Source organism: Rhipicephalus microplus, chromosome 2, assembly GCF_043290135.1.
Source record: "Rhipicephalus microplus isolate Deutch F79 chromosome 2, USDA_Rmic, whole genome shotgun sequence".
NCBI lineage: Eukaryota > Metazoa > Arthropoda > Arachnida > Ixodida > Ixodidae > Rhipicephalus > Rhipicephalus microplus.
The window spans coordinates 266582794-266643741 of NC_134701.1; the positions used below are offsets into that span (position 1 = coordinate 266582794).

The 60948-nt window shown below is 47.6% G+C and overlaps 2 protein-coding genes across 2 annotated transcripts; both read right to left on the reverse strand.

The window, feature by feature from the left end:
- Positions 1–5715: 5715 nt before the first annotated feature.
- On the reverse strand, positions 5716–18670 carry sty (sprouty signaling antagonist). The gene has a single exon (XM_037421037.2). The coding sequence runs from the start codon at positions 18255–18257 to the stop codon at positions 17643–17645; it is 615 nt and encodes a 204-aa protein (XP_037276934.1). The 5' UTR covers positions 18258–18670; the 3' UTR covers positions 5716–17642.
- A 19632-nt stretch (positions 18671–38302) lies between these two features.
- On the reverse strand, positions 38303–58658 carry LOC119170020 (uncharacterized). Its single transcript, XM_037421036.2, has 10 exons — positions 58341–58658; positions 53242–53333; positions 52132–52213; positions 51253–51432; positions 49761–49901; positions 48364–48463; positions 46611–46730; positions 45348–45530; positions 44705–44822; positions 38303–38853 (listed from the first exon to the last, which is right to left on the reverse strand). Exons 2-10 carry the CDS (start codon positions 53330–53332, stop codon positions 38711–38713), a joined length of 1158 nt encoding a protein of 385 aa, XP_037276933.2. The 5' UTR covers position 53333; positions 58341–58658; the 3' UTR covers positions 38303–38710.
- Between the last annotated feature and the right edge of the window lie 2290 nt (positions 58659–60948).

Consider the following 60948-nt stretch of genomic DNA (forward strand, 5'->3'; position numbering starts at 1 on the left):
AAACTCTGCACAACTCTATTTAGAACGCGGTGTTAGAATAGGTTAGGTGCGATTCAGAAGTAACACAACTTCAGACACATAGAATGCAACTCGACACGGGGGTGCAGTTTCATTTTTTTCAACTACTTTGAATACACTAAATTTGAGACATTTGTCGTAGAACGGATAGTTTAACACAACACCCAGGGTATTTTAGACCACTGCCTGTCTGCATAAACCCTTTCGCGGCGTCAGACAAAGGAGCCGCAACGGGCAAGTTTGAAACTTAACGGTGACCTAGAAGTGTGGCAGCTTGGGCTAGTTGGTATGACATGACGATAGTTATAGCACGAGAACAGAACGACGACAACTATAACCATCGCGCTATAACTATCTTCACGGTGACATCACGCGTCGTCTTGTAACGTGCATACACATGAGAGCATATACAAGGCCACCCCCTTGCGGCATCTGTGCGAAACATTGCGAAAGTCGTATTTTCAACGCCGTTTTAAGGGTGTAAAATGATTTGCAGTGTACTATCCGCGTCTAATGAAAGACGAACAGCGGCAAGCCTTCGCGCTGCGGTCGCTGAAGTCTCCTTGCACGCAGGACCAACTCGTCCGGACATCAAACGCTTATGCAAGAAAGCCTGCGATGAATCCACTGCATTGTTCTTAAGTGGATACCTGCCCACAGCGGAATACAAGGAAACGTCCGAGCTGATGACGCTGCCAAAGCTGGACACGGCACTTCAGCAGAAATCGTCGAGATCCCTTTCTCGAGGCAAGACGCTGCAACACAAGTGGCGGCACACGCTTGGCGCTTCCAGCGACCCCTCTGGAGAGACTTCAGCCACTGTTATGGGCCTCTGTAGAAGATCTATCCGTCGTGTCGCTTCAGGATGCCGCGAGAGCTCAACAGGCAAGACGAAACATGCTTACACCGCATCCGATTAAACGCCGCATATACGAATAACTTCAGGAACAAATTCGAACTGTCAGACTCATCATTGCGTGTCCAATGTAACTGCGTAGAAGACATCAATCACGTCTTCTGTGAGACTATACGCATCAGAGAGACAGTCTTTGAAGATGGCCTTAAAACTACAATGGAACTCAGACTTGGGGTCGACAGATATTCCAGGCCCGTGGCAGAAGAGCTCCAGTGCGTTACCCGCCACAAAAGCGCTATTGACATTCTTGCGGGCCACAAGGCTGAACGAAACGTTGCAAATAGTGTAGTGCGCGTGTGTGACTGTGTGTGTTGCGTGCTTATCACTGTATATATCATAGTCATCACCCGCTACCTGAAGCAGCATGTCAGGTGAAAAGCCAGGCAAACTTCTCCAGCTCTCCGTTAAAATAATCATCTCCCTCTCTATTCGCGATGGTATAGTGCACAGCGTCCAGTTATCACCATTGACAGGGGCGCACATGATGTTCCGCAGCTCTGCGCTTATGTGCGTGCCTGTCCATGGTGATGAGTGGACGGCGCACACTGTATTGTCGCGAAGGCTTGCCGCTGTTCGTGTTTCATTGGACGCGCAGTTTGGCATAATAGATCACTCTCGGCACGCTTCAGATGATCAATAGCGAAGTTCGTTTGCGAAACATGTGATTGATTTTTACAGGCTGCAGATTTGTCGGGCTTTTTTACTTCCCTATTCTGATAACATGACAACTGACTATGCTCAGTATGCCGATAAAGCACATGAGAGACTCTTAGATGTGACAATGAACCCACGGAAACTTTCATGGAATAATAAAAGGAATAGAAAACAGCAACCTGAATTAGAAGCTTAACAAAACTGCCTCGAAACAATTATTCGTGATCTCAGCGCGACATTTTGTTTTTAGGTTCACGACTTCCCACTGGGCTCTACCCTCTCCACCTTAAACCCCCCCCCCCAAAAAAAAAAAAACTGTGAACATTCGCACAAAGCACGCACACGTTTTCCACGTCCACTTTTGGCTATTAAGTGTGACCAATCTCTGAGTTCATGTAGTTTCTTTAGGACAGCCCCGCCGCGGTGGTCTAGTGGCTAAGGTACTCGGCTGCTGACCCGCAGGTCACGGGTTCGATTCCCGGCTGCGGCGGCTGCATTTCCGATGGAGGCGGAAATGTTGTAGGCCCGTGTACTCAGATTTGGGTGCACGTTGAGGAACCCCAGGTGGTCAAAATTTCCGGAGTCCTCCACTACGGCGTCTCTCATAATCAAATGGTGGTTTTGGGACGTTAAACCCCACAAATCAATCAGTTTCTTTAGGACAGTACATTCACGTATTTTCCCTACAACGAAAAATGTCAACTGACACCAAAGGTGACGCAAATTACGCTCCTGCAATGCAAATTAAGCGATAAGATGTACAGCGGGGACAGCTCTGGTAAGGCCTGAAAAGACGCCCCAACAGGAGACGAGTGGCGACACTACCGTAAGGATTCCGCATCATGTGGCCGTGACAGCACGTCTATCTAATCTCGTCGTTTATCAGAACATCGCACTGGATAGAAACAAAGCGTTCAACATGTGGAGTTGCGAGAACTATTTCGTTAAGCATAGAGAACATTTCTGTACGAGAATATACAATGCGTGAACCTGGCGTCACACTGAAGCCGTCGTAAGCAGGCTTTGGTATATGCAATTCAAGACTGCGTTTTGTTTGCTTTCCATGCTTGCCCCACAAGATATACTTTTCCACCCAGTGGATGAAGATGCAAGCGTTGGCATGGAATAATTTAGCAGCCCAGAGAGAGAGGGTGTATTTACCAGAGAACAGAGGTGACGGTCTGAGCTTGTGCCCAGCTACTCAGCAGAGCGAAAAATGTGAAAGGGGGAAAAAGAGTGATAAAGATGATGAAAGAAATACCACTATTGATGTGAAGTAATGAATTTGCTGCAGTGCAGACTACTTTGTTTCGATAAAAATAAGACGTTATTGTAGGGCAAAGATATATATTATTCAAATACTCGAAAAGGTACTGTGTTCGCCATAGTCTATCATGTGGCGTTTTTACCTTGCTTCCATTTTACATAGCAAGCTACAGTTATTGTATGTCTAATATTTTAGTGCAGACGTGAGGTCAGTCCTATGCGAATGAATAATGTCAAGTTATTACCTTAGCGCGGCTTTAGTTTGGCACAATGTCCTCGTAAATCATTTTAAAAAATTAAAATGTATCTATTCTACATTGTCGCCACGCGCAACAAATGATACGGGTCGGCATCATCGCACCTATAGAACACGACTATCATATCTTACGTAGCGAAACTATCATAAGCTTTTCGTAATCAGCGTAATAACACGCGTTATTTATTTCCGATGCCCCACCGGATGACAGGAAATGCTTATAAGAAGGATAAAGAAGCATCGGGCTACCCTTACAAGAGCAGCATCCTTTATCGCTTGCACAATTCCTATAAATGTGTAATTAATCGATTTGACGAATTCGTTGCTGGGCTAGCTGCTTCATAGCAGTAAACAGCAGAGCGCAATTTACGTACGGGACATGGAAGAACAGACACACGACAAACGCTAAGTGAATACACACCAAGCAGGACAAGAACTAAACTGCGCTTCTCCTGTGCTGAGTGTCCCGTACCTAACTAGCGCTCTGTAGTTTAGCAATTAAGTAAACTGCAGAGCGTGAGATGGGTACAGGACAGGAAAACACTCACAGAACAGGACAAGCGCGCTTTAACGCTTGTCCTGTGCTGTGAGTATTCCTCTATTGCCTAATTTGCCATCTGCACTTTACTAATAGAAAAGTGCATTAATTGAGAATCACTACAGCAGTATTTTCCCAGCATCAGTCCTGCGAGTGGCACGTACTTTGCCACGATCCTCGCGAGATGACGCCACCAGTGTTTCTCCACCCTCCTCTCTCTCTCTTTGAGCAGCAGAGGCAGCAGCAGCAGGCGCGCGCCCTCCAAGAAACAAGCGTCGGTTGCTGCACGTGGCCGCCGAGCAGCCGTCGCTGGCAGTTGAGCAAGAGAAGCGAGGATGAGGGGGGGGGGAGCACGGCGCTATGGTATACGGCCCCTGGCGCAGGAAGTGGGCGCCCATTGAAGAAGAGCGGCCCGTTTCCTGCTCCCCGCCGCAGGAAGTCCCTCTCCTTCCGCTGTCTCGCCCGAAGGACGTTCGCGGATGAAGGGGGGAGAGGAAGGCAGCAGGCACCACCGCCCAGGCTCGGCCATCGAGGCACTAGCCCAGAAAAGGAGCGCCCCAAGAGAAACACACACACACACATTCGCTGCTGCTGGTAGGGGTGTGCGCGTGCGCCCGCCGAATGGTCTTCTCTCTACGCGCGCTCCTCGCTCGATAATGGATGCGCCACACCAGCGTTGTATGCAGCCGAGCGCAGTTTTGGGCTTCGGTCCTCTCGGTGTCTCGCGTACGAGGTTTCGCAATTGGCCGAAAGAAACAAAAATTACAGTCCTTTTAGGTGCCCACTAGGTTCATCAACATTGCGGCAGAATAGCGCAAAGGGCAGGACAGAGAACATACCCGACACAGCGCTGAGTTAATGCTGTGTGTTCACTGATCCGCTCTTTCCGTCATTCAGTCACAAAATTGTAAGAGCCGTGTGTTTCTGATACCTGAAAACAAACGCCTGCGGTATGGATGCATCAGACGGAGCGATTACCCAGGTGCTGGTCCTGCCATGTAGCGTCTGAACTTCTAAAGTGTAGAAGCGTCAGATTCGCAGCTGGTCTCTCTCAAGTTTTCAATGAAGTTAGGCAAGAAAATATATGAAAAATCAAGATGCCGCTTTGAGCTTGCGCTCCGTTCGCGGAGGGGTTATGCTAACAACAAACCGGCGATAACAGATTAATGCTGCTGCTTCTTACTTCGATTTCTTTTTTTTTTTCCTCCGAGCAACATTGCAAGCATGCGATGGAGGTGGTGCACCCGAGACACCAGATAAGCCCCAAGCGCTGGCCACAGTTCCTCCACTTGTCACACACGGTATTGAACTACCATAATGAAATGAAAACACAATCATGACATGAAAACAATTTGAAGCCATCACTTATTCAGGAAGTTAGAACAAGGCAGATCATTCGACAGTCCTGTCAGCTTGCACTGAAGTTAGGTTGCAGTGACCACAGCTTCGGGGTCGATCAGGAGTTTTCCTTAGCGGGCTATCCTGGTATTGTTAAATTGACAGGTCCCGTTCCACCAAATACAACGTTTGCTTTTCCGTCACTAAAGCTACGATAATGGTTACCTCTACAGAGAGAACCCTTATTTTGCGAATGCCAAAAGTGGCATACGTAACACAAGTTACGCAAACGACAAAATTCGACTTTGACAGGTAGAGTGACTGTGAAGTTGTACTAGTAGATGAGCTCACGGAACGGATACTCATCACCAGAAGATTTATGACTGCGAAAGGTCCAAGCTAACACAGCAAATAATAACAAAATGACACAATCGTGGTTCATTTGTCGCGACAGATCGGTTTGTAACGGCAATCGCGGCACCCTACCGGCATTTACAAGGACGTATGGGACCAGTGCCCTGGTCGACCTCCGCTCATTTGTTACAACCATGTACAGAATATACGTCGCGTGCATATGTGGCGAAACGTCTACGTCATTTTGTAAACGATTGTTGCGTAAAGTCAGAGTAATGCTTTTTTTTTAACGATTACAAGTTCACCCGGCTCTTGGAACATCATTGCAGCGCAAAATTCAGACACACGTAGACGACAAGATCCATGGGCAGCGTCTCGTCTTGAAATTCGCCTTTATTATTCACAGGCCAACAACAGTGACCGTCTTGTATGGTACACAAGCTCGTGTAACTGCGGCAGTCACGACAATAACAGCGGGGCCTGCGGTGTTCGCACTTGAGGCACTGCTGGGCCTCCTCGATTATTCGTTCCTGACATCCGCAGGACTGCTTAGGGGCGGTTCGTTCGTTCGGTGAGCGTTCCGTATATGCAGTGTCACCGACAATTCAAGGCTGTCAGGAAAGAACAATCGAAGATGCCCGTTTTAGACTGGTCACTGCTCACTAGCCACTGCTGCTCAAGGTAAAAAAAAAAAATCGCAGCACCATTGTCGGAGCAGCCGTAAAACGTTCAACAGTTTATGGAAATCGCCTCAACTGCGAACACACCCGAGCGCCATTGCCTCCGCGGCGACCGAAACAGCTACTCTATTATTTTCTTTCGGTCCCGTATCGTTTCACATAATTGCCTCCGAGACCAGGTGGCACACACCACCAAATCTCGTGCGCCACGTATAAACATAACGTGTTTCGTACTAGGAACGCTAGTAAAAAAAAAAATCTGGCGCAGTGGTCAACAACCTTCCTGCAGCTTGCTGTGTTGTGGAAATTTGCTACGGTGATACGTACGCTCCAATTCATGTAATGTGATAGCTTTTCACTTTATAAAACCTTGTTCAAATTTTCGGATATAACCAGGTGTGATTGCCACTTATATTCGGTGGCAAGCCCATTCGAAAACTATTGTGGCTTGCTTCCGCTCTAATGAGGATGCAGTGACATCATTTCCTTGGCGACCTGAATTTCTCCACTGCACTCAAGACAGCAGGTTACGAGACCATCACACAAGGCCAACTTAACCGCAACTAAAAACCAAATGAAAGCAAATACATGTACACATTAGTGATGACCGTAATACGCCCACTATTCACACGGTAGCAGGTCTCCGTCAGCGCCAGATTTTTCCCCTAGCGGTCTTAGCACGTAACACTATTCATTCACAGGCTGCACTCGGGTTCTGCAACACAGTGACATACGAAAAAAAAAATTGTTGCGGAACCTTCGCACGGGGCATCAATATACATAAATATCTTTGTAATATGTCTCTTGCTCGATCGCCTGCCTTTTCCGTTGAGGCAGGCGTTACACTATAGCAGCAGTAAACGCTGTCGACAACGAGGGGGATAATAAATACACCACTTGCGAAGAAAGGGAAGACACGTTCTGTGCGGAACATCTACGTGATAAAGAAGAAGCGCAGCGTCACCTCCGACGAAAGTTTTTAATGAGCCGCTGCGGCTTGTGCCATGTAACATGCGGTATAAGTTGTGGTAACGTTTTTTTTTTTCTTTTGAGGACGAAGTGACCCTGTGCACACTCCGGCCGTTTGCCCTTTACACATTGTATGGCGTCGCGAATAACGTCCGATCGAATTCAACCACCATATGCACTCGAGTGCTACCAGCATTGGATATTGCTCGCTAAGGTCGCTTATACACTGTTATAACAACATTTTAATCTCGATTCAATTCTTTGTCACCCATTTAACATCTCTCAATGTAATTGAACGTGCGAAAATGGCGCATCTTAAATTAGGCAAACGGATGCATTTATGTTTGAATGCCGGGTAGCGATTTGTACTAGGTTACACGCATAGTCAAATTTATAGCTCACAGCCAAGCAAGTCCTGTAAGCTCCATCTGCCTCGGTGCATATCGACATTACTTTCAGGCGAGAACTTTTAAACGGAAGTGTCTCCTTATTCGTTTGGTTCTCGTCTAAAGATTTGAAGTAATGATTCTCGGTCGAGTGGCCTCTTTAGATGCGGGTAAAGAGTCAATGCCCGCATTCACAGGACGCCTCAAGTTTGAATTTTTTCGCAAGACGGAACTACAGCTAATCGTGACGCCAGGCAATATCATTAGGCGAAGTTTGTTGGCCAACGTGAATGAACAATTATGAACATCGAGTTTCGTGAATTGTGCGCCTCAAGTGTTACCCCGGCGCTCAGCTCGAGCACGCTCGAAGGTGCCCTATAACAGAGGTGTGACATAGAATGTTTTACAAAAGTGTCCAATCGTGAACTTGTGCGATAGTTATAGTTGGTTGAACAGCTCTGAATCGGGGAAACAGCGCTGCCTGCTTCCCCTGCGTTTTCACCGCCCCGTTTTCGCGGTTGCGAGATGCCGAATCGTGTCTTTTGAAGAAACGCAACCGAAGCTACAGGCACTAGACACATGAGTGGGCGTTTCTTACTAAAAATAATAATAATAAAGAAAGCTTTGGTCGGAGACGATGTGCGCTTTCGTAACATCGTGCTTACAGTCAGTCTGCTCGTACACACGCAACATTTCTATTTTAGCTTTTTTTTTCTTCTTCTCGTCGCTGGAAACAGGAAGCAGATCGGGATGCGGACAACACACCCACAACCTCCGCCTGGCGCCGCGCTTCCGCCGGCATCTGCCACGCCAGTCGCCGCGTTGCCCTTCTGCACCACCGCTAACGCCTACATCACGTGACGGGAAGCAGAATAAAATTACCACTGCAAATCACGAGGGGCTTGCTCGCACCAGGACGGCAAGACGTGTTGTTTTTGTTTTTTTTATGGTTTCTCCGTTGTGCTCGCTAAGAAGAAAAAAAAAACACTCCCTCAAACCAGCTAATCAGGATGGGAAATTGACACTATAAAGGAAGTACACGAAACGTCGACAAGTCAATCGTCTGTCCAGTTTCGAACTTTGAAGAGCCCTTCAAAACTGCCAACTGCTTTTTTTTTTGTGTGTGGCTAAATTACGGCATCCCTTAACAACACGAAACAACGCTTGATGCCATGCCAAACCATAGTAGAGAGCTAGTGATTTAGTTTTGACAACCCATACAGGGCTATACCCGCCGTTGTGCCAGCAGGTAGCGCGTCGCATATCGATGGGGGGGGGGGGGGGGGCGAAATGACAGAACGCCCATGTACTTAAATGCAGGTGCAAGTTAAATAATCAATCCACAGCGTTCAAAATCAGTCCGGAATTCCCCGCTAAGACATGCCTCAGGATCGTTTCAGGGTTGTGGCACACGATTGCCCAGCAATTAACACCTGTCCGGTGCCAGCTAAAGTGCGCACATGTACTTTAACGCCTGGGAGGCACCCACGAAAACGGAATGGACCACAACCCCATAGTGGCCGGCTGCCGAAAGAGCTTCGGAAGTTGGTTTGCGCCGAATAACGTGCGACCGTGCCAATTCTTCGTTACACTTTTAGTTTCGATCGTTCTTACTATTATTATTTCTTTCTTCTTACACTGCCAAAAAGAATGTGATAGCGATTTCGAGTTAGGAAAGACGATTATATGCCTCCTGCGACCTACACGAAAGCAGGGCGCAACGTCGTCCAGTGTTGGCGAGCGATTGACTCGCTTACTCTCTACGTCCTGTCAATCATTTCAGTCATAAAAAAAAGCACAAATAACCTTCACCTGCGTCTCTCAAGTCACTGGCACGGCGATTACTGGAGACGAGATCTAATGGTGACATCCTTTTGACCCAAGCGAAAGCGATTCACAGTTTTCTTGCTTCTACTTTTCGCCTTTTCTTTTTTCTTGTTATCGCCTGTTAACTTCAACTTATATTGCAAACCGCGTCATATTTTCATTGTGCTGATACGCTTTGTAACGCGTGAATTAATTTTGTGTGATCTGTAAATCTTCACCAATTAACCCCCTTACTCAATGCCCTGTAAAGGGCCTGTAAGGAATTTTAAATAAATAAATAAATGCGGCTGCCGTTGCCCAGAAGCCGAAGCATTTTTTTAAGTCTGTGAAACTCCGGCAATAAAGTTGCAACGCATTTTTCGTGACATCAGTACCGGAGTCTTTTAGTATGCTCTTAGCAACGTGGTGTGAAGTGAACGAGCCCGCTACGTAACGGTGGGAAAATACGGGAGCCTCCTAAAAGTGATAGACGAGAAAGCTTTTCAGTGCGCTCAGTACAGCCCGTAACGTGAAGCTGCAGGGCCGAAAACGCCGATAGCCAGGCGCAGGCGTCAGCCACTTTTCGCGGCATTTGGAAGGGCTCAGTGCTCGTGAACCGACAGGCAACATCGTCCCCTAAGACACCCAAGATTAAGCACGCCTTGCCCAACCGCTACTTCGAAAGAAACAGTGTAACAGCGTCCTCGAGTCCTCCAAATTAATTACCCCTTCTGTCAAGGCGAAAATGCAAAGACGTCACTGTAGCCGTCATATCTTTTTTTTTTAACAGCCAGTGAAGAAGGGCTGTGCCTTATCTCAAACCGCTTATCTACAACCGCCTTGTGGAAGCTGAGGGATGAACAGCAATATAACTGCGTCACCACGACACGTGAATGCTACGCGTGTAGTCTAGAGTTACGTAATCTCATTTGCTGATACGTTCAACAAAGGCTGAATTAATCTCATCCTTTCATTATCATTGTCTCCTCACACTCATGGGCCTTCAGCGCTGCAAAAGAAACACCATTTCTCTTGCCAGACGCGTAAGAAATCGGCCATAGGCCGAAACCTTTCGCAAATCTGAACAAACACAACCCTTGCTAGCCTGCTTGTTGCCTCAGTGGGTAGAACGATAGGTGCTGCGCAAAGGCGTTGGTTGGTGCAGGGTTCGATCGCCGGACCAGGACAAATTTTTCGTCGACTATACAAAGCTTTAACTTTTGAGAAATCCGCATGGATTTCCTTGTGGATTTCGTTGTGCCATTGCGCTAAGAACAGATGGCTGCCAATTTTTTCCTTTCGCATTTCTAAAGAGATCTAAGTAAAAGGACGTTATGAAGTTTCCTTCCTGTGTCCTTCAAGCGTCAAAAAAAAAAAAAAAACCCAACCGACGAGATATTTGACTACAATACTTGGCCTACAAACCATTTAACATTACAACACTCATAACGTGCCCCCTTTAAAATGCACCAGCTAGTCTGAGCGATCATCGCGGCTGTCATACGCAAGATATCCGATCGGCAGCTTCGTTTTTTGCGCGCCAGTTTAATTACCGACACCTCAAAGCCTTAGTCTACTGGTACTGGACGTCTCGAAATTTTGTTCTGTGCACCGACGTCACAACTCTGACGACACCAAAAGTAACGTATCTTGGGACCAAGCTTGGTATTAAGGTTGGGATACGAATTTTTTTCCCGTTTTCGCAACTGCTCAGGGATGTCACTTTACGTGCAACTTTGCACAATATGCGTCAATGTTCCTTCTATGACCGCGTTGCCCAGAGGCATGCTTTGGGGATGTCTTAAGGTGAACTAGCAGGGTACAAGGATCCCGTGCATTTATTCCTGTGCTAATGTGCTGTCCAAGATATGAACGGTAAGAATTTTAGCGCAGCTTGGCTGTAAAGATCTACGAAGCGACTCTCCATTCTCTTTTCCTCATTTCCGCTATGTCTGAGAGAGAGAGAGAGAGAGAGAGAGAGAGAGAGAGAGAAGGCGCTTTCGCGTGCAGAATGCCAGAGAAAGCACGACGGTCCCGCACGTTCGCTTCATCCTCGACGGCGCGCTAATGTCCTGGTCCTTCCACACTGCGAACTAGGAAAAACGTAAAAGATTTCCGCAACTGTCGTGAAGCCCGTGCGACCTGCTCTCGCCTATATACATACTTTCATTCCTTTCTGCACTTCATAGCTCGCACTGCTCCATTTTCTCTTCACACGGTTGTGAAAGGTGGACGATTCGGAACACTGCTTCGAAATGATTTCGTGTCCCTCGCTGCTGCTACATGAATAACGCTACTTAGATATAGCTTCGACATCTCGCTGTCCCGAATACGATGGCGGGAACCAGTCGACACTATTCAACGCAGTAGCACACCCGTCTGATTGGTTCTATTAGTGGAGTTTAAGCGCCTAAAGATGCCGTCTCGCTGGCTATTAATGAAATCGAAAGGCCGTGTATTAGCAATTTGAACATCGGACTTGAGTCACCGCATACACATAAGTAGAGCAGCATTCTAGAGTGTCGCTTCTCAACGCTGACGCGTGGTGCGGGAATCCAACCCGTGACCTCTTTGGTCCTAAATAGACCTCGGCAGCCACTCAACTTTGTGATCTCAGTGACATAGTGATCCTAGTGACAACGAGTTAACGAGAAGTCGTAACTGAGCCTACACCACACCACGGTATCTTCGGGGTTTTTTGGCGTGTTTCTGCCCGATAGCAGGTGCTAGCAGCTCACATCAAGCGTAGCTGAAAACTGTGCACTTATAAAGTGCTATAACTGCGAAAATCTGATGCTGAACATCGCTTCCGTCCCCATGTTTGTCCGTTCGTTCCCCAAAACCAGGTTAAAAAACGGTGCCAGACATGAAACACTAAGTGCATCGAAGGACTGACGTTTTGATCTCGACTTTCGACTAATCTATTCCTAATCGCCGTCCTCACACCATTTTACAAATGACTTGAAAAACGTGAAGCCGTTAACTAATGCGGTCATGGCGAGACGAAAGAGGACGGGACACGAACGCCCTCTACTAATGCACTAAAGCGACTTGAACGCGTCGATTTCGTGACACGAAGCCGTGGTAATAGTTCGCCCAACGATCGATCCTCTTGCGGTAACTATTAGCAGATTTTTTTGCTTGTTTCGCTTGTTCCGAGACACGGCTACGGCCGAATGCTGGCTTTCGTTTGGGTCACAGCGCAGAATGCCAAACAACTCAGAATCTCTTAGAGACAACCGGCTGGTTGGTGCGGATTTTTGTATATCCGGTGCTACAACATCGATGTTTATGATAGAGATAATTATTAACAACTGTAAAATACACACAGTGCTGCCATCAATTACCTGCACAAACCTTTCAACGCAAATTATAGAAACATTTTAGTCTACACACTTTTCGCTCTACGAAACAAATCCGCTGCAGCTTTAATGGACAGATATACGATCTATGTGTTATCTTTTGTATTTGTTAGTGCTGCCAAAAATACACGGTACTGCTTCTACATCACACTAGGAAGCTCGAACATTTGTCGACTCATTCCGAAAAACAAGGGCTTTAGTTGCCGGGACCTCCAGGTGGCTTGCGTACCCATACCCTCGCGCGAGTACATCGGTTGCGTACCCATCGGTTGGCGAGAGTACAAAAGAACGCAACAGCCTGGACACGCAACGGCTGGGGTTCCCCGGCACTAAACATTCTCTGATGGTTAGAAAACCACTTCAGCTACTGGGCAGCTCAGAAGAGCTTATTGATATGAAAGTAAGATCGAGTCATCCGGTCTGTCGTTCTCTTTCTCAGCAAATAATGTAAAGTAATTTTCTAGATGTAAGCAAGGCAGCGCAGTAACTTGGGCAGCTTCCTGGTCACTTTGAACAAAACGTATCAATGAAGAGGAAGTGCTATCAGGGGTTTAAGTTCACCGTTAATTTCGTTCACTTGCATAATAATTGTTATTTTATGGGGCGACGAGTTACAAAACTTCCGCAAATCTTACAAACCGTTGCAGTACGGATCGCAGGAGACGTTAGAAGAAACAATAACTAAACAAACGTGCTCACAATACCTACAAGTATCGGCAGTGTAATGCGATCTAGGGTCGCAGGTTCCTCGCGCTATTTGATTTTTGGCAACTGCCCAAAGAGGCATTTCTGGGTTCGCTCATTTGTATTTGGTATTAATTTGAAAAGCGTGAATAAAGCTTACGGTGATTGTGCGTAACACCCGTTTTCTTTTCTGGAGGGGGAGCAGGCGAAACGGCAACGGAGAAGCAACATAAATGAAAGATCACGAGAAAATACGAAAGTAATCAGTTCGTATTCTTCGCGTTACGCAGCCTGGGGCGTGGCAAGCCTCTCTTCCTCGCGTTGCTAAGAGACGCAGGAGCAGTAAGATAACTTACTGCCATCAACAAGCCTAAAGTACTTTATTTTGCTATCAAAGGGACACACTGAAAAGGAATACCGCAGCAAGACTAGACCGGTAGTTTTCTCAGTGAAGGTTTAGATACATTTCTGTGTTAGACGGGTCCAAGTACTCGAAATCACCGAGACGTCAGTAACATGAACAAAAAGATCTAAACCATGCGCTCAATCGTCTCTAATGTCCGTTCTTTTCTTATGCCCTTGAATAAACGCTTCTCTTAAAGCTCCAAATTTAACTAGCCGAGCAAGATTGGCCGTAACCGCAAGGCTCACTCTCCTGTTTTCCTTCAGCAGAAGCGCCAGTGATCGGTTTCTCATATAAGACATTGGAAGCCTGGCCTCACCACTCACCGTCTCGGGAAGTTACACAGGCGCGATTATGCAGTATTTTATGGCAATGGACTCGAGTTCATGATCATGGATTCGCTACACTGTCTGGTGAACATAGTGGGGCTGAAACCCCTTGCCCCTGACCTTCCCGTGGTGCGAACGAGTAGAAGCTGTGGCAAATGAAGGACTCTATAGTTACACGGGCACGCTATAGCCGCGGTTGAGACAAAGCTCAGTTAAGGAGTAAAATGTGGTTACCACCACCAGTAGTTGGCAACTGTTACATGGGAAAGGCTTTCATTGGTGACGTGCGTATCGCCCCAAGCCTGTTTCGCGAATAAAAAATGTAAACATGTAGCGGCATACTACGAGTACACTAGCACACAGACTTTTCAGCCTCCATCGAAACCACGTTCCTTCGACCACGAAAATCAGCTCCGCCAATTGTCAAGCTCTTTTTTTTTTTACATATATAACCGATGCGATCATCCTCAGTTTGGAACAACCAAAGCTAGTGGGACGACTGCAGTTCGGCTGTGCGTCTAACTGCAACAAACAACGGTTACAACAACGGTTCGACGGAACCGAGATTCGTCGTGCATGAGGTTTAGCGTGCCCGTGTAACTACGGTATTGACTTTCGCTCCCTGTCTCCACTTTTAATTTGCAGGAGAAAGAAGACGTTCTACCAGGCAAGACTGACTCGGGTGTTTGTCTAGTTCCTGGAAGGGCTCGCGGCAACTCTGAGCGACGGTCGGCGCGACGCGGCGCGTCAGCAGCCCACGCTCCTTTGCGCCGGTCGTCGGGACTAGCCTCGGCATGGAAGCTCGTCGACTCCCACCCCGGCTGATACCCAACCCCATTCGGCAGCGAGGGCTCGAAGCGTGCGCGGACAGTGAACTTTTCGCTTTCCAGCGACGAGCGGGTCCACAACGATACGCCAGGGCTGTGCAAAGACAATGGAGACTCTTCGAACGTGCAACCGAATACGGCCGAGCAAGGACAGGACCAGCGAACCAGCAGGGCGGCAATGTGCGTGGTGGTTTTAGTTGCCTCGTTCGCGGGGGCGGTACCCACAAGTTGCCGGCCCCCTATCGGTTGACTTTCAAATGACATATTCATCGCGATGAACACGGACGAGCAGAGAGAGGTGGTGGTCACGAAAAAGCTGATTTTTACAGCCCGTAAGGGAGTAACTACGGTAAGCAAAAGGCCTACGAGGGAAGTTTTGATCTGAATAGCTCATTTAAAAGCATTTAACATAGCGATTAAATCGGATGGGCCCTCAAACACCAAAAGCTGGCGACCAGAATCATAGAATGTTTGAAATGCCATATGACACACCCATCGTGATGAACACGGACGGGTAGTCGTTCAGAGACGCTCATTTCAGCAACCCACAAGTTCAGCGCCGAGGGAATTTAAAGAGTGTGCATATGAGGTTTGATCTGAATGGTCCGTTTCAAAGATTGCGATGAAAACGAATGGGCTGATCGCATGCGATGCGAGTTTGGCTAGAGTTTTGATCGGTACGGGGCCCGTTTTGAAGGCTATCGGACAGACAGAACGTTAGCGAACAATGACATTGCAAAAAAAAAAAGCAGCACAGTTTGGCGCACATCTTGGGTTACAGGAGGTCTTCAACTATAGCCGGGTGCTACTGCGTGGTGTCTAAAGGACAGTCACATGATTACAGCAGCTACTGCTACATGAATAACCACGAAATGGTTTTGCAATGCGGCAGGACGAGACGGCAAATGCGCTCGCTAATGGGGAGCGACTGGGACGTCTTGCGGCGGAGTTAATGCACAAGCGCTGTTTTTGTCACCCCAAGATGGCTGCCGGCGCTGGTTTATCGACCGGGAGACAACAAAGGGGGCACATCGCGCCTGTTCGAAAAATAGAACATCGCCTGGTTCAGGAGAAGCTGCAATCTAGAACACGTAGCCATTCGACCAGAAGAGGCTGCTTGGCTCGCCATGATGTCTCAAGAACACGAATGCATGCAAGAACTTTTGAATTTAATCAGCATCATCGTTTCACCGCCTTTTTGTGCGACCAACCAACATGCAACGAAGGCGACGCAATCCCCTTCTGCCTTTGGATTGAAACGCTCGCTGGACTCTCCAGTTTTGGTTCGGAGGACCAGAGTGAATTGCACAGCCCTGGCTCCTACATACACAGTTTGACACGTTTGAAAAATGCAGGCCCGACGCCAATGCGTCACCTAAGGGGCGTGCCAAACGGGAATCATCTATTTCGAACAACACACACACAGTCGTAACAACATCGTACGTACACCTGAGAAAAAAAAAGAAAAAAAAAACAACGGGGACTCGTTGACTGCTGCCGTCTACTGTGTAAATTAGACAAAACGTAACTGCAAAAATAAAAATGTAAAACAAGCTTTGTTAAATACATTTGTACAAGGGAACAGGTTTCCGTCATTATCGCTCACAATAAAGAAAAAAAGGGGAAGGAAACAGTGTGGGTGGGGGGAGGGGGAAGGAAAGGAGCGCGGCGACGGCGAGCAATAAAAACTGTCAGCGCGGAGTTGTGGTGCGCTCGCGACAACGAACGAACGGGGGCCGCCTACTCCGTGACCCGCCACGTCACAGCCCAACCCCTGTGTGCGTAGGGGGGATAGACGAGAAAATGCCATCAAAAGGGCACGCCAGTTTCATTTCGGGGGTCAGAGCTGGTGACTTGACTGTGATCTCCTGTCGGCACTCGCGACAGTGCGACGAGTTTTTTTTTTCTTTCTTTCTTTTTGGTAAAAGGGAAGCCCGAAAAGTGTGCGCAGGCCGCGAATTTTACAGGAAGCACAACTCGGTTAAGAGTTGACGTCCACGACGAAGCTCATCGCGTACGGATAGGAAGACGAGGTTTAGGATCACACTCGCCCGCGGTTCTCTCACAGGTGGTGGCACCACGACGGCTGCTAGGGCGGGAAAAAGGCGGCCGTGGCCGCGCTAACCGATCTGGAAACATGGCGGCCGTCAGGCGCCCGGTGTGTGGGTCGAACGGAGCTGAATTCCGCGCCCCGCCTCGCTTAAATGCATCGTTTTACCGGCTCACGAAACGACAGTTATGCCCGACGTGGAGCCCTGTGAGTGGGTTTAAATGCATTGGGTCGACGGGCGGAGGGGGCGAACTGTAAACCGCACTCGGACGCCTTTCTGGTCGTAAAAAACAAAAAAAAACCTTATATAGTAAAGCTGCCTGATGCATTTAGGAAGATAAACGGAGGTGCTCCGAAATTTTACCCGTAACAGACACACACAGAGTTAAAAGAGACACAGATCGTCTCGCTTTGCCGCGCGCGAGGGATGAACATGGGGGGTAGAAAAAAAAATAATCGAAAGAACTAGATGATGAGAGGCGAAATTGGCGAAACTCTTGCACGCATAAACTTTTCTACGAAGGGAAGGGAGTTCCTACTGTACAAAATGGACACAAGGTTTGAGGGTTCCTCGGCACGCAGCAGACGAGAGCAGCAGCATCGTCGTCTGCTCGCTCTGCCTGCAGGCAGTAGATGCGGTGGCGCCGACAGGGTATTTTCTGTTAGCACTGGCGGGGGACTGATTGGGCGCCTTATCTGGGCGAGATTTTGCCAACACTCACGCTCGTTCCAGCGGGGCACGACGTCGACGCAACGACAGCCAGCAGCACACACACACACGCACAACGCCGCCTCGCCCGCGAGGCCTAACGGCGTAATAATTCCTGCGGCTGAAGCAGCGTCCGGGAACCAGCGGCCTCCTCGGCGTGTTGTCGCTCGCAGCGGCAGCCCGAGCGCGCGCAGGCCGCGTAGCCCAGTTCGCAGAGCTTGACGCACCCGCGCAGAGGCCAGTACAGGCAGAGGCAGGGCAGCAGCAGACTGAGGAGGCCGAGACAGGCCCATCGCGCGCAGCGCCGGTGCGGGGCGCACGAGCAGGGCTGGTCGGCACACGACACGTCCGTGTCCAGGTCGTAGTCCTTGGCCCAGTGGTAGAAGAGGCCCTTGGCGCAACACACGCACGAGCAGTAGTCGACCAGCGCCCCGGCCGAGCAGTGCACCTTATCGCCGCACACCCAGCGAGAGGGCAGTGGCCGCGGGCCCTGGCACGCGTCGCAGCGGCATCGTCCGCAGCGGCCGCAGATGATGGAGTCCTCGTGGCCGGCAGCAGCCACCTTTTTGGCGGCCGGCTGCTGCGCCACCACCGCCGCCGCCGCCGCATCCTTGCTCCTCAGCGGGGTCTCGATGTACTCGTTCTGGCGCCGGGCGACGCCCGGCCGCGGCTGTCCCAGCGAGATGAGCTCGCGCGATCCCGAGCGGGCCATGGCCGAGCGCTGGCGGCCCGGCCCGGGCTGCGCATGGGTTCCCGTTGAAGCCTAGGCCCAGCCCCGGCGGCGGAATCGTCGTCGAGGCCGCATCGCCGCCGGCCTACACACAAACGCTGCTGCGCTAGGCCTAACGCACCCACCACGGTCCGACGGGGCATCCGAGAATGGTCTCGCCTCTCCCCCATACACGCACACGCGCTCGCCCCCGGCTTCCTTCTCCTGCTAGCGCCGCCGTCGCGCCGAGCCGGAGCCAATCGGCGGCCGCGACCCGCGTGACGTGTCTGTGACGCGCTATTTTTTCAATGGGACTGCTTTCCGAGCGTCAGGAGAAGTGGCAGCGGCCGCTTTTTCTTCAATGAAACCCTCTCGATGCGAGCAAAAACGAGCCACGCACGCGCGCGCACGCCGCCGCGACTTTACCTGCGTTTCTCTGATGGGAGGCTCTTCCGCCCGACGCGCACACCACGCCTCTCCGCACGCTCTGCTGCTGAAGGGCGTGCGCTAGCCTTGCATGCGGCCGGCAGTGCCGATCGAGCACAAATGGTCATTCTAGGATGGAGACAAACCCCCTCTGCAATCCGTTTGTGCGGCTAACTGAAAATAGAGCCCGCAGTTTGACGAATACAGTCAGTCAGATGAGCTCTCGGGAGCCGCGAGTGTGCGCCACACGTCTGGTCGGATGGATTGGGAAGAGCAATTAGCGTGCGCACAGCGCAGCAAATTCTGGAGCAGCTGGAGTCCGGTCAAGCTGTGACAGAGTAGTCGGGCGTCGCATCGGTGCAGCTAACTGCGGACGACGTGTACCTGGGCGTGTGCGCCGGCGAACGACAACACAGGACATGCGCTGATGATTGCTGCCTGGATGCGGAGGCCAAATCGATCAGCTCTCCGCCGCCGTCCGGCCTCCGCCTGGCGTCGTCCTCTGCCGACGCGGGCCCACTGCCGGCTTTCACGACCACGTGCAGTGAGGAGTGAATGTATACCATAAACTTACTATACCCTAAAAACCAAACTGCACGGCTTTTAATTGCCACATAGGTAAAACGATCAGAAGACACAATAAGTCCCTGATCTCTAACATTGTGAGAAATAACGACATTTTGGGAACTTTATATCAAACACTTGGTCCGTAGGATTGCAAACGCTTTTCCGCTAGGGAGGCCAGAGAGGGTGAAGTTCCACAGCACACCTCCCTCTCCCCCCCCCCCCCCCCATCTGCCCTGCCCCCCTCCTAAGGCCTCTGCGATCAGAACGCAGTGCGATCTCGAAAAAATTGGGGATCCAGAAAGGGGGGGGGATTCCTCCCCTCTATGCACAGGCTTATGCTTTGGCCCGTGTTCGCAGCAGCGTCTCACGTTTGTCAGCCAACCGTAATTCTAGATATGCCGGTAGCGAGTCGGTGAATAAAGTAAGGCGCTACCACTTGTTCTGACACGATCATATTGTGCGCACTCATTGGCTAGATGTGGAGAGGCGGGCCTCAAAGGTCGCTTCAAACATTGGACATTCGATATTCCCGTCAAGGCAAATCGATATTCTCTTTGAATGTGATCGCCCAGAATGCGTGATATACGCAAAACAGCAGCCAACCAATATGGCCTCGATTCATCCTGTTTCTTGACCAACGGACCACACAAAACGTCGAATATATAGCGGTGGTCGGGTTGCATATTGGATGCGAACCGGATACCATTCCTCTCACCGACATTCACTTTACGACTGATTATTTACGAACCAAAACACGAAAGCCGAATGCGCGGCTTTTCGTCTGGAAAACACTGCTTGTCATCGGCCCCTGTCCTTCGCGGTTGATAACCCGTCCTACCTTAGTAAAGGCTACCTTTTCGTACAAATTTTAGCGCAAGAGCGTTTGAAAATAGTCTTGCTTCCTAGCGCGTCCGCACATACATCCTGTAACGGGGTAAGGCTATGCCCGATGTCTGACGAAGAACATGGGCCTGTGCCAACGGCAGTTCAGCCCAACACAGCGCTTCATTATGGGACGCCATTTCGAGTGCCGTATTTACTTGCACTTCACAAGCGCTCTTTAACACATGCTAATGTTGGTAGGTGTTTGCTAAATCGTCACTGTTGCTGGCTAAATATGGCATATTGTTTGCAGCTTGCCTATTGGCTCTATTCATAACACCACCTTCATTCAATGCTTCTCCAATGACTGAGCTGTCCTCAATATGTTTCTTCTAAATTCGGGCCCTACTGACAACGTTTACTAATATTTTCGTATGTAAGTGCATGCTTGCATTGGCAAAAAATTTCTGTTAAGAACAATTCTTCATCATACGACATTTTTGTGAACGCGGGTCTTTATGCCGAACAAGGTTATAGCTTGCATCTCCTTTGTAGCTTAATTGCGGTATTCGCCTGGCAAAGCGGTGTTTGTTGATTCAAACCTGTTACGCCTAAGTCTGATGTTAGAGCGAGAGTGGGAGCAAATATATGACCACCTGACGCCCCAGCGTGAAGGCTGGAATAACCAGACGAAATCTTTTTATAAGTAAGCACCAATATGACCTAAACAATACATCTATACTTCACGGGTTAGATGTGTCGTATGTTATGATACCTGACATATAGACGCCAGTACATTGAATAATAATTTGCCGAATTCTTTGTTAAATATTAGCTGCAATAGGCCGCTTGATATTCCGATGAAGTGTTCCCCTGCATGAATGCGGCTGACAAGTGTACCTCGAGCCGCTGTTGAGGCTTTGCTTTCCGCAGTGACTGTGGCCGCTGCGACAGGCATAATAGAATTCGCGATGTCCATGTGTTCAGCAGCATAAGATGCCATTGTGGAAGATCTTCCGGTTCTACACCAAGTCTTCATAGCCAGGCTGGTTCCTAAATATATGTCCAGGGTCAAGTATATTAATTCAGCTTCCACTGTTCTGTCATTGATCAACTGTGCTGTACACCTTAATGTTATGTCTATTATTTTTCTTTCCATTGCACACTGCAGGCTCCATATAGTTTCTGTCTCATATGTTCATACCGGCGCAATGCAATGATTGCATTTTTCTCTTTTAAGGAGAACGCTAAGCCGCCTGTCACGAAATTGGAAATGCCCTCCGTATACGCTCTCCAGCCCATGCTTACCCTTCGATGACCCTCCTTCTCATGAGCGGCCTCCATTGTTGCTGAATGGCGCATGTGATTGAATTTTATCACTGGTATTGGTTGCCTATCCTGAATTATTGCTCACTCGCCAGGCCATTGGGTTTTACGTCTGTATTCTACATATTTGTTCACCTACAGTCGTACTTTAACACTTTAGCAACGCTGCTGCTTCGCATCCCATTAGGGTTCCCTTCAAGGAGGTGGTGTGAATTTTTGACTGCGACGAGGAACTGCTGAGGGAATGGTCTTCACGCGTTACGTACAGGACTTGCTTTGAAGTTTCAAACTCTTGTTGCGAATGTTTCTGTTTGATAGACGTGTTTTCGAGGCTGTTATAGTATATACGCTCCGAAACGCTAGTCCCATTCCCATAGGGTCGAGTGTATTCGCTTTCAGTTCCTTGCGTTTACCATCCCAACAATCGCAGGGAATGGTCAATGAAAGCCGAACGCAAGTCCTGTCCCGCAAACAAAGTGGTGCGATCGAAAATGATCACAGCCGATGCGGTGCCACAATTATTTACTAGGCATATTCCCCCTTATTTGTCATGCAATCATATTGTTGCCATCGTGGTAATAAAGCATATCAGCGCGCTGTCGCTTCCAAAGTAATTGTTGAATATTGTCACTTTTTTGCGGATAAGGCATTCTTTCCCCGATTTTTACCTATAGATAACTGTTCGCAGCGTTTTTTTTGCCCCCCCCCTTCTAAGCTTATGCTAAAATTTATGCCCCCCCCCCTTATGCTAATTTATAGGGGGGGGGGGTGTTAGAAAAAGTGGGTAACGATTTAGAGTACAGAGTACTCTACTATGGGAGAGCTTAAAGCCGTCCCGGAGCGCTTATGCTAAAATTTATAAAACAATGACATGTGACATCGAATCGTGAAATGTCTCGCAATATTATTCAGATGCAGTCGATGATCGTTCGCTACTTTGTCATTTCATTGCGAGCTCTATAGCGAGGCAATCTTCAAATGAAGATTGATTGAATACCAACGAAAAATACCACTTCCCCCCTCCCACTTGCCACTTGTTTATTTCCTCTTTTTTATTCTTTGTTGACGCAAATAAAAATAACCGCTTTGCAGAGATTACGCTACTCGGCCGTCCCTTCAAGTGGATCACCTGACGAGGTTTAACAACAATGTCAAATCGTCTCGACTACTCCTTTCAGTTGGAAGCGTTACTCTACTGCTTTTACTCCCTTATACGCCAGACATGTATGCAACATGGTTCTTGAAAATTAACTAAAATAGTTATTCACTTCAGAGCAAATTTTGCGACTGCAGTATCGACGCCAAGAAGCGATGAAGTAGCGCTTGTACCGGTCCAGTCATTGCACGTCTAACCTCGTATATATAGACGGGTCTCGTTTTGCAATAAATACCAACATGTGCAATACACAGACCGCGTTCGACAGGGCGCCTCTAAACTGGCTACCTCATCAGTCTCTTTTCTTTAAATAATATCATTAAATAATATCTATAAAAGTCACATCACGAAAAATCGATCCGACGCGGCAGCTGCTCGGATACGAACGAAATATCGCGTCGTTCAATCCTCATCGAACAGTCCGGTAGGGTAATCTTATCTAAAACGGATGAGCTGCGACTGAGAACTCCGAAGGCTTCGTTCGAATGAAGCGATAATTCGGACATCTTGATTTCGTTGCATACTGAGTGGCGACTATTCGCCTTTAACGAAAAACAAGTACCCATTCAACCCCATCCCACACTTATCGCTTCGCAATACAATTCAGTTCACCAAATTTTATTTCTCTCTCTTCCTTCTATTCGGTATATACCGAATGAAATAGGCTGTAATATATAGGAGAAAAAGAATATAAATAAATAGAACCTCGTTAATTTTGCAACGGGTGATTACATTCGGCGGATGGGCGTGGCGCGGCTGCAAGTGTGCCATCGCCCGACGACATCCGCTGAGATTCTCTCCCACCTTAATTTTTATGTGTTACACCTGAACTACGAGAAAGAAGAAGAGGTTGTTGACTCCAGCGACGCCACTGCTTTCAATAGCATACCGCGGCGACTAAGGTGTTGCGATGCTGAGCGCGAAGTGACGCGTTTGACACCTGTTTACCGGTGGAAGTATTTCGATGGAGACGAAAAGCAAGAAAAGTACTCGCGTGCTTATATGTGGGTGTGTGGTTAGCTAAACCAAGTGGTCGGATTTAAACAAGGTCCCGCAGTAGACCACTGAGAAGCAATAATTTATCCTCCCTCCTCTCTCATAAAACCAACCACATCCTCCACCCCCATATCGAAATTTTGGGTAAGCCCATGCTCAGAATCAGTGCGAGGCGCCACAAAAACGGGCGCTGAAACTGTAGGCAGATCGATCATTCACACCATGCAGGCATGTCACGTTACTGGCCAATGCATGAGATGTAGAGAAATGAAACACAGAGAATACATATAGGCACTCTACAAGGAACATTGAATGAAAGTTTCACATTCAATGCAATGCGATATTTACAAAAGAAAAAACGAAAAAAAAAACGAACATACTAGAGTGAAAGATACTGCAGTGGGACTTTAATTGAACGCACTTCAAGGGACCCCAGGAATAAAGTTCGCCAAAGTGAAAGTTCGCTGAACTGTAGCTATGACGCAATCTGTTCTCCGGAACTAAATCTGTTGTCCGAAGTTCTTAATATGAAATTTGAACACTTTTATTTCCAATGCTGCGTATTTGAGTGTGAATTTTTGCTTATTTATCATGTTTAAAAAATGCATTCTCGTAAAACTATTGCACTTCGGACTGCAGTGGTCACAAAATGAGTCACTGTGTCCAAAATCTCATAGACCCTCCCCGGCACAACACTCCGATGGGCAGCGAAAGACTTGACTTTTTCCAAAAACATCGCCGCTTCTTTTGCTGAAATTCTTGGTGTTTCCTCTACCAGGGTTACTTCTGCCTCCTCCTCATCTACTTGCTAGTGTATAGAACGCTCGCTATACGACCTATTCTGTAGACATAGTGCTACATGTCTCAACGCGAGAGTCACAGTTGACATGGTCCTTAGAAAACAAAACGCCTTCTGTACAGTCGTTCAGACAAGTTTCTGATCAATGCGACGTGAGAAGCTTTGGATGGTGTCACAAAATATCTTCGTAGAACCGATATGCGCTCTGCACTAATTTAGTTATACCGAAATGCTTTAGCAGTGGCTCCAATGGAAATTCGGTGAGGGATTAAAATAAAAATGTGCGTACAACTGAATAGTTCGCTTCATTGACGTTCCTTCAAATGGTATTTTACTGCATTGATTAATTGATTGATTTGATTGATTTGTGGGATTTAACGTCCCAAAACCACCATATGATAATGAGAGACGCCGTAGTGGAGGGCTCCGGAAAGTTTGACCACCTGTGGTTCTTTAACGTGTACCCAAATCTGAGTACACGGGCCTACAACATTTCTGCCTCCATCAGAAATGCAGCCGCCACAGCCGGGATTTCATCCCGCGACGAGTGGGGTATTTTACTGCATACCTAACTCGAAATATGAATGCAGTTAACTGTACGCATATTTTCATTTGTCGACATCTAGAGCTAAACAATGTGAAGGAGGTATGAATGTTCTACTGTAACAGATATCGTTAATGTAACTGCGACCTCTCAATTCGAAGGTCGCAGGTTCGCTCTTTACGGGTGGCAGGTTATCTTTTCCGCCACTTTTCTTCATTCACATTTACACTACAATGACTTCTAATCACTCTCAAATTATGACAGGTATCCCTCATGAGGAATGTATATAACAGCTGTATATTGCCGGTACTTAGCTACGGAGCAGAAACCTGGAGACTTACAAAGAGGGTTCAGCTTAAATTGAGGACGACACAGTGAGCAATGGAAAGAAAAATGGTAGGTGCAATCTTAAAAGACAAGAAGAGAGCAGAGTGGATTAGGGAACAAACGGGGGTTAAGGATGTCATAGTTGAAATCAAGAAAAGAAAATGGACATGGGCCGGACATGTAGCGCGTAGACAGGATAACCGCTTGTCATTAAGGGTAACTAACTGGATTCACAGAGAAGGCAAGCGAGTTAGGGGGAGACAGAAGGTTAGGTGGGCAGATGATATTAAGAAGTTTGCGGGTATAAATTGGCAGCAGCAAGCACAGGACCGAGTTAACTGGCGGAGCATGGGAGAGGCCTTTGTCCTGCAGGGGCGTAGCCAGGCTGATGATGATGTGATGATGATGACTTCTAATCACGTCCCATATAGTTTCCTTGGGATCACTGTCAGCTACTTCTCATTATTAATGCGTCAAATAAAGAAAACAAGCCCTTGACTTTACTCCTACTGACGTGAGAATATATACATACATACACAGTATATAGTGAGGCGGACTGTCTCCACATATAATTTAAACAAACACTTGCGAATGCTATACAAGCATGCCGATCTAACCAAGCCAAATTGGCATTTGGAAAGGCTTTCTTAAAGATAAATCGGGATTGTGAGAGTTAGAGATGTGTGAGGTCGAAGGAAATAACCAATCTTCAACGCGGACAATTAATTTACTAGCTGCACCGAGAACTTGGAGAACGACTACGCTATGCTTTATTTTCACGCCTGCTTACCTAAAAAAAGAGGCAAAATGCATGTGTCCTTGTTGTTACACCGGACTCGTAATTCACTGTAGAACGAATGAAAGTGGACTGGAAACGTGGACAGACTAAAGCGAACCTTCACTAATTCACGAGCATGTAGGTGAATGCCCAGAAGCCATGGGCATTGGTCTAGTATTTTGAATGGTTGATATGCGGGTTTTAACGTCCCCAAACCACCATATGATTATAAGAGACGCCGTAGTGGAGGGCTCCGGAAATTTCGACCACCTGGGGTTTTTCAACGCACCAAAGTCTGAGCACACGGGTCTACTACATTTCCGCCTCCATCGAAAATGCAGCCACCGCAGCAGGAACTCGATCCCGCGACCTGCGTGTCAGCAGCCGAGTACCTTAGCCACTAGACCACCACGGTGGGGCGACCTTCTAATTTCATCACTGTAATAGGAGGCCTTTCACAGTGAAGAAAATACTATAGGTGCATGGCCAACTGCAGGTCTTCAGAAAAGAGCGCTAGTCACCTTCAAGAAGTTTCTTGAAGATTCAAACATTTTATGATATATTGACCTACTCTATAGATGTCACTTTTCCCTTCATACTAAAAGAAACGTGTAAAATTGAGATATTGTGTTTGATTTGATGAGTAATCATTTGTCTCAGCATGAACTGGCTTTGTGTGTGAAACTTGTGATGCAACACTTGTGTACATATGAACCTATTAGGCGTATCTGAACTGTTATGTGATGTTCCGCATGTACTGTACTTCCACATCGCACGTTGTACTGTATTGCATTTTGTGCCCGTATTGTTTTTCTTACAACATATTCAGTCTGATAAGTGATGAGTAGGCGGTGCCACCACAATCACACCAATCTCTGCTATTTCACCATTTCCATGATAATAAAAAAAAAAGGAGCTTTGTCGAACAGATCCGCGACCCATTATGCGCAGCGTCTCTCGGGAATGTATTCAGCAATGTGAATGTACCTGCTTTGGTCGTGCCACATTGTCACCATACAAGGTACTACTGCAAAAACAGCCAACTCCAGCGTTCGTAGAATAAAGAGCGCACCCCCACCCCCCTCCAGCGGGCACTTGGAACCCTGGTGTGTACGCCCTTCCCCGCTACCTCCGCCCCTCCCATCCCGGCTTCCTTCAAAGAATAGATAGTAACGTTACCTAATGGTATATTCGCCAAAAACATAGAAAATTAAGTATGTTTTCAGGAGGAAATGAAGAAACTGAAAACGCTGATCCCGAATATATTGGCGAGAAAGATCGAAACTCGCGCGACATTCCAGTTTCTTGTGTAGTCTTAAAGTCTACTCACAGATGGCGCAGCATGTCCATTTTGCAACACGTGCGCGTTATTTGACCGTCAAATGAAAACGCAGCATTTCGCTCGTATTGTAACATACCGCAGTCGTAAATTAATATCGAAGTTCTGATGAACGAAATCGAGATTTTAAATATAAAAATGGAGAAAAAAAGTTTGAACTTCCGACAAGTCGTTGAACGAGGAATGCCGCCAACTTTCTGACAGGACGGCTCAGGGCAGTCTTCATCGGACATTCATTATACTTAACATTAAACCTTGCGGGTGGCTCGAAATATATTTTTTTTTCATCAAAAATGTCTAAATTGTGGTCTTACAATTCAGTGAAGGAAATTAAGGCTGAACTGCTATCCAGCGCACGTGCCTGGTGTACTTCCACATCGCACGTCATACTGTATTGCATTTTGTGCCCGTATTGTTTTTCTTACAACATATTTTTCTTACAAGACAAAGCGGGGACCTTTTATGTGAAATCAAGAAATTACATTGTGCGAAACGTTTTAGCATGTATTGACATGGACACTAATTCTATACTATTTTTTTTCGTATGAGGCAGCAGGCTACAGCGAATACTACTAAAGGATTTACCATAGCCTCCATTCAACTTGAGACTCATGATTGAGTTGCCCAGAAAAAAAGAAAGAGGAAAGAAATGAGCACTGCGTGCACTAAGTAGAGATGGGCTTGGTCACAGCGGAGCCCGTGGTCATCTATCCGGTCCAAACTGGGCTAGGCTTTATATCATCTCTTTTTTTTTCCAACACCTTGCTATACTGTAATACATATCGTTCTGCTTGCATTTTGATTTTTTTCTACGTATATTAATCCGTTTTTTTATTTCTATATATATATATCTCCTTTTCTCTGCCTTTCTTTCTATCTATTTCTCATTCATTCCTTTCTATTCTCTTTTCTCTCTGTCTTCGTTCGCCCCCTCTTCTTTTCCTTCTCGTCAACACCCGCTCTATTTTTCTACCCACAAGGCTAAGCTCTGCCAGCGTAGCTTGATCGATGACCCAGTGGTTACGACGCTCCACTGCGGATCATATATAGGGACGCGATTGATTGCTTGCCGATTCACGATCACGACAATTTTCGATCTACGACCCACGGTAAACCACGACCATAGCAGCGGCACTGTTTTCTTTTTTTCTTTTTGCTTTTTTAAATGGCGTGTGGTTTCTAGTTGCCGCTGGTGATCTGCACCTCTTATTTATTTATTTTTTATTTATTTTATTTAGACATACTGCAGCCCCCAATTTGGGGCTATGGCAGAAGTGAGCATTTACAGAATGAAAAAACAAACAAACAGATCAACAGATCAATAAAACAAAAGAACACTTAACGCAAATCAGCTAGGGCAAGTAAAAAATTTTCCAGCGGAAGGGAGCGAATATCACCGGACAGTTGATTCCACATTTAGGCAGTGAAAGGAAAAAAACTAAATTTGAATGTGTTAGTACGGCAATGGTAAGGCTTGATATTAAGGTGGTGATTACTTCTAGTTTTGGACGGCGAGGCAAATGAGATGTAGGTATTGTGGGACATGCGATAGACCGAGTTAATAAATCAGTAAAGCAGTTTCATAGAATCCTTTAGACGGCGCATGCGTAATGTGGTTAGTTCAAGAGAAGACAGGGCAAGGGAAGGTGAAAAGTAGCGATCATAGCGGTAACAAATAAATCTGATAGCTTTTTTTTGAATGGCCTCAATTCTACCGATTTCACCCTGCTTGTGTGGATTCCATACGGGGCATGCGTAGTCAAGTATAGGACGAATCAGTGTTTTATACATTAGTAATTTAGTGCTTTTGGGGGATTGGGACAGTGTTCGTCTTAAATAACCTAACTTTTTTAAAGATTTTGTGCAGATAAAGTTAATATGCTGAGACCAAGATAAATTGCTAGAAAGAACAACACCAAGATATTTGTATTCTGTTACTTTTTTTAAGATGGATCCGTTAAACGAGTACGTGAAGCAGGAAGGGGACTTACTATTCGTGAAAGACATAAGCACAGATTTGTTAAAATTTATACTCATTTGCCAGGTTGCACACCATTCACAAAATTTAGTAAATGAGTCATTTAGACGATAATGGGCTTCAGGAGAGTCGATGGGTTCATACAAAACACTATCATCCGCGTACAGACGAATTTTACAGGTGACGTTATTAGGCAAATCGTTTATGTGCAGTAGAAACAGTAACGGGCCAAGTACAGAACCTTGTGAAACGCCTGAATTAACACTAACAATGTCGGAGTCAGTTGAGTTATAACAAACGTATTGCGAGCGCTCAGAAAAAAAATTAGAAATCCAGGTAACTAGTTGCGGGTTGTTTAATATGGCATTTAATTTGCATAGTAATTTAGAGTGAAGTACAGTGTCGAACGTTTTCGAAAAGTCGATGAATAGTGCGTCAACCTGATTACCAATGTCCATATTACTAGAAATGTCGTGCACGAATTCGGTTAGCTGCGTAACAGTACTATAACTTCGTCTGAATCTATGTTGGAAGCTAGACAACAGATTGTTAGATTCGAGAAATGCAATAATATGTTTGTATATAATATGCTCTAATAGCTTGCAGGAATGAGGGGTAAGAGAGATGGGCCTGTAATTGCTGAAAACTTGCTTGTCACCAGATTTAAGTAAATGTACTATTTTGCCGTTTTTCCAAGATCTGGGAACGGTTCCAGATTTTACGGATTTATTGAAAATTATTGTAAGGTATTGAGAGGTCCAAAGGGAGTAGCGAACGAGAAACATGTTGGGGATACCATCGGGTCCATTACACTTTTTAGTGTCCAAATTAAGTACGAGATTTAACACGCCCTCTTCAGTGATCACTACATCACTGATTGGAGACGTTGGATTCAAGGTGGAAAAAGAAGGAACAACCAGATTGTCGACTGTAAAGACAGACTGAAAGAACGAGTTAAAATTGTTCGAAATTTCCGCCGGATCATCAATGATTCTATCGTTTATTTTGAAAGAATTACAAGAAGCATCGCGAGGCAGGACCAAGCGCCAGAACTTGCGGGGATTGTCGGATAGTAAACTTTGAAGTTGAACACGAAAAAAGAAATCTTTAGCTATATTTTGCTGCTCTCGAAGTTCCCTCTTGGCCTCAGTAAACCTGATAATGCTTTCTGGATTGCTCGATGATTTGCAGCGCCGAAGTCTTCGGACTTTACGAGATAAGTGTAAAAGATCGCGAGTCATCCAGGGAACATCAGTGTTTTTCTGTTTAGTCTTTGTAGGGATAAACTCTGAAATGCATGATTTTACTAGATTTTCAAAAGTGGTAGTTAGTGTATCAATGTCTCCTGAAGCGCTGAGTAGCACAAAGTCATCGTACGCATCCGCCAAAGCGTCTAAAACAGAAAGGTCATCCGCACGTTCAAAGTCAGGAAACGAAGTGAAAACATATCGCGGTTTATTGATTACGCATGCGAGGGAAACGAGTGATGTTGTTGTGATGTGCGTGTTTTATAATTTAGTATGAGGGAGATTTAATAGCTTCAATTCGAGATGTGTCGGACCTAAACAGGAGTACTCGGAATACTCGTTAGGATATTGTACGGATTAAAACAGCTATCAACGATGGGTAGTGTAAAGTGTACTCAAGGACAATGGCAGAAACATTTTTTTTCGGGGTGAAGTGGCTCAACCACCCTTTATGTATGTTCGTGCGTGTGTTTGTATATATTGATGAAAAGAAATCTTGTAAAGGGAAGAAGACCCCCCCTCCACATCTACACTAGTGATCAATGAGGTCTGAACTTACTCTCAGACGTATATGATTAACTTGCTGAAGATTACCAGACTGCTAGTCAGGAGGTAACGAAATGAGATGAGGAAACTAGATAGTGACCATTGTCACAAAACGAGCGCTCAAAAAGGGCGCGCCGCCGGATTCTCGCGACGAAGCGCCCCGAGGTCAACGATAAAAAAAAAAAAAACAAGCATCCAGACTCCCCGGGCGCGCGCCCCTCTCCCCTCGGAAGCGTGGGTTCGCCGACGAAACCTCCTTGCATCGGCGGCCGAGCAAGCCCTCGAAATTTCTAGATGGAAAGGGGCGGGGTGATGGCGGGTTGCGTCATCTGTCGCGGACGGCCTTCGAACCGTCTCGCCCTTTCCCCAGCCTTCGCTGCGTATCGCGCCGACGAAATGATGAGAACTTTCTGGAATCTCACGCGGAAGGTATTTAATCGAGCAGCCGAGATGGGAGATCAGGAGAAGACGGAAGTTAGCGCTAGAGCGCGCAGGGATTCCGCCGTGTAGTCGGCGAAGGTTTTGTCCGTAGGGACAAAGCAGGAGAAAAAGAGGATTTCCACCTGCGGGGTGAAGGTTCGAGCTACAGACAAGAGCATGTGTCTACCGCTATCCAGCGAAGACGCGTGGCAACAGTTGCGTGTGTGAAGCCGACGTGTTTCCGGCGAAGAAGTTTGAGGCTTGGAGAGCGGCCAAGTGAAGACGTGAGATTTCCTGGAAGAGAAACTTCGGGGTGTTAGGAATTTGCTCTGTCGCGATGGTAGCGGTGGCGAAGAGCGGCGAGCCGTCGAGCGGACTTCGCTGAAGCCTTAGCCCGCAGGCGAAACAGGGAGGCGAACCGTTTTGAAAACAGCAACAAAAGTAGCGTTTACTGTAGCAGGTTGTCGTTTTGACAGAGCCGGCCAGCACGACAACGTCGGCTGGGGCAAACTCCCCCTAACATGGGGCCGGCACGGCCTTAAATAGCGTTTTGGGACTCTTCTGCGAGACCAGTTCTCCGGAACAGCACAGTGGCTCGGCTGAGGAGACGCAGCCCTACCCGGAACTGCAAGGTGGTTCGGCGGAGGAAGCGACGTTATCCCCGGAACTGCACGGTTCTTCTGCACGGAAGGCGGCGCTGGGAGGGGGGAGACAGTTCGTCGGAACAGGGCTCGATCTCGTGAGACGTGCTCCCGAACGAGGAACATGTCTGTGGCACAACAGCAGGCAGTGGAACGACAGAGGTTTCCTGGAAGAGAAACTTCGGGGGCAGTCGAGGCTTCCTGGAAGAAAAACTTCGGCGAGGTTTCCTGGAAGAGAAACTTCAGGGGCTGCGGAACGACAACAACCCTGGACTTTGAGTGAGTGATTCTCGGAAGAGTATCATTCAGACTTTTGTTCCAAGAACTTTGGACTGAATAGGTTTTCTATCTCTTTAGTCTTTAAGTGTCTTGGTTGTTCAATGCATGCGACTGCATTGTAGTGCGTATTGTTGTCTGTGTCCGTTGTTTCGAGTGTGGCTGATTGTACTGTGTAGTACGTTGTTTGATTGGTGACATATTGTACTCAACTATTGTGGAGTGTGCATACTTGTGTATTGTTTTTGATCTGCCATTATTGAGAATATAATTTTGTTTTGTTTATCAACTCTCGGCTCTGACTTGTTCTTTGGGCCACAGCCGGCGTCCACTGGCGCGCCAAATAGGACCACTTCTAAATTGTCCACGCTTTCGTGGTGCGGTTCGGGGGGGCCGATACTTCGGCCCTTGGAATTAGCCCGGCGATCGCCTCCCGAATTAACGGGACCTGTGACAACCATATCCGACGGCAACTGCAGTCAAATCTGCATATGTTGAACAATGCCCTCCGAGATGGCACGCCGGCGGATTTCCCTCACGTCACGCAGTCTCGGAGGTCAGGATTGAACTCGAAAAAGTATAAAGGATCAGTTTAGCAGAAAACTTTCAGAAACATTTGCCGCATTGTTTGTACGCAAGTTGGCTTCACCGCATTTTTTTACAATAGTGTAAAAGGGCGAATTTACGGCAATTCGTTTTTTTTCTGATCTTTACATGGTTTGTAGCTAGGGCGTGGGTTGTATGAAATGGCAGATTATACGCGAGAAAATACAGTATTGACGTCTCATAAAGCACTGCTTTATGCTTCTTATACCTTTCAGCCCTAGATTTTTTATTTTGGTCGGATACACTTTTTGTGCACGTTTTTCTCGTATTTAGGACCTCAGAAGCCCACAAACAAAAAATTGAGCCCCAGGTACAAGCATTTTCGGATTATTTAACGTGGCATCGAATTAGGTGATAAGGGCCCAGTGATTGGAAAATGAAAAAAAAAGGCTTCTTTTTTCCTGCCTATCAATGGCGTACACAAAATGGAAACCGACGTCTAAATTTTCAGCGCAATACCAGCAATACTCACTGAAACAGCTTCGGTACGTCGTCCCGAAAATGGCGCATACCCGCCTCAAATTACGCGCCTCGGCTTCACGGAAGACCTCGATCGCGCTTCTTTGTGACTGCTACCTCCACAAACGTACCACAATATTGGTGCCAATTGCAGTGGGGATTATTGAAGAACTATGCCCCCAAGAATGGGTAGTATTGGTTACGTTTCCGAGATATATAGGGGAAAGGTTGTGTGGTGGTGTCAATTGACACCGCCAGCGACGAAATGGTTAAATTCAAGCACCCAGGGCATAGATTCACGCGGAAAATATTCTGCGAACATGTGTTGCTTGTTCGCGAAGCGAACAGCGGCGGCGCACGTGGGGTCAACGGGGAAACGACGAAAAATCGTAGAAGAACGCAAGCGATGACAAGCGTTAGTTTCCACTCGTTTTGCGCGGCGCCCTCCTAAGCACACCACTCTCTCTCAAACAGACGCGGGAAAGCAACGCCGACTAAATTTCAAGGCCGAAAGGCTGCCGCAGTGACGTCAGAGGGTGGGGGCCTGTGATGTGTGGTGCCAGGCATTTGGCGCCCCACGTTGGGCGCCAAATGCCTGTTTACCTCCCTGTCATACTCTTTCAGAGTTTCTTTCTCTAGCGAAAGGTCATGACGAGGTACAGGGTCAGTCTCACGTAAATTCAAATCGCTCCCGATGTAACTGCTTTCAGAGCACACCTCATCCACTGGTTGACTACTCTGGCTCTCAGACCACGTATATTCAGCGTTTTCCCTCTCAAGCCATTGCTGCAAATCCTCATATTCTAGTTCCAACAGTCTCTTCTTTTCGCGCATCTCTATCTCGAGCAGCCTTTTCTTTTCACGCATTTCTAGCTCAAGCTGCTCCTTCTTAGCGCGTGTCTCTCGCTCGAGCTTCTCTCTCCTAGCCCGTGTTTCTCGCTCGAACTCCTCTCTCTTAGCGTGTGTTTGCAATGCAATCTGCTGCTTTTTAGCGTCACATATCGCAGCCCGTTCCTCTTGCGCTTGCGCCATTTGCTTGTCGTACCACTCCTTGAACTCCGCTCCCTTGAGACTTATACTCTCCGCCAGATCTAATAATTCCGAAGTGCTTTTCATGGCTTTCATCGCGTCGAAAAATCTACATGAAAAACAAACGACTTTGTCCTGTCGCGGACGCCAATTTGTGATGCATGGTTCTCGTTGCTGATTTGTTTTTCTCCCGGGCTGAGCCTCAGAGAGTTTTGTTAATAAGGACAAAGCCGTTCGGTTTCCAAGAAACACACAAAAAGTTTAATTGAAAAGAAAAAAGGCAAAGATTCCTCACAAAACAAAACACTTAATAAACAGTTGACTGGACATGACGAAACACATCTGTAAACACCCAACAAAAACGTTCAAAGTCAGTAACCAAACCTAACGTTCGAAAGGGGCTGAGTGATGGGAGTAGCGCAAGAGTATCGGTGCAGTCTCACCCACAAGTTGGTTTTCGGCGGTGATGAGAAACCGGAACGCCGTGACTCCTGCGTCACTGCGTGGGCTGGACGAGGACGAGGGAACGCTGGCTGCTGGCGACACGTCGAAAAGCCCTACCAAATCGTGATGGTTTCGGCTTGAGGAGCGTGGACACGTCGGAGACGGGAGAACGCAGGCTGGTGGCGACGCGTCCGGGAACTAGGGTCGACCTAGTCAAGCAGCTGGGCGCACAGCTCGGGCCCGGAGCCCGACGGCTGTAGCTCGCCTGCCGGAACCAACGTCCGCAGGCCCTGGAAAGGAGTTCAGGACCGGATGGCCACGGTCCTTTGGAGCGGGAACCCGACAGCAGGAGGCCCCGGCCGGTGGAAGTCCTGTAGGCTCGGGTCCGGAACCCAACGGCCCATCTTCAGCGCCCGGTCCGGTGACGACCTTCCGCTTGCACTGCCTGCCTCGAATTCCCCTTGCTCTTGTCTCCCCAGGCTCCTGCTTCAGCTCTGGCCCACTTGTCTCGTTCTGATTGGCCTTTCAAAACTCCGTGGTGATCAGCCATTGGCCCTTGTTTTCTTTATGGTCTTGGATGCTTGCGCTCCACGCTCTCACGTGTACCGGTCCTCGGCGTCGTCGTTGTTCAGGCGACCCAGCACGTGCACTCGGTCATCCTTTAATTTCGCGCACTTTTCGAAGGCGCGCACTTTGAACGCGCACCACACATCACAGGGCCCAGTTACGCCGCGAACGCGGCGGAAAGCCTGTGTTTTGTTCACGTTTTAGGAGAACCAACGCTCCCGCTCTCGCAGCTGCTGCGGCTTGATTGGGCCGAACAAAAGATGCGGAAAAAAGAAAAGTCTTACTGAGCATGCTCAGTTGGGCAACTGGGCCCCCAACCTCTGACGTCACTGTGGCAGCCTTTCGGCCTTGAAATTTAGTCGGCGTTGGGGAAAGCCCCCTTCTTAGCGGGAAGAAATGTGTCCACTACGCGTTTCGTGCTGCCCCAAGTTCGATGCACCAAGCTTTCGGGCTGTTTTCGTTCGAAGCGGATTTCGTGCCGACCGGTTGTTCCCCCGCGATTCCGACGACAGCGCAGCGCTGGCCGACTGGCTCGCCTTGCGCAATCTCCTGCCGCAGACAAGAACTCTCGCTGAGTGGTGCCCCGTCTTCAAAACTCCTGCGACCGTGTCCATCTTCCCCATTTTCTACTTGCTTCTGGATGACGCTGTCCCTGCGCCACACTCTCTCCTTCCTCATCTCTATCTTTATACCTTTAATCCTATCCTTTTAATCCCTCCTTACCCCCATCCCCCGTGAGCTACTGCTGAGGTGTCGCACTATGATGCAGACAGTTACGGGGCTCACTTTTATCTTCTTTTCTCTTTTCATACTTTCGCATATTTCGCATATTTTCATATGCCTTGGTGCTGAAACACTGTCACGGTCGTGAATAGTTCGATACAAAGGATAATTCAATTTATCCGAGACCAGTGTAATCGGGTACGTGGTTAGCAAGGTAGACATTCTCATCAGATGCATCTTCCATTCGTCATCATGCATTATGATTTCCTTGCCGATGGTTACAAGAATGACGGATTGAAGGTGACAGACAGGTGTTAAATCAAGTTCAGTCGACTAAAGGGAAGGCGATGTCAAAACGAGACAGCGGCCACGCCTGATGGTAAATAACTAGAGCTGGGGATCACTGGGTTGACATGTGCACCAGGTGGATGCGTACACGTTCGTAAATACCGGGTAGTTAGAACAATACTTTAAACTATGTAACGCGTACGATTTCGCAGCAATAGAGCGAACCGCCGGATTGACAGTTATGCACAAGAAAGAGACGCATTGACGAAGGTAATCGTACATGCACACTCACATTTATTTCACAAGCACGCACATACTTTCGTGTGAACCTTGATTGAAGGCAAGTAATCCATTTTAGGCGACATGCCCTCGACTTACGCTTCAAGGCCGAGGGATAAGAGATGAACGAAGGAACTGCTGAACATTGTCTGCTGAAGTCACGTTTCGTCACCGCTGCAGAAAGCCCCCATTTTTTGTCTGTTTTTTTTTCTCGTTGCGGAGTCACCACTTAGTTGAGGCATCGTTTCAGTCTCAATCACAGGAGTGACATGCATAAGGTGAGAGACACTTTGCGCCATGGCAGGACCTCTTCAAGATGGCAACGCAGCCTCTACGTTACATCGCTCCATAGTTCGGAAACAAGGACAAGTCGTGCAGCTAAAAACAGCAATGCTCTACATGCAGGTCAATACCGCGCACAATAAAGGTGACTGTAAATTGACATTGCTTAACTGTGTGCAATAGTAGCCACGAAGACAGGACGAACTGGGTTTTAACGACACATCGGATGAGTTTGGCACATTGGCAAACCGGTCACGGGTCGGCACACGTTATGCAAGCTGGATAAGCGCCCGGCGACCAAACGAATGTTGGCATGGCAGTGCGTCCGTATACCGCGAATGACGTGGCGATGCAATGTATATTACAGCGGTAGCTTTTCGCGTTCAACGCGTTGTTTTTCCCTACGCTGTCGTTAGTAGAAGTTCTCTTTATATGTGCCACGCTCACGTCACGAATGTTTGCGCGAGTGCGCTACATCTGTAAGATTGGCACTAGTTTTCTCCACCGACCAACTCGGAGGGAACGCCGAAACAATCCGCACGCTAGTGGCCCCAGCGCATTAATTTCTAAGTAGAGGCCCTTGCATAAACAGGAACCTTAATGCAAGCAGGTTCGCTTGTCGGAACAATGGCTTCAATCTGAAGCCTCCCTCGATAGCCCACTGCTGACCACTTCGTCTTCATCTTCCTGCAAACACTTTGACTTCCGTGCAAACCCTGTTGTGCCATAGGGCGAGCGATGTCTTGTTCCTTTCCAGCAAGAGTTAATGGGGAGTGTAAGCATACATGTCACTGTCCTCATGCATTACTTTTAACTGCACCCGCCGGTACAAGTTGTTCGTGTTTTTACATAAGAAGCACCGATCAAACTCTCGTCCAGGGGTCATATCATTCTAACCGTATTGCTCTAACATGGCAGAGCGTGTACTGGGAGCCCCAACTGTAATCTTTCTCTTGAGCATAAATGTTTCATCATTAGCCGGTGTTTGGGCAAACTTCCACTCACGTCAGCCGACGGGAATACAAAAAACGACGATCTAAGGTTCGACAGTCCATCACGTACAGAACTTGCGCGTATTCACAAATTCGGGCATTCAATTCACAAAAAATGATTTTTCGTAAGCGCATGATCAGATATGTCAGCACGCTTCGCCAACAATATATCTAGCATCGTGATTGGCCGAAATATTCTCCAAGGAAAGCTTTTAGCCTTAGACGCTTTCGCAAATACTAGCCCAGAAGCTGAACCGTCCCAATCGAGTTCCCATTGACACGTACATGCAATCGAAGCAGCGAGCAAAAGTGATAAGAGCTGCGCATGAAGGTACGTATATAGCTTGGTGCTGTCTATATAGTATACATGTAAAACGGAGTGGCTTCACCTGGATTAGAATAGCTGTCACCAATCGCTTACCGCGTTACCGATATATCTACAGTCCGCGAGGCTTAGCAAGAGGCTAACCACGTCGTCAAAACTCTGAGCGCGCTTCAAGGTCACCACGATAGGCGCAGGTCGTGGCCGAGAGATATAGGCGTCCACGCGTAATGGCCTGATATAAGGAGGGAACCTCGTGGAAAACAGCTAACTATAGTTAGCTGTTTTCCTGGTCGGGAAGCGGGACGTTTCCGTTCCTGTAGAGGACGTAGTGCTGGAGGATGAAGAGCACGTCGAAGGCCATGCTGATCAGGCTGAGTCCCACTTTGACCACGTTGCCGAACAGCGACGTCCAGTCGTCTGCACATATGCACATAGTCGTGTATTAACAGATACTTCATCAATAGCACTAGCATATATGCGAAGAAAGAATCCGTTAAGCGACTACAAATGACGTGCAAAGACTGAGCCATTCCGATGAGTACTGAATAAGCAATGGGGTGTTTTAGTGCTGGGAACTCCCATCCATTGCGTTCATGCGTTATCGTGTCCTTTTGTTCCCTCCTCCGCTTTTTTTCTCCCATCTATTCGTTAGCGGCACACAAGGAGAGCGAAGGAACTAGAGCTTGCGTACGCAACCCGTCGGGGGGCTGGGCACTAAAGCTCTATAATGCAAAACAAGCTGCAATCAAAATGCAAACATCAAGATGCATGTTATAAACCCAATGTTAGGTGAATGACAGCCTTTAGACACCAGAAATGTTTCGTAGAAGTTGATCTGTGCCGACTATGTATTGGACATGGACGCCTAACCAACAATTTTTCTCTCTCGCATGAAAAAAAAAAACAACCGATTCGTGAGAGCCGTGGAGTTATTTTAATCAATTTGCGGCCTTTTATTTGAAACCACAAAGCGTGAATGAAAACCACCTTTTCAACACTTATACCAGCAAGGCAACGTAATTTCATTTTGAATGTCTCCCCAGCAGATGTAGGACCCAGAAGTTGAACGAAAATATCTAATCTGATTTGTAAAAGCTACAGAAGCACTGCATATCTATAAGGCATTTATGAGCGAATCTTTCACCGTCTTCCAGTGGCATTTCGAGCTATAGGAAGGCCGAAACACGAGAAGGTGAAATAACAACGGAGCGAAATTGACCGAAGTTTCCAGTTTTTTACAGCACAGTTTTATCCGAAAACGTTGTTGATAAATATGTTTCAATATTTAGCTCGCTTTTTAAGCTACAGTACGAGCCCAGCGGGGACTAAATATTTCTTCGTTACAGCTGGTAATGCGTCTCACACGTTTTCGAGTACGTTAGAAAAATAAAAAAATTAAATAAAAAAATAAATAAAAAATAAAATGAAGATAAAAGAATCAAATAAAAGAACTGAGTTATTTTATTTAATTTACTATATATAAGAAGTAAGGGGAGGTAGGCTTTGTTATAGCCGGCTATTCCAACGTCATGTAGTAATGTACAAGACATACACAAAAATAGGACAATCAGATAATGATAAATAATAAAATAAAAAATAATCAAATGCACTCGTACAGCCACCCATTTTCTTAACCTGAAAGCGCGAGCGTCGACCGCTCAGTCAATTAGCGCCGTATAACAAAGCATGGCGGTGAAATGAACAATGATACGTGCATGCACTCGATGGACAGTTCTATGCAGTTTTTTTTTTCTGCCACACTGTACCGGTAACCGGACACTCGGACGCCAGGAACCGGCGCGTAATGACTCGGTGGTTCACGCTCATGCGTTCAGGTTGAAAAAAAAAGGGAGGGGGGGGGGGCGCTGTGCATATGCAGAGTGTTGCAAGAAATGTGTTCAACATTATTTAAAAATTGCAGAAAAAAGGCATCTGCACGCTACCTGCTGAGCATATCTGATCTTGACTATGAGATGTGCTTAGTAATGTCTCAACGTTACGACAAGGAGCAATAAGAAGTATAGACAGTCAATTAATTATGTGTCCAATAAAAAAAATCACTAAGAGCGCTAACCGCACGCTTTAAATATCAGGATGTGTCCAAGCCCTTTGCCAATTGTAAGTGGTCGTCACTTGAGGCGGTTCAACCGATAACTCTATATATTGAGCGCGTTGTTCATCACATCGCGGACATTCTATAATAATTTTCTCCACAGACGCATCGGCATGATCACTGTGGTCGCAGTGAGAGGACGTTCTTTTTGTGCGGCATAAGAATTGAGGTGTGTATGCAACACCTAATCGCAGATGGTGCAGTAGTGAGTCAGAGAAACGAATATATTTGATATGTCGACGAAAGTGTGACCAACCAGAGTTCCACAGCCAATAATTCGCTATATCAGTGTTCGTTACACGAGGTTATCTCTTTGTATCCAGAAGAACTTCGTTATAACGAGGTTGTGTGTGCGAAAAGAGAGGACATCTTTCGAAATTCGTCAGTGAGGAAACGCTCGAACGCCTACTGGGGACCTGTTCGGGCTTTTACAAGGCACCCACACCTATATGCGGCCTTAACTACCGCCTTGGTCGACCACCTGTCTTAACGGGCTGGGCACATGGTCCTCTGCATCTACCACTTCTGGCATTTATTCAACAAACGAAACGTTTCCTTTTTTTAAATTTAAATTATGCGGTAGGGCACACTGGCACCAATTCAAAAAGGCAAAAAAAAAAAGCATGTGTAACTATAGACTTTCCGGTAAGCAACTCGCAATGCAGCTATGGGAGGAAAGTTCGCCAAGTTGGACGGACACTGGTGGCCTTCGTGAGAGCTTAAAACGAGAAACGCACAAACTTCGATCGTCAAGGGGGAAAATTAAGAACGCACGGGGCTCATCCATTCAACCGCTCCGCCACGGTGGTCTATAGCTAACGTACTTGGCTGCTCACCCGCAGGTCGCGGGATCGAATCCCGGCTGCGGCGGCTGCACTTCCGATGGAGGCGGAAATGCGGTGGGCCAGTGTGCTCAGATTTGGGTGCACGCAAAAGAACCCCAGGTGGTCGAAATTTCCGCAGCCCCCCACTAGCTACGACGTCTCTCATAATCATATGGTGGTTTTGGGACGTTAAACCCCACATATCAATCTATCAAATAAATCACCATCCATTCAACCGTGCCGCCGGGAAGCCTGCAGCGGGCACGTGTTCGTCGCGAGAGAGCATATTTTTACACGTGAAGTTCTTTGGAGCACCACGTAAATATACATCACACGCGTGCGCGATCGCTTGTGCGTGTATAACAAATTGCCTCGCACTTGGAGCCACGAGGCGTCACAGCAGGGTTCCGAGTATTTTGGCGTGCTCGATAGCTTATCTCTAGTGTTTTCTTAACGAGGCGCGGTAACAACCTCGGGAGACATAGTGCGGTGCTGACGTCTCACGGCGGTAAGGAACAAAGAGTGAATGTACCCAGGCACGCATGAGGTTTGCGAAAAGCAATCTCCGAGGAGAGTAGCTCACATACAACCATTCCTTCACTAGGAAAGCATGTCTAACGAAATTCCACAGCATTCAGGAATGACGCACTTTACCGCCCAGTGTGCGGATTGGCGAAGCTGGTGACCTTTGAAGAAAAAACAACAACAACAGTAGTGACATAAACAGAGACGTGTGCGTTGTTTCATATGTTGTACTGACATCGACAACAGAGCACTACGGGGAGATTACATAGAGAGAGCACATCCTTAACAAAAGCGAGATAAAAAAAGTCGTCTACAATAGTGCATGCATGTTTCAAAAGGTTATGAGAGAACCACAGATGCCTAGAGAATTTTTAGCATAGAGGACTTCATATGTGAGAAAATGTGATCGTTATTGTGCCACAAGCGATGTAAACTATTCACGCTAGAGACATTTGAATAGGCGCACGAGCGCGCAACAATTCACCATCATTCGGTGTATTTTTACGTATCTGACGCAATGCCTAGATGCCGACGGTCCTGGAGGAAGAGAACGAGGAAAAAGAAAAGAGAGAGCATTACGTCGCACGAATGAAGCCCACCATGTCGGCCCAACACGTGATCAAAACGCTAGCGGTAGGTTTTAGTATTCTCGGTGGTGTTGAGTTTTTGAACTTCCTGCGTGAGCTGACCGGTCTGCACCGAACTTCCTCCGTGGCGCCGAACAAGCGCGTTTCGATAAAAAGATTAAAAGCTACCGAGCGCCATAACCCAAAGTATCGGAAAGTCTCGTTGTAGGTGTGATCTCGCGCAAAAAGTCACGTGTTGAGCCGACAATGCTGGCTTCAAAACGGCAACGCTGGCTGCGTGACGTCACGCTCCCTCCTTTCTTTCTTTTCCCCCCTCTCCATGTGGACGATGCTGATGCAAAACATGCTTATTGGACAAGAAAGCAAAAGTGGAAACGAATTCGGATTCCGGGACTCTTATAATGCCTAGTTCACACTGAAACATCCGCTTTCTACAGCGACCGAAATTCCCCTGCCGCCGAAACGCAGCGTCGTTCGCACTGGACGCACCCCGCGCCGCCGAATATGCCATCTACTACGGGGCGAACGCGGGTGGATTCGCTGCCACCCAATTGTTGTCGCGGCTCGCAAACGCTACTACGCTATTCGGTGGTGTATACTTCGACGATTCTCGTACGCAAGAAGCAAGAAAAGACAGTACTGCTTACTTTGCTGGCAAGTGGCTGTCTTGTAATGCACGAAGAGCAGAAAAACCACCGACGCCAGCGGCGTTGGTGGGTTCGTTTTGCTCTGCAAGACCGCAACAAGCTCGGTCACGCCAACAGCAAACTCGGTCACCTCTTTCGCGAAATACGGAGGCGAAGTAGGCTCAGAGTAGGTTGAACTCCCGTTAGTTTCAACATTCAGTTACGTGCACTGCGGCATAACAAGTGAGTAGGACTTGGCCGCCATTTTTCAAAATTCCTTGACTAGCGCTCCTCTTGGTCCGCGGTGACCGATTCGGCGGCAGACGCCGCAAAAATCGGTCCGAGAGCGATCGGCGCGGAGAGGGCCCTTTCGGCGGATCTCGCCGCCACCGAACCGGATTCGGAGCACTTTCGGCGGCCGGAATGCTCAGCGTGAACGCGGCCACCGCATGCGGGCCCGGCGGACAGCGGAGGCGCCGCCGGGAAGGGCGCCTTCCCGTGACTCTCAGGAGCAGGAGTCACGAAGAATGCAATGAAGAAGCGAAAGCTTGCGCAAGAAAGTAAGAAAGCTTGCGCAAGAAAGCCCCAATTGGTTGAGTTAGAAAGAAACAAGCTTCGCAATAGATAAAAAAACTGAACGATGGCGAGCTCCTCACAACGGCCTACTCCAGGCCCCCTGTTTTCCAGATATAAAGATGTGGGCAGTACGTGGGCAGTTCTCGGAGCGCAATATCAAGGAAGGCTCCGAATCTTCTATAATGAGGGTACGTGTTGTACTTCAAAAAATGTTGAAAAGCTGCTTGACGAAAGGCTCTTTACTAGGCAGATTTTGCGACCGCCGAGCACGAGCGACAATCAAAGCCGCTGATCGCCTTCGTCGCCTTCTGTGACAGCCGAGTGCCGGTCATTCACATTCAGCACACTACCATCATCGTCGAAACCTTCACGGTCATATCCTTTCAATTTAAACAATGATCGGATGGGTCCGATTGTGCAAAGGTATGAGACAGACTTGGCGCCATCTTAGACGGTAGGGGTGGGGGGTGCTTCTCTATATGTACACACCTACCAAAGGAAACATGACGCAGTGCGTTCTGTAGTTGACTGGTTGATATGTGGGGTTTAACGTCCCAAAACCACCGCATGATTATGAGAGACGCCGCAGTGGAGGGCTCCGGAAATTTCGACCACTGAGGTTCTTAACGTGCTCCCAAATCTGAGCACACGGGCCTACAGCAATTTCACCTCCATCGAAAATGCAGCCACCGCAGTCGGGATTCGATCGAGTGACCTGCGGGTCAGCAGTCGAGTACCTTAGCCTCAAGACCACCGCGGCGGGGCTGCGTTTTATAGTTACGAGAAGCGTCTGCGAGCGTTCGGTTTCCTGTTCTTATTTTATCGTAACGATCGCCGATATACAGAACACAGCCCGTAGGAGTGGTCAAACAACAGAACACTAGGGCAAGATTAGGTCACTGACTGATAAAGCGAGGCCGCACAAAAGCTAAGTTTCACTGACGGAACATGGCGGAGCCTATTTGTGATTACCTGCTTGGAACTGAACATAAGCTGTTCGACGAGCGATACACTCACCGTAGTTGTAGGCGATTATCACCATTTGGAGCAGGCTCAAGCTTCCCCCAGTGAAGTCGAGCAGTATGTTGCCGATGCTCCATCCTATCGTGGACTTCCTCACGTAGTTGAGGTAGGCCTGGATACAGAGACCAAAACATATCGCTGTTGCACCCTGTACAGCAAGACTAGCAACACGCGACAGTTTTAAGAAAAGGAAGAAATGTAATAGGAGTTGTAGGTGGATCATGTTTGTGCACTAAACATTTCTATCGCGTTTTTTTTTTTGCTCCTTCCATCTGCGCAGGCACATACCTTCCAGCCGGCACTCACACTGAATGATCAACATTTCTTTTTTATCATCTTTTATTTCGCTCACCCCTTTCCCCAGCACAGGGTAGCCAGCCGGCCTAAGAACTGCCTAACCTCCATGTCCTTCCACTTAATCTCTCCTCCTCCTCTCCTCCTCCTCCTCCTCCTCCTCCTCCTCCTCCTCCCTGTCTCTCCTATATCTTCCTCATCAGCCCGGAGCTTAGCATCTCAAGCATTTACTACACTTTCGAACACTATATGCACGGTATTCCTCCACGATAAGCTAGACGTAATGTGTTAATCCACGATAGTATCGAGATGCTTTAGAAAGCGTCGCGGGTGTGTTGCGTACCTGTGGCAGGTACTTGGTGAGGGTGATGACGAGCTTGCAGTAGGAGAAGTAGTAGAGGTACAACAGCCACGGCGTCCTCCAGTGATTGCCCGCGGCAAGAGTGACCACTCCGAAGATCGCGGTTCCCGCCCAAACCACTGCCAGAAGCAGCCGTGCTGGCAGCGAGACACTTTGACCCCGGCGCTGCGGTCATACAAGAACAGAACCACAGACACGTGCAGTCTCAGAGAAGGCTATGTACTGGGGTGCATTATTCTGTGACAATCCCACGATAGTTTCCGGTTTCAGAGATTTCTCCCAAGTAGATCCTCGTGAGGACTAGCGGGAGTTAATGACGCATGCGCACACGAATCGGAAACGGCGAGTAAGAAGCTTTCACCCGTTTTCGCGGGCTGAGCCTAAGAACAGTGAGACTATCGCACAAAGTGAACACCCGAAAAAAAAAAAAAAAAACAGCCCCAGCGCGCAGGGAACACGTGTGGGACATTGAGCTGCTGCAGTTCATTGCACTTGAACAATTAAATAGGATATACCTAAATAAAAATGCCGACATTCGAGTCACAATGACGTGCTACGGTGAAGTTGAATAGATGGCAAAAAGAACGAAACGCAAAGTTCATGAAAGACACAGTACGCAGTCCTGTGTCTTCTTCGCATCTTGTAACGTACCTGCTGTTACTCCCATGACCTATACATCACCAACTATGTAGCGAGACAGCAAATGTTGACAAAGCAAGAATTTCCTGGGCATGCGTAAAAAGCACTGGGACGTGACACCGTGGAATAACTCAGAGCTAGAAGAATAACAGCAAACTCTGGCCCGACCGGCTCGCGTGGCAGCTTCGACCAACGACATCTTGTACTATATAGGGTTGTCGATCAGCCCGGCGAGGATAACATCAATTACTTTAATAAAAGCTTATGCTGCCGCTATATACTGCTGCTGCAGCAGAACGCACGAGTATCCATGTATATCCCGAGACCGCGCAAGCTTAGAATAACACAGGGCTGATCTATAGTTGGTAGGTATTATTTCTAAAAGGCAGCGCGTGTAAAATCAGACGCAAGATATGATTCAATACAGTTCACATGCTGGCGTTTACGGTGTCTTGACTTCTACCTGCCTCTTTAGAATGCACACTTATCACGCAAGTGTTTTAAAATTGATTTCAGAAAAAGACTGTGCGTTAACAGGTGTTCCGCGGACAAAGTTTAACCGAGCGAATAGAGAGCACCCAGAGAAGGTATTCAAAAAAGGATTACCTCGTAAATGCAGCACTGCACGACCGTGATGAAGGTGGCCAGCGCAGCGTGCAGGCCGAAGACGATGTCGTTCAGCTCCACCGGGATGACACCAGTCGGGTGCAGCTCTCGGTACTCCTCCTTTTCGCGGAATGCGCTATACGTCATTATCATTGTTGTGATCGTTCGCATATATGTTTTGTTTACTGCAGTACGGAAGTCTATGACATACAACACAGCCCGTATACCGCGCAAGCCAATTCCGTTTACCACCCTGCTAATTTCTCGATTTCGTAGCTCCACCTATAAACATCGGCTGCGCTTCCCACCGTAGAGTTTCCTAAAGTTAACTATAGAGGGGACTCTGGCCCAGTGATCGTTCAGCGACCACGGGAATTATGGGTATTACACGGATTCGCTTAGTCCTCGTGCTTGCGGGCGGTGGCAAACGCACTTGTGGCTTCGTTTATTGCTGTGTTTTGATTTTGTTTCGAAGAAAAGAACAAAGCGTTTTTCACTTCGTGACCCGATTCGAAGTGGAAAGCCTGAAAGATTAGGGTGGTGATTTGCCGATTGTTGTTTCGGTATACAAAGCAGCTGCAATCCACGCGAGTCCAGAACGAACGTAATGTACGAAGACTATAGGCGAATCCATGTCATAACCGTGATTCCCATGCTCGCTGAAGCGCTATGCGCTGCAGCTCCCATATACACTAGCGCCAGAGTTTCCTCTAGTGTATATTTAGGCAACTCTATGCTACCCACCTCTTGGTATGGCAGTTTCGTCGCTCTAAATTTACCACGCATTGTTTGTCAGTCCTCCTTATGACGTGACGTGCCCCGGTCAGCATCAATTTCTTTATTATTATGTGTTGCAGCCATCATTTTGCTTACCCGCCACGGTGGTCAAGCGGTTCTGGTGTCACTACTGCTGAAACGCCGGTCACGGAATTGAATGCCTGCTCCGGCGGCCGCATTTTCGATGGGGGTGGAAATGCTCGAGGTATAGGTTCACGTTAAAGATCATCATGTGACCTGAATGTCCAGAGCCCTCCACTACGGCGTTTATCATAACCATATTGTGTTTTTTTGTACGTTAAGCCCCAACAATTACTATTATTATTCTTTTTTATTCCACCACCGAGTGTGTGGTATTTCCACCTCGGAGCCTCGGATGTATTGTTATAGTATTATGATAGGCTATGCCACAGTCGAAAAACTATAGGTAGACCGAAGACAAACATCGACAAGTTGTTAGTTTATTTTAAGGCGGATTTTCTCGTTAAGCGACGTTTTTCTCGAGATTTCAAACACTCCCGATAAGGTCATCAAACAAAGAAAAGCGCAACCTTCATTGTCTGTCCACTACAGTTTCATTCGCCTGCCTTAGGCAGCTTAAACGTATAACTGCCGCTGACAAGATGCGGAAGAATATCCTCGAAAGACCAGCGAGCGCAATATTTTAGCGTGCTTCTCCAGGTTTCTGACACCAAAGGACAGTCAACAATTTTTTTCCCCTGCTTGCACACTTTCTTTTTCCTGAACTTTAGAAAAGCAGAGGTTTGGGCCAGTTAGCAAAGTTTAAGCATAATTGGCCAACCGAAGCACAACGAATGGCGAGCGTCTGTCTCACTTTTCAATTCCGTTCACTGAGCTTCACTTTGCCAGGCTGCCCATTGAAAATCCCGTATTCGATTATATTTCACGTATACGTTACATTATATGGAGTAACTAACAGTTCGTTTACGGATGTCTCCACGAAGGCGGAGCCTACCTGAACGACGCGGCTGAAGTACATGCCCAGGTTGAAGAACGAGTAGGCCAGGAATCCGGTCAAGTTGAGACCGACGAAGTCGAAGCTTAATCCTTCAACGCTGCGAGGCACAAAACAACAGAAAGCGTCAAGTTGGGAGACAGAGGGAGCCATTCGTCCGCTGAGACCAATGAAGGAAGGTCACTTGGAAATTAGTGTATTTTATCTATGACAATGAAGACGGCAAAACGCGCTTGCGTTGAACTGATCATGCGCCTTTCTAATCGAATTTCCGCGCGAATGTCTGAGACAATTAAGAAAAAAGAAAAAAAAAGAGAAAGACAGTTACAGTAAATGCGATGGCACCAGTTAATGATTTACCTTTTAAATAACTTCTCCGGAACCACGTTCAACGTAATTACGATTCGAAGACACTCTGCCAGCGTAGCGAAAACACACGAACTGTCTCACCACTGGCTTGGCCTGAGTATATGCATCAGCCAACTATCGGCGCCGTGGAAAGCGCAGCTAACACTGCTTTACCGGGTATGTGAATCGTCGTTCTTAGCTGCAACAGCTGTAATTATCTTTTCGTATATATTGATAATACTTCAACACAAAGATGAAGAAGCATGAATTTCTCGTGAATATTCACTGATCAGTGGGGGGTCAAACTTCCGAACGGACTCGCTTGCACACAGGACATACTCAGCACGTGCTTCTATACCGCGTGATGATGAGGCATATGTGCCTGAGGCGTAGCGATGAGGGCATCAGACTTCTGTACTGGAGTTTCCGAGTTCAATTACAACCATCGGAACCTTTTAATAATGTCCATACGGTGTTCATATTCCCAATCGCAGTTAAACGGCGTCACTAGCACGTGCGTGTGGATGACGTCGCACCAAAAGCTGGATAATTCACCCACTCAGACGTGCCATGCTTAAAAAAAATTGCTACTCGAATTAAAAAAAAAAACTACAGTGTATCATATATGCACTCGCCTAAAACGACTCGAAAGCGGCAGAAGGGCATCTGTTAATTCCCCCCCTCCCCTTCACTGACAGGTTTCTGTACCTAACGTAGTGTTGCACCGCCTCAAGAATTGGATTGAAGGCATTATAAGCTTTCTGCGCGTCACCTGGTTTTGCATTTACCTCCGTGATCAGCGGCTATTACCAGGCGGCTATGTCATGCGATGAAGTCGTGCGTATGACATCACACTGACGTTGCAAATTTTGACGATTTGTGGCGTCACGTTCAAGTCTAATGCTTACGTCATCACTTGATAATTTTTTTTCATCACTCGTGTCGACACCGACGCCGCGGGACGGCGGTCATTTCGCGTTTGATGATGCATCTAAGTTTTTCGCTTTAACAAACGCCGAAAAAGCTCCCGTTGAAGCGTATATACCCACCACTTTCGCTTCCAGTTGAGGTAGATCTGAGGGTAGAAGGATACGGACCAGGCCAAGAAGTAGATCCAGCCAACCACGTCGCTCAAAATCTCCAGCCAGGCTAGCTTGAAGACCTCGACGTGGACGAATGAGTCAGCCGTGCTGCAGGCGACACATCCGTGACGTCAGCCATTTAGCGCACAAACGTTGGGCTCCATGTGGCTGCCTAAACGGTAGATCTTTCCCATTCCATGCCCCATCAGCGCTTGTACCGTTTTCATGTGGACATTTTTTATGTGGGTCAAAGGGGGCGGGTTGGCAATGACCGCGCATTCTCGAACATTTATGTAAAGTCAGCCAAGAAGGGAGAGAACGTGAACTGTCACGCATTGTATCTCAGTGAATGCGGCTGCCAGCCGCACTTTAAAGGTTAAGTTATAATATCTAGATACCGTGATGAGAGTGCATGTCTCAATAGCTGAAGCCTTCCATGATCACAACAGCGGTGAGGCGTCTGTACGCCTCCCATTCATTTCACGCCTTCCGAAGGAGATATCTTTCGCGTTAATTTGACGACAGTAATAGTTATGGCAGTGCTGGGTTCGTCCTTTTCTGGTGTCTTGTTCTCTTGCAAAAAGTGTTTGAGTATGTGTATGCGTGAAATAATGAACACCGAGTTGTTAGTTAGCGCAGTGGTATGCGTTCTTTCGTTTCGTACCGTCTTATAGCGCTGCATTCCATGGATATGACAATGTATCAGGCCCAACGCGTACTTTTCTGCCGATATAAAATATTTTACGAGTGTGTTTCGGTTCTGCCACACTGAGACGTTAACCTCACCACTTCGTATCGTGAACAGTGCTACAGGGGACACACACATTAAAAGGGTTTGGTTGGGGCATTCGATCAACGTTTGCTGTTTTTTTTTTTCAATTCACGTCGCGGTATACAAATCTAAGGAAACGTTTGCTTTTCAGTTCAAGGTGGAAGCGCCCATGTGGCTTACAAAAACTCACAGCGTTTCGTGTGCATTCGTTTAAAACGACACGAAGGCTATATCGCCATTTTGTTTTTCTCCTGGTTACATGTTTATCGTCTTCCCCGTCCAAAGGCTTTCAGCACCTCCTCGCCTGGTTTTGAGCATCCTAATTGATTGGCCCGCCTTTTACCATCATTCAACGTTATAATGACGCAATACTGACGTCACTACGTCAATCTTCATTACGGTCCACATAATTGTCATGACGACGCCACGAATCAAGGCGATTTGCGACGTCATCACACTACGATGATTTTTTTTTTCGCATCACTCGCGTTTCCACCACCTAAGGTCAATTTCGGCGTTTCATGTACGGCTTCCACTTTAAAATCGTCTACAACCCATAGACGGGCCATGCAACCATGGAGACATGCTGAAGTCACCAAGCTAAGTTTTATCGCCCCGACTTTTGGTGCGCGCACTTGTCAAGCGGGCACAATGATGTTGCACGCATAGGAGAGAACATAATCGAACCTGACGTTAGGCAGCGAGGTGTTCAGCGTGACGGTAGCGTGCCCGGCTCCGACGGCCGTGACGTTGATCCATGCCGGTTCGGTTCCCACCAGGGGTATCCACGGTGGGCCCGGCAGGGTGACAGCGCTGCATCCCTCTTTTACAGCTGCGTGCACTTCAACGCTCTCGTTCGAGGCTCGACTGCAAGCAACGGTCCGAACACTTTCTTGGGGACAGCCGTCAAAGCCCTCCCCGACTGACATGCGCATTGATTTTCTGTAATTGTACAGGGGCCTTCCCATAAAACGAATTCACGGACTCTCATCTACATCTCGCTTCCAAGATGCGTGACATCTTCTCAGGTACCCCAGAGTACCCTTCGAACAGCGGCACACCCCACATTTAGTGCTGGCTTGTCATCTCCCCAATACTTGCCATGCCAAAAAAGTTGAGCGGAATTTTGCTTTATGTTACGGAAGGGCTGCGCTCTTTAATATTTAACCTTGTTTTTTTTTTACTCTGTTTTGTCTCTTAACAATTCACGAGCGCTGGTACGCACGCGCTTCAGAAAATGATCCGGGCCCGTATTCCAGAAAAGCGTCTCACGCGGAAAACTTTGGTTAGAGAAGTGCAGCCCGTCACAATACGGGACACGAAGCCGGCTGACCGATAGGAAAACGCACTTACGAAAGAGAAGCGTCGTAAGTTCACCAGAATCCCCTCTAAGGCTTTTCTTGCCTTAATGTAAAATTAACGTAAAGGCTATTCCAAATGAGGCGTTTTACAGAAATGTAGAATAAATAAATTGAAGAATAAAATCAAGAAACGAGAGAGCGCCCTAAAAAAGAAAGTTAATAATGTCGTAATATAGAACTTAGAACCGCGGTTATATATACTCACTCAAGATGAACGTAGAATCCGGACTCGCTCCCGATAGCGATGGTGATGTCCTGCGGCGACGAAATCAACTCCAATGTGTTGCCTGAAATCCGAAAGCGAACAACGCGATGAAGGCAGTGTTTCGGTGGCCATTATATACGCTCCCCTCAAACCTTCATGCCTCGTTACCCAGCCTTCCGTGAAGTAGAACAATATAGCACGTACGGCGCTTACAACACAAATTTTACTGGATGTCCCGAAAAGGCAATCAGATACAAAGCGATTTATAACTTGACATTGATACGGGGTTATCCCCTAATTACTCGCCCCTGCACAACAGGGCAGGAAACCGGTTCTCCTACCAGGTTAACCTTTTTCTTTTGTCTATTTCTCACTCTCTTTCTTTCTATCCTCAAAAGCAAAAAGCAGGATTATCGTTCATTCAACTTCAGCAAAGCCACAACAGCGCAGGAGTTTTTCGATGAGACCCTTGCACAGTGCGATGCACTTTCTTACTTCATCATGACGGGAGTGAAATCCAGACCATCAGATGCGATACTGCAGGGATTCGTCCAGCGTTTGCACCGCCAACGAAAGGCATGAACTATAGTGACTGATCTAATCAGATAAAATTAAGAGATAAAAAGAGAATGTTCGGAATTTGCACTTCATGCTTGAACTCTAGATTAAGCTGTGACGCCCCAAACTCGCTGCGGTTCATGTGCGACACTTATACTCTCTAACTCGAGAAAAAAGCAGCTTTTCACCGTCAAAGGACCACCTTCCAGCCAAATGGCGTCAGGGTCACTTTGTGACACGTTCTGTGACACGATTTGACACAAGCTTTGTGATACCTCTTGTGAGATCTACGCGAAGGCGGTCTGCCGCAGGGTCCCAATGACACGGCGACGCCGTTGGCTGGAAGGAGGTCCTTTGACGGCGAGAAGCCGCTTTGTTTCTCGAGTTATAATCGAGTGTAAATGCACAAGAGCTTCGGAACGTCAGTCTTATCAAAGCGTACTAGTAGTCATTAAACGCACATGTTTATGTTGAGGTATTTCAGTTTCGCGCGTTTCACACTGACATTCCTGCTACGTCACCAATTCTTACTGCTGTGACTGTCGTTCTAACCTGGTGTCACTGTCAGCAGGCAGCAGCACAGCAGCTGGAACGTTGCCATCGCGTCGGTGAACAGGAGGGGACTTGGAAGTGTTGTTTTCATACTGGAAAACGATAAAAAAAGAAAGAACGGATACGTGCAAGTCGTAAGACGAGTCAGCTCCCAGTATACGAACAAGCATTTACACGTGGGTTATAAGTGCTTGCTCGAGCATGTATTCCGCACACGCGAGCATATTTTGTCACGCGTGTTATTTGAATTTCCGTGCAGCAGACGCTTACGCATAATAGTCATAACGCCTTTGCTCCATCTCATCCTCGTGTCAAACAGTTCCTACTGGTAGTTTGTGTAAGGAACTCTACTGTCGCCACTGTAGCACGAACAGGGAAAAACCAAGAATTCGAACACATGGTAGCAAACAAAACAATAGCCAAAGCAGACAAACCAGATCCACATGTACACTTCAGTCGCGGTGTTTCTATATCTAAATACAAGATGTTTTCGAGCCCTCCACTAAGTGCTAACCCACCGCAGTGGTCCAGTGGAAGGTACTCGGCTGTTGACCCGCTGGTTGCGGGATCGAATTCCGGCTGCGGCGGCTGCATTTCCGATGGAGGCGGAAATGCTATAGGCCCGTGTGCCGAAATTTGTGTGCACGTTAAAGAACCCCAGGTGGTCGGAATTTCCGGAGCCCTCCACTACGGCGTCTCTCATAATTATATGGTGGTTTTGGGGCGTCAAACCCCAAATATAAATCAATCAGTACAGTCAGTGCTACTGGTGACAATAATAAAGAAGACCTTAAACATAAGGCTGCTTGTAAGCAAATCGCTGACACACACACACACACACACACACACACACACACACACACACACACACACACACACACACACACACACACACACACACACACACACGTGCACAAATATACGTAAATAACTTCAATGCAACAAATTGGAACAGCGTCCGCACACGGTGTAATAAGTGCAAGTGCGAACGCGGAATGTTTTCAGAACTCTTTGTCGCCATTTGAAGTAAAGTGGGCGAAGATAAAAATAATATTTTCATCGGTCTTGCGTACCAAAACTTCAATATATAATTATGATTATAAGGCACGTCAACGCATGAGGAGACCAAGGATTAATTTCAACCACGTGGGGTTTGTTTATTGAGCACATCAGCCGAGTGAGGTATAGGCGAGGTCGTAAACACACTTGTGTAGAACGCTGGCACGGAGCGCTTCGGACTGCACTGGTTACGTTTGCCGATTACGCCTGGTTTGAAAGGTCCCAACTTAAAGCATGCATGACTGTTGAGGATGAGTGCTCAAGCGTAGGTAGTTTATCTCAAAGTATACCTGCTATCGGTTTATAAAAACCACTAGAGCGTATTGGGACGTGCCGGAGCGTATACCGTTACGATGTTCCAGACAAGCGCGTCGACCCCAGTACACTCCACGTGCTGTTTGCAATGTAAGAAAACTTACAAGCCCAAGTTTGCCCACCTAAGTGCGTCCACCAATGCTTTCATGCTCCTTGAATTGAAAAAGAAAAATCACAGCATATCCACGACGTGAATGATGACGAGTGGGGCGAAGCGGACGGACTGACGCACGCTTCGCCCCACTCATCGTCATTCACTCCGTGGATATGCTGTGACACACTGGCTACTACGACGACACGGGACATACGGCCCACGGTGTAAGGAGCTTCACCCCTAAAAAAAAAAAAAAACATCTATCGTTTCTTACAAGTCTTTCCGGTACATCTTACAGAGAGATGTTTCCGTCACGGAGCAATTTTGTTTTTCGGATCACGGCAGCTGGCAGCTGTTCTCGCGTACGTCGGGACTGACTATCATACAGTCGTAAGACAAAAAAAAAATAAAAAGACAGAGGAAAAAGGGTTCGTAACTACGGTAGTTCTGCAGAACAGCTGGTCTGGATAGCTCGCTTACTTAACGGAACGAACGCTGGGGACTTGGCCACAGAGGGTATTAATATATACCGGAGACCGCAGTGGTCTGTATAGCTCTCTTGCCTTAAATCTAATCCACCTTGTCGTCTGACGAGACATACAGAGAACTGGTACCTGCGCACCATGCCGTCGCAAGTATGATAGAATTCGTGTTGTTCGTTTTCGCCTAAAAAGAAAAGAAAACAAAAGACGCACGAACATCATAATAGCGGGAAATGAACGACTGATAACCTACCTGCCGTGTCAAAAGACGTGTCGCTAAAAAATCGTGCGTTTATTTCTATATTTATAGATTAGTTAGTTTACGTGTTACGTAAATGTTTTAACCATTCACTACGGTGAAAAAGCCACGTACGTATTCTCAGGTAACATCACTTTCTGCCGCCCGTTGTCTGCTAGTTACTTACTGCGAAAGCTGTTATGAGATCACAACAGCCGATTTCGGTCGTGTAATTGTTCGCCGCCGCAGGTGTCCGTAACACCTATCGCGTACAACGAGGAAAAAATATCTAGGATCGAGTGGATCGAGTAGGAAGGAAAATAGGAGGAAAACAACGGCAGGGAGATTAACCAGCCTATAGGCAGCCGGTTTGCTACCCTGCGCGTGGGAGGAGGATGGGAGAGATGAAAGATACAGAGCAGAGAGTGGATCGAGTAGGTGCGCATAATGTCTAAGAGATGCGGGGCAGGTACCTCACTTCTCCTCAGAATGGTGGGTTCTTCCACTACTTCACAAAATTCGCATGGTTTCTGGTTCATGGCAAAATTGCGCAAAAAAACAGACGGAAACCCGAAGCAAGAGGGAAGCACAAACAGGCGCAGACTGTCAACTGAAACTTTATTTTCAAAAGCAAGCCAAATATAAAGCGCAAGAAAGAAAAAATGATAAAAGACAACGGCAGGGGTGAAGGAGGGAACAGCGAGGGGCACCCACATAAAGAAAAACTGATCACACATCACCATGGCGGTCTCGTGATGGGACTTAGAAATGTGGCAGTTTGGGCTAGTTGGTATGACATTACGACAGTTATAGCTCGAGAACAGAACGACGACAAAGACAAGAAGGACACGCAAAACGCTCGTGTCCTTCTTGTCTCTTTGTCGTCCTGTTCTCGCGCTACAACTATCCTCGTGATGGGGTCTCCGTTTCATGTTGTGGGCGTGCTATGGGTGATGCATGTGTGATGAGTTTTTGTTGATCTGGCTTCTCCTCGTCATTGCCTCTCCCCCCCTTCCCCAGTCTTACATTTGTTACCATTTTTTTTTGTGTGTCCTCCGTAATTGGCTTGGTTTTCGGAATAAAGCTTCAGTCGGTAGTCTGCGCCTGTTTGTACTTTCCTTTTTTGGGTTCCTTCCCGTCCATTTCGTGTGCAATTTCGTTATGAACCAGTATACCAACTGGCCCAACTTACCATTCGTCTGTGATTTATGATGTAGCGGGTACCTTGCAAGTACAGTCGCACCAAGCGAGCTTACAACTGGTTCTAGAATGCAGGCTTCTCCAGTTTTCGCCATGACGATGCTGTGGGTTCCGCGAAGGTGTAGAATTTCTGTTGTCGTTGTTCTCATGGGTAATGCAGTCTGTTAGGCTGCCGGTATGCGGGTTTCCGACCGTCGTACCCAGCAACAACATAATGCAATAATCGATGAGTCCTAACATCCCAAAACCACGACAGCATCATGAAAGACGCCGTGGATGGTTCCAGAAATTTCGATAATCTAGTGTTCTTTAACATGCACCTAAATCTAAGCCCATGGGCTTCCAGCATTTTCGCTTCTTTCTAAAATGCGGCCGCCGCGGCCTGGATTCCATCCGGCGTACTGCGGGAACTACAAAATGCTCACACTATGCACTATGTTGTTAAATAACACATCCAACTAAAGGAGGCGGTTTGCTCTCGAAAACATTGTCAGTGTTTTGTGTTTCTCATGTTTGTGTATGTGTGCTTTTAACCCAATATGTAGCGCATATACAGCTATATACACTCTGTCCCCTCCCCCGCAAAACGTGGATGGTTAAAAGACGAGCCAGGCGCATTACCTTTGCTCGTAAGGACGAGGGGCGTATAAGGCCAGGAGGTGGCGCACCTGGCCCGTGTCAATGCCGCCTTGTAAATCCCGAAAGCTATAGAGGTATGCGCAACGTCACAGTTGGAATTTTGTTTCACTTTATTTTGCCCGTCGAACATACAGCGTCTCGCACGTACTCGCCGCAATTCCCAGCGACGTGCATGCGGCGAATGGAACAGGTGTTGACGCCGTCGCCCGAGATCCGCAGGCATCCATCCACGTGCGCGCGCTCGGTTGAAAATCGCGCAACAGATAACGACGCGTGGCAGTTTGGGCTAGTTGGTATGACATGACGATAGTTAGAGCGCGAGAACAGAACGACGACAAAGAGACAAGCGCTCGTGTCTTTCTAGTCTCTTTGTTGTCGTTCTGTTCTCGCGCTATAACTATAGATAATGACGGCCGCATACATGACAACGTGCCTCCGGTATGACTCACCTGAGCGCGTGAAACACATTCGCGGCTGCGTGCGACTGTAACAGCTGATTCTTTCCCGTTGTCTTTGTGTCTTGCTGTATAAGACGGCACGAGAAAGTATAATATCGCACGCTCAGTTTCGAACGTTTAAAGCGCTATGTGGTGTTAAAAAATTAGAAATCGAAATTCGAAGGAGCAGTCGCAGCGATCTCGGAATGGGCCGTAAAAGAGGCCGCCTATCCAGTCAATCGCGTTCCTATTCGCTACACAAACATTGTGTGTTAACTGTTTCCTCTATAGCGCAAAAAAACTTCTGAAACAAGAGAGGAAAAGAATGGCTCACATGAGTGCATGTCGCATTCTTTTTCATCCCTAGCTTCGGTTTTATTTATCTTTTTTTGCGCTAAATGAGAAATTATGGATTACCAACTAGCCCGATCATGCAGATCACCTCTTAGTACTCCTTACATTGTCTTACAACCAATCGTCAATGGCTGGCACAAAAACATCAATACGAGAAATCCAAGTCCACTATAGAAAACACTCCTTGGATGCGACGAAAAGAGTGCTTAAATAGCGTTGCTACGTCGGGCGCACCCGCACAACATGCTTACCGCAGACTAAACGAACCGGTGTACACTAACCTTTATGAGGAATGGCTCAGGTGGCTCCTGGCGCCGAGCAGACCGAGTCGAGCAGCAGGGAGGGAGGGCGGTTGCGCACGTGACCGGCGTGTCAGCTGACTTCCCCGAAGCATGCGAGATCGCCCCCCGCCGATGTCGCCGCCTGGAAAGCGAGTGGCAGCTTCTGAGCGTGACGCCTCGGCTGGGGCTGCCCCTTGTTCGCTGCGCGCGCCGGGCAGTTGGGTGCAGCGCTGCGAAACTCTGATATGTTGTTGTTGTTACACAGTAGCGTATCAGTACGCTGATACGATTGTGTTTGACGGCTTTCAGTGCTTGATTCCGTCCCGTCCCACAGCGACTGGCAAACGAGTAAGAGAGGGTGTCTGTCTGTCGCGTGACTCACTTCAGCCGCGCTCACGGAACTATATTTCGTCGCGCCGGCCGCGCGTGCGATGCCGGCGGCGAAGCGCGCGCGTACGAGACGACTGCGCGGAACTCGTCCGATCTACGCTGCCAGAGGAAGATAAATATGGAAGTTTCCCACCCGTGGCGCCTTATCGCTTAGACCTTATCGCGTAGCCCCCGCCGCGCCGCCGTAGAGTCCCGACAATCGCATATATGCACGCTGCCGGGAAGCACCGCATCGCTTCTTTAATCTCTCGCAATATTGTTCGTCGGGGTAATCATAAGGTCCTGCGGCTGTTACATGTAGACGCTGCGACGATGCTGATTTATTGAGCAGTGCACACGCATTCTCGCGATACTTAAGAGACTAGCTGCAAGAAACTCTTATTGGACTGTTTATTTTTACAAATGGAAAAAAAACGTTCGAAGAAAGTCAATTCGTCAAACAGTGGTTTGCATGCAATTGTAGCGAAACGTCGGGGTTGTTCAAGTTAGGCGCATCGGACGACCAGGGAGACGAATAAGTGTGGGTGAAACTCCGCGGAGGCAATCGAAGAGACGTCAACACGATGATTTCGGGGAGCACTCATTGGGGGTTTATTTAGCTAACACAACTTCAATTTACAAAATGCACTGGGTCACAAAGACAAAACATAGAAAATGGTGATATACCCCACGGCCTGCATGGCCTGGTCTCCCGTAGTGAGATCCGCTGTTTACCCCGACTCCGCTCACTTTTCAAGTTCAAACATCCTCTTTTTAAACCCTTGGTCGAACAAAGAGTCTTCACAAAAACCAATCACATGTTGGGACTCGCAGCATCACAACCAATCACTGAAACACTTTCATAAAAGGCACTACATTCGTAAAAACCTCCTTACCAAAATGAAACACGCAAAGGGAAAGGTCCTCCGCACGTGACACTCTCTCCCATGCCAGGCCGAGCTGCCTCCTTCGGCCGACTATCGTCGGCGGCCGTTCCCACGCTCGGGCCCCGTAAGTTCTTTCATTAACTGTTGCTTTCTAGAAACGTCCTTAAGAGCGATGGGTACACCATTGCTTACCAGGTGTACATGCGACAGCGAGGCGCCCCGACATCCTAACAAGAGCGCGGGGGAATATGGTCGTTTACCGGCCGCCACTATGTCTCGGTCAGGCTAAGTGGTCACGTCCCCATGTCATTCTCAATGACACGCGTGCCTGTTAACAATGGCTTAGACTCAGACGGTGGCGCCGGGCCTGCCTATTGCTAGACGCTTTTCCGAGTAAGCTTTCCCCTACTAATCCCGAACGGGGGCGACCTTGACTGCTCCGTTTGTACGCCGTAAATGCAGCGTGTAGGCGCCTGTCCCAGGCTGGAAAACACGATTTATCCCACATTCCATTAAAGTCAAAAGCCGAAGCTCTGTAATGGCCAGAGAAACAAACCCAAAGGTAGAAGAGTACAAAGAAAGACTTAAAAAAGAAGCAGAGGAGTTGGTTTTGCACAAATTTCCTGAGAAGATACTGGAGCTGGAAACCTTGCTCTCACGACACAATGTTGGTTAATATGTAGATTTTTTCCCTTTGTTGCAGCTACACCTGTGTGCATTCCGTGCGAACATTATCTATATATAGCATGACATGCTCACCTTTTCTATTTATCGGTTCTTCCATTCCAACGTGCCATTAAATTTGTTTTATAAGTCATGCTGTGTAGCCGCAACCAACTGAAAATGAAACTGTTTCTGACAGCTTGTTTTGCTCCTACACAGTCTGTAACGTTACACGGTAGAAATAAAGAATTTGAACTTAAAGAATAATGTCGACGCCATCGACCGTGCACAATACACCACTCTACAACCTACGGAGACCGTGTTCGACGAGCAACGCAACGCATAACTTTAGACAATCATGATATTGCTCGTCGGTGTGGTCATTTATTTAGACGTGTCGGCAATTTCGCGCACAAGCGCGCTAGCCAGTGGAATGCGGCCTGAACTTTGCACACGCTGTTGCCTGTCTATTTTTCACGTCATTAAGTTTGTTGATTGATGATTTGTGGGGTTTAACGTCCCAAAACCACCATATGATTATGAGAGACGCCGTAGTGGAGGGCTCCGCAAATTTTGACCACCTGGGGTTTTTTAACGTGCACCCAAATCTGAGTACACGGGCCTACAACATTTCCGCCTTTATCGGAAATGCAGCCGCCACAGCCGGGATTTGATCCCGCGACCTGCGG

Excerpts from the sequence above, each read along its gene's own strand:
- sty (XM_037421037.2), bottom strand. The coding sequence starts at position 18,257 with ATGGCCCGCTCGGGATCGCGCGAGCTCATCTCGCTGGGACAGCCGCGG.
- LOC119170020 (XM_037421036.2), bottom strand. The coding sequence starts at position 53,332 with ATGAAAACAACACTTCCAAGTCCCCTCCTGTTCACCGACGCGATGGCA. Across the intron at positions 48,464-49,760 it reads CTCAACTGGAAGCGAAAGTG|CGTTGAAGGATTAAGCTTCG; the intron begins GTGGGTATATAC and ends TGTGCCTCGCAG. Across the intron at positions 46,731-48,363 it reads ACTTCAGCCGCGTCGTTCAG|GAGGAGTACCGAGAGCTGCA; the intron begins GTAGGCTCCGCC and ends TTCCGCGAAAAG.